Consider the following 72,089-nt stretch of genomic DNA (forward strand, 5'->3'; position numbering starts at 1 on the left):
CATGCAAGTGTCGTCATCAAGCTTTGCTCTCTGACTATCTATAAGTTCCTACGCATAGTCTTCAAATCATGAGTCAACCACCATAATTTATATCTAACATCCTACAAGTGGGTCTGCATGAATCTGCTTCCCGACCAGCTACCTTTGTCAACAACAAAGACTTCAATCACACAGGTGTCACCATGAAGCTTGCCCCTCCAACTGTCTCGACTACCCATTCTCCAAATATCTAAGGACTATGTTGCTAGCGAGCCTACTTTGTAAACATACTTTTCAAAAGTTTTAACAGAAAGTACTTTCTTCTGGAATGGAAAAAAGAAAGCAACCCTACCTTTTAGCATCAAGAAAGCAGTTGCACAATAGAGGGCATTTTCCATTGGTATTTGGGGCAGTCTCTCAATAATTAGAATCACTGAAGGTATTTCTGACAGGACGTGAAAGGTTCCTCAACTCTCTCACAGGTTTGCAAATTAATTTCTCCTCCTCACATCGAATTGATTCTCATATAGCCAGAGTGCTATTGGTGCTGTTGTGTTGTGTAGTTGCCACTGCTATATTTGTGCGTAAGGGTGTTCTTACCTCACGTTTTTTTTTGGGTATAGTAGACGGTTCTTTCACTTGAAAAAAGTGCCAGAAGCTGACTTTGTTGAAGGATTGAGTTTGTTGCATTGGAACTACAAAAAGGTTTGTTACGAGGAGTCCAGTAATTGACGACTGAAGTATATACTGCTCACCTGAAATGTGTTGAAGTGGCATTAATAACAAGTTCTGTTCTCTGGGCCTACCTGAATTTGGTTGCTCTCTTCCTACTATGCTTTAATTCAGGAGTAGGTTTGTTCTTTGGACCTACCTGAATTTTGGTTGCTCTGTTGAATATCTAAACTACCCAAGTATCAAACCAAAGGAATTATGTGAACTACCCACCCAAAGCAGTTGGTTTTCCTCTTTCCTCCCAAATGAAGTAACTTCCATATGTGCTGTGTTTTTAATTCAGGCATTTATGTTGGCAATGGAAATGTTATCCACTTTACCAGAGCACAAGGCCAGGAACTTGGGACTGGCACGTTTGTAGACAAGTATTTTACCAGCTCTTCCCATGCTTATGCTCCATGTCAGAAGTGTGGCCTAAGCAAGGACAGCAATGGCGTAGTGCATTCCTGTGTAGATTGCTTTCTCTGTGGTTGTCCCCTTTATCGCTTTGAGTACGCAGCAAACACAGTTGTCTTCCTTACTAAAGTACGAGGAGGAACATGCACTCTTGCTTTGTCAGATCCACCCGAAGTAGTGATTCACCGTGCAGAATATCTCTTAGAAAATGGATTTCGTTGCTACCATATTTTCCGCAGCAACTGTGAAGATTTCGCAATGTACTGCAAGACAGGGCTGCTTATCATGAATGGGAATACAATTGGGACAAGTGGGCAAGCAGTGTCTGTCTTCGGAGCACCTTTGGCAGCTGTCTTCGCTTCTCCGGTGAAGTTTCTTATGGCTGACCCATTGGGGATTGTTGCCGTATCAGTGGGCATGTATTGTCTAAGCAGATATGTTGGAGATCTCGGCAATCGCAGGGACGCAGTCAAGGTACCAGTGGAAGAGCTGGTTGCTAAACTTGCACCAACATCTGCAGCTCGGAAGCTTCAAGATCTAAGAGGGTCTGACGTCAAACTGCAGTAACTCCGTGCAAAAAACATTGTCAAACAAGTTGCGCTGCTTGAGTCGCTGATCTACATTGTGAGAATCTGTTGTTAATGATATAGTTTTAGCTTGCAAGCAACCTCGATTATAATTATTAATGTCATCCAGTTGTCTAAACTTGCATGGATCGTGTGTTCTCTGTTGTGATTATCTTCTCTCCCATTGCATGTGTTTGCCCAAGCTATGGACGTTGAAGGTTATGCTGATGAGTCATCGAATTATGCATGAAACCACTTTGGCAAATGTTTGCATTTGAAATTGGTATTTATGAGTACATAGAGCATTTGAATGGAACATCAAAAGTGAAATACGTGCATGAAATTACGATGAAATAGGTGGATTTCTAATGCTAGTTTCAAAAACGATCAAATTCATTAGAAATGGAGAAATTAACATTTGTATTTTTGGTTGGTATGTGGCCTTCAACTCAGTGAAAGCTTTTTTTTTTTTTAAGACATAATGGAAAAAAGAACACTTACATGGAAGATTTTGATGAATGAGTTTTGCATGGAATTCATTCATTAGGGGAGAGTTAGGGTCTCAAAGGGCCTCATAAGAAATGCATTAAGAAATGGATTAGTACTAATGAAAAGGCCAAGGTAGGTCCCAAAAAGTCCTAACCCCCCCTTACCCAGGTGGGTTAAGCCCACAAGTGACCCCACCTCTTGCACCTCTTACATAACTCTTACTCTTAGATGGGAACCAAAAAATTCAAGATTCAAAAATTCAAAATTCAAAAATTTGAATTTTGAATTCCCTCCCTCCTTCTCTCTTCTCCTTCCCTCCCTCCCCGTCCTCCCTCCCCCTCCCTCCTCACTCCCTCCTCCCCCTCCCTCCTCCTCCCCCTCCCTCCCTCCCTCCTCCCCCTCCCCTCTCCTCCCCTCCCCCTCCTCACTCCCTCCTCCCCCTTCCTCCTCCTCCCCCTCCCTCCCTCCCTCCTCCATGCTTGCTCCTTCTGCCCTCCCCCTCCCTCCCTCCACGCCTGCTCCTCCTGCCCTCCCCCTTCTCCTCCACTGCTGCTCCTTCTCCCCCCTCCCTCCTACTCCTCCCTCCTCCCTCCCTCCTTCTCCATGCCTACTCCTCCTCACCCTCCACACCTGCTGGTCTGCCCCCCTTTCCTCCTCCTCAACTACTGGTCCTCCCTCCCCTATCCCTCCTCCTCCTCGCCCTCCCTCTTCCTACGTGCTGCTCCTTCAAGCCTTCATCTCCACACCTTCTCCTTCTCTACACTCCTTTAGTCATGGCACCATTCGAGGATGTCTCCAACAAGTACCAGCTTCACTTAGAGTTGGAGGCTGAATATGCAAGCACACTTAGTCTAGGATTGAGGGAAGCTTCTAAAATCCATAGTTTTTGTTCGCAAGGATAGAAGCATCTTGACCTTTGGGTAGAAGGATCCTTGTATCCTTTAGATCCTACCAACCAAAAGAGCCCTTCTTTCCATGCAATGCATGAGCTAGTTCGGTTTGTTGGAAATGGACATGCAGGGTTGCTTGGTTATTGCAATCAATTAAACAATGCTCAGTCAATGGCTATGCAAGCAAGTGAGATGTGTAGAGCCCAAGCAGAGATGCTAGCACATTTAGGAAATAGCACCATTGTTGCAATGCATAACTCTATGCAGGATCTTCAAAGGGAGAACCAGGATCTTCATGATAAAGCCAAACTATTGGACTTGGAGCGAAATGCATTGGACTTGGAGTGACATAAATTAGAAGAGTCACTCTGTAAGCTAGCTAAGTCCAAAAAAGGCTTAGAAAGATCTATATACAATCAAGTACGATGAGCCATAGAGAAGAAACGAGAGAAGGCAGAAGAACGAGTGCAAAAGATAAAAGAAACACCTTTGGGATTGAAGGAGAGGAAAAGAAAGTACTTACATAACATGGATGCATTGGCACCCATTGGTGGTGCTAGAAAGAGGAGAGTCCGGGCTACAAGGTTGGTTATTAAATGTTCCAATGAGATTACACTCTTTTGTGCTACACTATTTGTGACTAAGTTTTTATTGTGTTCTTCTTTAGGAACTTCATGGAAGATGTGATGGGAAGAACAGACGGGGATGATATTGATTGTTCATATGCTCTAGCTAGTTTATTGAAGTCAAGCGATGTCATTGGGATACTAAGGGACCCAAGACACAAGCGCCTACGTGTGCAAGTTGTTGAGGAGGTGATGAAAGACTTCAAGGATATTGTGGATGCAAAGGAGATGCTTGTAACTTGTGATATTGCCGGTGTAAGTCATGAAGCTTACACATGTTTTCAAAATTTTCAAGTCTACTATTTTGGGAAAGTATAAGAAGTCTACAGTGCCCCTACCCACACCTTGGTCTGTGAGACATGCACGGCGAGAAACAAACCAATGTGCAAGAGAAATGCTTGGAGGGTACCATTGCGTAAGGGGCACAATGACTTGGAAGAGTAAAAAGAAATCTGGCTTGCAAACCTTTGAGATGAATGCTTTCAACAATGTCTACTTAGATGTTGAGAAACTGCAACAAGCAATGGTCAAATTCTATGGCATGAGAGAAGATGGAAGAGGAAATCCATTATAGCAGTGCACTTTACTTAATGAATGAAGCTCAATTGCTGAAAGAAGACAAGTTAGAGAGAGTCAGCATCTGCATTATGAATAAAGCCTTAGCCTTTGTTCAAGGGGATAAGAAGTAGAGCAAAATTTCTCAGTGCAATCAGAGGAAGATATATGGTGGCTTGCAGCATTTGAGACTCCGAAAGAGTGCCATGAGACATTGAAGTGGGTTCTAGATAGAACAGGAATCCCATCAACCATCCGAAGACAAGAGGAAGGGCAAACATTGATAGTCAATGGCCATGGAACCTTTCAAGTTGAATGGCATCTTGCTGGTGATTTGAAAACCCTCAAGTGCTTGCATGGTTGTGATACAGGGGCAAATGAAATGAACACATGCCTTTATTGCATGTGTTCGCAATGTAAGCAAAAGGTTGGCTTACAATGGGAGAATGGCGTTCTATCTTGCAACGAAACGCAAGCTCCAAATCGTGACAAGAAGGATCCAAAGTGGGATCCCATCTTGCCCATCCCACTTGAGAGAGTACACATATATACTTTACACGCAGAACTGTACATACTTGATAAGTTGTTGTATTTGCATCTTTTTTATGCTTCGAATTTAATTCCGCAAGAAGTATCCACACGGTGCATTGCAGAAGCTGAGAAGTTGTTGTCAGAGATGGGATTCCATGGAGGACATGTCAAACTTAAAGAGGATAAGAAAATGTCTGAGTCAACACAGAATCTTCCTGCAAAAGTGTCCATGGGTGGAGGAAAGGCAAGGAGATTCCTATCAAACCACAATCTCGACAAAGACAAACATACATTGTCTCAAAGTAGTTTGGGTTGGGAATACTGAAAAGCATTGTGTGAATGCACGACCAATAAGGCTTCTCATCCTCAAGTAGCAACTTTGAGAGCTAAAGTATGGACAAAGGTAGATGCATTGATAAAATTGCTTCACCAGGTTCAAATCGATGAGATGTATTATGAAAGGTTCATGATGGCTATGAAAGAGTTGCAATTAATGGTGAAAGCATGGTGGGAGTCACACATAACGCATTACACGGTAATCTTGGCACCATCGTAATATTTAGCACTTGCCTTATAAATAGTTTTTGTTGCTGATTTGATTCTCATCATGTTTGCAGCATATTCTCTATGCACACGGACCATGGTTTGTACAAAATTGGGGTCCTTTGTCAATTTGGAATACACAAGGTATGGAGAAGTCGCACTATAGAGCCAAGGCAGCCTACTTCAAGAACTCAAGGCATGGTGGTGGTGTCCCTCACAGCAATGCATTGCATGAGATGTTTGACTAGTTTTTTAGATGTTTACTAGGAAGGACTTTGAAGTCTAAAAAGGCAAAGGCATCAGAACTTGCAAAAGCAGTTCAAATTGTATCAAAGAATAGAAGTCATAGTGCTTGGAAAGCATCCGTAGATAGTCAAGGAGTCACACGTGGGTTGCAAGCTAGAGTGAGAGAAGGGAGCAGATGGGTCCAACCACTAATAGAAGCTATGGTGTAATTGTATACAAATATGAAATAAATATATTGCTTATTTGGACCACAATTTGTGTACTCTCTTTGATATCTTGCTTATTTTGACCACAATTTTTGTACTGACACGACGTTGGGGAAAGTGGCAACATGGTGAAGGAGGGGGGAGAGAAGGGAGGGGTGTGGGGCGGGGCAAGGGGAGGGGTGGAGTGGTAGCAAGGGTGGGGGGAGGGGGGGCGATAGGTGTGGGTGGGGCAAGTAGGGGGAGGGCAAGGGGGGGGAGGGCGACGAGGGTGGGGGGGGTGGAGGGGTTAGGGCAAGGGCAAGGGGCACGATGAAACCCTAAATGTAATTAAAAGAGATGTCAAAACATGATGGGCTCTTATAAAAAGTTAAAAAAACCCTAACTCTCATTATTCAATGGCAAGAGTGAAGAACACTGCTAGACCCACTAGGCGCCGCCTCCACCCTTGCTCCTCTAGCTCCACCACCTCCATGGCATCCACACACACAATTCTATCTGAGTCCGATGGCACCTCCCTTGACTCTCGTGAGCCCTCCTCCAACTCCCCCAAGTCCCGTGAGCCCACTCCCCAGTCTCCTGAGCCTTCTTCTCCTCCCAAGTCCCGTGAGCCCACTTCCCATCCCCAAGAGCATGAGCCTTCCCCTCAGCCTTCTCCCCAGCCTTCCCCTAAGCCTTCCCCTCAGCCTCAGCCTCAGCATGACCCTCAGCCTCAGCATGACCCTTAGCCTCAGCCTCAGTATGACCCTCAGCCTTCCCCTCAACCTTCACCTCAGCCTTCCCCTCGGCCTTCCCCTCCCCATGAGATCCCTCTCCCAATCGAACAAAATGTGTTTGATAACCTCTCGGGTATAGAAAGTCTTCCTGAGGGTCAACAGACTGCCAGGAAGAGCACCATCTTCCCTCTCCTGGAGATACAGCCCATGGCAGAGATGACCCCTGTGCCCATGAGGAGGGTAAAGTAGACTCCTACTCGGAGGAGGACCAATGCAGACAGGAGCAACGGAAGAAGTTCAAGGCAGACAGGAGGCCGTGGGAAGGTGTTAGGTACATGTAAGGCCCCCACCAAGAGTCAGGAAGCCGTACCGAGCAAAACTAGGTGCGCGGGCCCTGAGGGAGATCAAGCAATTGAGGAATAGAGGACTCTAAGAGATTAGAAGAAAAAGCCTCCATCTCAAAGAGAAAGAGAGACTCCAAAGCAACAAAGGCAATCAACGAGCTCCACTTCAACAAAGGCTTCCACAGACGGCCTCCCTATAGCGTGCCTCTCCTCCACAAGCCTCTAAAGCTCCAGTCATCAACTACGGGTAGGCTGAGACAACTCTCCAACTGCAGCTCAGCACACCTTCTATAAGGCAAATGACCTTGATATTCTGCATAGCGCCAAGCACCAAGATTCTTCAAAGCTATGCCATCAACATCTGCTCAAAGCCAAAATGGATTCTATTTTAAAATTAGCAACCATGGAACTCAAGCCACCCGCCCATAGGCTTATCAATATTTTAGAACCATTCACTAAGCATATATGGTCAAAGTGATACATGAACCGGAACCCACTTCTTTTGAACGACTCCAATGCTCAACAAGGACAGCCAGCAAGTCACACGACAAGCGACGTGCAGACTCCAGCACAACACACAGCCAACGAGCGGAGCACGGAGCCTTCTACTCCAACCTCAATAGTGAGCAATGCCGCTCGACCTCTAGGGTAATTGTCTTGCCGGTGATCATCTTCACAAATATTTGCATACCACCGCGTAGACACAACACAAGATGCAAGGTGGCCCTGACTAGCAATACCTCCATGACGGCGGCTCCTCCAACCTGCTCCAAATTTCAATGCCCGCTCTTGGTAAACGACTCTTTCCAATAGCTTACGGACTCCCATACCCTCTGACGCCAGCGATACCTTGTGCCAATCAACCTCAGCCTCTGTGCAGCTAACTTGAGTAGCTTCCATAGCCTCTCCACGACCTGTAGCCCACTGACGGGCTCAGCAACCTACTCTCCAAAGCCCACACGAGTAGTTAGCGCCGCTCTGTCAGCCTCAACCTTCAACACATCAACTACTCTAACAGCTGGCACCTCCAACAGAGGTCTTATTTGGTTCGCAGCCTCGACTCCAAATGGCTCAATAGCCCACACGAGCTCTCCACAAGCCCCATCTCCGCCAGTGCATCGTCGATCGTCTCCGCCATCGCCTCTTCACAACACATCTCCAAGGTTCTCAAACCTTAGGAGATGACAGGTGGTAGATAAGACCTAACCAAGGTTAGGTTAGTTAACCTTGGGTTAGATTATGGTTAACCTTACCCAGGTATTGTTAACCCTGGGTTAATATTAGATAAGGCTCTCAATCTTTGACACGTGGCATGATTGCCACATCAGTTTATCCGCAAGCCACATCATCACCGACTGTCACGTCAGTAGTCCAATCTCAGGCTGACCTCAATTGCCACATCATTCATTGACCAAGTCAAAGTGCCACATCATCAGGGTTGATTAGTCAACTACCATGTCATCCTTTGACCAGTCAACACTGCCACATCAAGAGCACAGTCAGCACTTACCTCTGCAAGCACACACAGTGCTCCACGGTCACTGCATGTGACCACACCTGCCACCTCAGCATAGGGATCCACATGCACACTTCTTGCTAGGCACAGTGCCACATCATCATTGCATGTGACCCACAGTGACACATTATCATTGAGCACCATTACACTCCTTTTGCCCCTCCACCTAGATCAAGTCGTATCTCTTGATCCAAGAAGAATTTGAGGGTGCTCCAAAAAATAAAGTCACTCGATTTTTCGTCACATCATGCACATATTTCGACGCAAGTTACTCACATTTGAGCCTTGCCGACAAAACCACTTCCTACATGCACATTAGCCTCTACATCGACGCATTTGACCTAACACTTAAAAAGAACAACAGAAAAGGAATTATTTGATGTTCTTTCATCGATCGACGATTGGTATAGATCTAGATCAGAGTAGACTAGATCGCCATAGAGGGGACACTTTGAATCTCCCCAAGTTGCCAATCTAAGCCATGCCCAAAATTCCTGACTAGTACTAACTCGGAGTCAGTCCATATGCTCACATACGGTTTCACATCATCACATTACCTGAAACCTGATGTTCATCAGTTCAATGAGCAAACTTCAGAGTTGTTCAAAGGCATTGCCAATTGTTCAGTGGGCAGATAGCATTTGATTTCACATACACATGCCACCATTGTAAAGCCTACTTGGCTATTTCATGGCATTGTGCACATCATTTCAGCCTTGTGAAGCCTCTTGGCTATATAGTCCTAGCATCATTTGCCATAAGCCTTGTAACACAGATCTGAGTTTATATATTGTAGTTCTATCTTCACCTGACAGTTCAAAGTCAGTGTTTTGCAGTTGATTTATACAATGATTTTCACGACACTTTAAGTACATTTTTTGCACCATGTCTACGACTAGCAACCTCAATCTGGAGGCATCTGCTAAGTTAGACAACTCCAATTATGGCACATGGAAATACCTTGGAAATACCGAATGGAGACCATTCTAGTACTTCAGGACAAATGGGAGTATATCGATGGATCTACACCTAGACCATTAGACAATCCAGCCAGCTTTACTCCACCTATTGTCAGCACCAACAGCGGGATCTACAACGAGATCTACAGCTACACAAACAATTTTTGCACCTATAGCAGGTCTTGCCATTGCCCGAGCTCAAAGGCAGAATGGGATAAGAAAGACAAGTATGCATATCATCTAATCAAGCAGAATGTGCAAGATGTCATGCTAGGACAGATCAACATAATCAACACATTGAAAGAAGCATGTGATATGTTCGTAGCTCTTTACGAGTCCAAGAACACTTCCAGGATTCTCACACCAAAAAACCAAATCAACCAGAGTTTTCGTAACAGCAGCAGCGAAACCGGTCATGCTTATGTACTCTGGATAAAAGCCTACAACAATCAACTTGTCGCAGTAGAAGAGACTATGAACCCAACAAAAATGGTTCAAGTCATCCTGAATGAACTAGGAGAGGGATACGAGAATCTAGTCCAGAGTATTGCCATTCAACGAAAAATTCCAACACTGGAAGAACTTCAATCAGTTCTACTTGGTGAAGAACTTAGGACTCAAGCCATGCAAGCACGCAAAGGTCATTCTAATGATCAAGCATTCACAGCTTCAGACAGAAGCAGATTCAGAGGTAGAGGCAGTAGCAAAGGTAGATTATACCAGAGAAGTGGTCATCATCATCAACAAAGTCATCAACAAAGTCAGCATCAACATCAGCATCATCCTAAGCAACATTAGAATCAGCAAACAAGAAATCATTCCAACCGAGGAAGATTCTAAGGACAAGGGAATGCATTGACCAATGTGTCAAACATCCAACTACTGTCATAAGTTTGGACACTATGAAAGAGATTGCCACAAGAAGCAATACGACCAAGGCGGTCAATCCAATAGCAATCGAGGGATTTTTGTGGCAAAGGAAATCATGGTGGTGGACATCCTAGTCACAGTCATTTTGCAAATGAACATGGGAATATGTTTCTTGTTGCAAACAAGGAAATGCAGCAAACTGATACAATGTACCTAGCAATCCAAAAGAGGATTTCAGCTATCAAGTCGACCAAGCATATCAAGATCCTTGGTACATCGAGAGTGGTGCATCATCTCACATGACAAATCATCAGGAATGGTTCACAGAGATGAAACCATTAGAAGGTCAAAATAATGTCATCTACACAGTATAGATAATACACCGAATCCACTTCAAGGGACATGCATTATCCCTGTGAACAATTTCATTGGTACGAAAGGATTGGTGAAAGATGTACTCTACATTTGGAAGCTTTGCAAGAACCTCTTGTTAGTAGGTCAAATGACAAAACACAACTATCGAGTCATCTTTGACAGAGATGAATGCACTATCAGAGACAAATCAAGAAGATTTCAGCTAGTCGAAAAAGGTGTCAAGGAAGGGCGCATGTACAGAATACTACCTACAGTACCAGACTTGCATGTCATGTCACCTCAACCACAACAGATGCCACTATCCAACAAATGGCACAAGAGATATGGTCATGTCAATTACAAGAGCTTGCTAGATCTGAGGAATTAAAATATGGCAATTGGAATTCCAAAGCTACAGTTTCTTGGAAAAGTTTGCAAAGTATGTTGCTTCGGCAAACAAAAGCGAACCAACTTCAACAGAAGCACCTCTCAAGCATGAGGTATTCTTGATTTGATACATACAGATGTATGGGGTTATGCCCAAACTCGTAGCATCAATGGTTCACTTTACTACTTGACTTTCATTTACGACTATAGGAGATATTGTTGGGTCTACTTTCTGAAAGAGGAATGTGAAGTGTTTTCCAGATTTCAAAAACCAAACAGGCGGAAAGATCAAAGTCATGAGATCAGATAGAGGAGGTGAATACATGTCTTCAGCATTCATGAACTTTTGCAAAAGTCACGACATTCGAAGACAATTCACTTATGCAAATACTCCTCAGCAGAATCCAAGGGCAGAAAGGAAGAATGGGACTTTAGCAGACAGTGTTAGAGCAATGCTTAATGAGAAGCATCTTCTGAATAAGTATTGGGTAGAAGCAATAGCCACTGCAAACTACTTGCTTAACCTGCTTCCTACCGAACCTATTCAAGGTATGACACCTTATGAAGCATTCACTAGACACAAGCCACACATTGGGCATCTTCGCATATTTGGTTGCATAGTATATGCCCACATACATGATGATCATCGCAGGAAATTGGATGCGAAGTCATGTAAATGCATCATGGTTGGCTATAGTGAAGAAAGCACAGCATACAAGTTGTATGATCCCATCAACTGCAAGTCATTATCTCCAGAGATGTAATCTTCGATGAGGAATTAGAATGGAAAACCTCAAACATATAGGAGATAGACGCACCGATTTCACAGTTATCTACATAAAAAGTTGATGAAGAAGAGCAAGAATTGCCAGTAACACCCCAAGCAAAGCCACAGCAGCTCAAACGGTCTACTAGGAAAAGCAGACCTCCATCCAGATTGACATATGCTCAGAAAGGCAAAGTAATTCAAGTTGAAACCACCAACTATGCTCTTATGACTATCATCATGGCTACAAAAAAAGGCCAGTGTACTTCGAAGATGCAGTAAACAAGCCAGAATGGCAAACTGCTATGAATGAAGAAATGGATGCTTTGTATAAGAATAATACCCAGGAATTATGCAACCTTCCACCAGGAAAGAAGGCCATAGCAAACAAATGGGTGTACAAAGTGAAGTACATCCACCAACGTGTCAAACATCCAGTGCAACTATTGTCATAAGTTTGGATACTATGAAAGAGATTGCCATCATAAGAAGCAATATGATCAAGGTGGTCAATCTAGCAGTAATTGAGGGAATTTTTGCGACACAGGAAATCATCGTGGTGGACATTCTAGTCACAGTCATTTTGCAAATTGTTACGAAAATTATATTTTTTGATATATCTTGCTTTGGATATTATAATTTTAGTCAAGTGTGACTATGGCAAAGTACTCCATAGGAGCGCACCGGACGCGGCGGGGGTCCTAGTGGATACTTTGTGTGGTTAGTTGGAGACGCCTGACTAGCTTGTGTTTTGCCATGCTAGATGGTCAATATTGTGGGTGATTCCATGTTAATACTGATGTCGCTAGTGTTATTGGTGTTGTCCTTGATTATTGTAATTTGAGCATGGTTATGTTGGGATTGGTTGATTCGGTGATTCGTTCAATCGATTGTTAATAACTAATGTAATTGGTGGCTTGAGTACAGGTGATGGAACTCATAGCGAGGATTGGAGTTAGTGCGAGGGTACCGATCGAGGTGTTGCACAGTGCATTATATATGGCCATGGGCCAATTTTGTATTTGTTTTATTATTGCAAGTTGAGCAATATATTTTGTTGAGGACATAATTCATTTTGGGACCTAAGATGGCTATGTAAAGCAAATCCCTCAGTTTTGGATGAGAGGGATAATTTTGGCTCCTTGGCGCTTTTATGAAATATCATAAATACTCTAGATGAGGAAGCGTGAGCCACTCATCTAGGAGGGGAGATTGTACCCAGTCTGCTGTCGCTCTCATGGTGTGATTGTGCTTTTCCTTCTCCTATTGATTATGTGGTGAATTTGTGTGTTGAAAAGATTACCCTTTGGTTTCAGTGGTATCAGAGCTTTGGTGACGCTCTTGTAAAGAAAGAAGGTTACCTCGCAGCTCGTGTGAGAAGAAAAAGACACCTTGGATAGAGAAGTCTTGAAGAGGACTCCAGGACACAAATGCAAAAACAGAGTTCGTGAAGGAGAGACCATGTGCATCAAGGGATGCTCAAGGCTCACTTTAGTCTCTAGTGAAATCGACTTCGAAGTTTGCACCCGACAGTGCATAGCTATAGTATATTTAAACTTTCTCGCAGTTGCATATCGCCGTTCGCGTGCTCCAGAGTCCAGACGCTTAAAGCATGCATTTAAGCCGCTTTGGTGGTCATGCATTCTACTAGGCCTAGCCTTGTAGAGCAGCTGCCATGAACAGAGCAGTGTGCTTCATGCCCCCCGCCAGTCCTAAGCGCGACAGCGTGTCATCCTCATCTCCGAAATTCGTGCACTCATCTCTGCAGGCCTATAGTACACTGGCAACCTCTCTTCTCAGACTGTGCAGCGGCAGCAGCAAAGGCTAGCTGCCTAGAGACCTCGAGAGTCTCTTCTCTGTTTGTGCGCCCGTCTGTAGTGTACAGACCCACAATGTTTTGCAGACCTATGCAATCCCCAAAACTTGAAGGCAACCTCGGTATGTACCTTTCCATAAGAAAAAGAGATTTGATAAAAAGCCTTTCTTTAAATCAAAAAATGGTTTTTCTCCATAGAAGACAGATTCTTCTTCGAAGCCAAATGGTGGGAATTTTCCAAAGAAAGAAATACGGTGTTTCAAGTGCAATAAGGTGGGACACATAGCCATTGAGTGTCCTAAAAGAAAGAAGACCCCGATGGCAAAAGTGCACATGATTGACGATGAAGCAGCCAAGAAAGAGGGAGGTAAGTATAATTGTCATGCTCTTCTAAAGATGAAAGGTTTCATTAATGGCAAAGAGGTTGTCATTCTGCATGATGATGGTAGTGCTCATGATTTCATTTCGGAAAGAACCTTAGCAAAGCTAAACCTAGAGTCTTTCCCATGTAACTATAAGGTCAAAGCGGCTTTTACCTAAACAAAGTAAAATTGTACTAGAGAAGTCAAGAATCTTGAAATCTCAATCAAACCTTACAAGGATACACGAGACTTTCTAGTGGCACCCCTACAGGGAGTGGACATCATCTTAGGAATGCCATGGAGACATCAATACAATCCTAAGATAGACTACGATTCACATCAGATGTGGATTGAGAAGGACAGACAAGAAATATGTCTAAAAAGCTCAATGAAACCTGAGATCAGTCCTTTACTCAACCACACACAAGCCAAAAGAGCAATTAGAAAACGTGAGAAGACATATCTGATTTTGGTGAATACGGTAACGGCTACTCAGCCAAACACTAAGCCTATGCACCAAAAGTTTCTTTCTCAAATTTTTGATTGTTTCTTAGAAGATTTACCGCCTGGACTACCATGTTCTCGACCTAAAGATCATAGGATAGAAATCTTACCGGGCAATACTCCACCTTGCAAAGCTCCTTATAGAGTCAATCAACTAGAACAAAAGGAAATTCAAAAGCAAGTGGAGGAAATGATAGAGAGAGGATTGATTAGACCCAGAAATCCCCCTTATGGAGCACCTATCTTATTAGTCAAAAAGAAAAATGGAACCTACCGACTGTGCATAGACTATCGTGCACTGAACAAAATCACAGTGAAGAACAAATATCCAATCCCTTGGACAAATTGAAAGGGGCCAAGGTCTTCAGTAAGATAGAACTCAAATCCGGCTATCATCAAGTTCCTATGGTAGAAGAGGATATATACAAGACTACCTTTAGAACTCAAATGGGACATTATGAGTTCCTAGTTATGCCTTTTGCGCTAACTAATGCTCCAGCTACTTTTAGTAGAATGATGAACCGAATCCTTCTTAAACACCAAGATTGTGTGGTAGTATTTTTCGATGATATTCTGGTGTTTAGCAAAGATGTTGAGGAGCATAAAGAACATCTGAATCTAGTCTTTTCACTCTTGAAAGAAAATCAATTATACATAAATCCTGAAAAGAGTAGTTTCTTTCAAGATAAGATAGAGTATTTGGGTCACATTGTATTCGCAGATGGGATTCGAGTAGATCCAAAGAATATTGAGTGCATAATCACATGGCCTAAACCCCAAGATATACATGAATTAAGATCATTCTTGGGATTGTGTAGCTTTTACAAAAAGTTTGTCAAGAATTTTGCATACGTTGCACATCCATTGACAGACCTTCTTAGAAAAGCTAAGCATTTATTATGGACTGAGCGTCAAGATAAATCTTTTATAGCTTTGAAGGAAGCTCTCACACAAGCTCTTGTGTTGCAATCACCCGATTTATCTAGACCATTCTTTGTAGTTGTAACCGATGCTAGTGGATATGGAATTGGAGCCGTACTTATGCAAGATGGTCATCCAATAGCATATGAGAGCCGAAAATTAAAACCAGCAGTATGCAATTATAGTACATATGATAAAGAATTAACCACTGTTGTGCATGCTTTACGAATGTGGAAACATTATTTGATGGGAGCTAAGTTTCTTATCAAAACTGATTAGCAAAGTATCAAGCATTTGTTGACTCAGCCACTAATATCTGATAGGCACATCAAGTGGGCATCATTTATACAGAGTCTTTAGCCCATGATTAGTATCAACCTGGAAAGGAAAATGTAGTTGCTGATGCTCTTAGCAGAAAGCCAAGTATTAATCACATCACTACTGTAGAGACCCAGCCTTTTGAAGCTATGAAGAATTCTTGTCAAGGGGATCCAGACTTTTTTGATACATAGAACAAATTAGAGAATAACAATTGGAATCCTATGTTGGACTATTCATGCAATGATGGATACCTCTTTTATCAAAAGAAATTATGCATCACTTGACCCTTTAGACAAATTGTAATGGAGGAAATGCACCAACCACCATATATGGGACATAGGGGAGTGACTGCCACTTTACAAGTGATAGCAAGGGAATTTTATTGGCCTACTATAAGAAAAGATGTGGCTAAGTTTGTAGCCAAATGCATCACTTGTCAGAAGATCAAGAGTTACAAAGGCAAGACCCCAGGATTGCTAATGCCTTTGCCTATTCCTACGCAACCTTGGGAACAAATATCTATGGATTTCATAACAGGTTTTCCTACTATAGTGAATGAAAATGATATGATTTGGACGATAGTAGATCGCTTTAGTAAGCAAGCTTATTTCACCCCATGCAAGAAGACTTTAACAACTCAGCAAGCTGCACATTTATTCATCAAGCATATCTTTATTCATCATGGCATGCCAAAGATTATAGTTTCTGATCGAGATTTGAAGTTTCGCAGTAATTTCTAGACTGCATTATTTCATAATCTAGGCACTAAGTTAGACTTCTCATCAGCTTTTCATCTAGAATCGAATGGACAAACTGAGGTTACAAGCAGTACTATTCTGGATATGATAAAAGCTTATACAGGAAGTCAACCAAAGACTTGGGACAAATACATTCATCTCTTATAGTTTGCTTATAATAATACTCCTCATTTTGCAACTGGAAGAGTACCCTTTGAGATTATCTATGGGAAGGTTTTACCTATTCCTATCACACGATTGACCCATAGAGTGGAAGCAGCAGATGCATTTACCCATGACTATCAAAATATTCTTAAAGAGATTCGAGAAGCCATTGCAATCGCTCAAGAGAAGTACACAAAACAAGCTAATAAGAAACAGAAACACATGCTTTTTAAAGAAGGCGATTATGTACTTCTTCGGATTGAGAAAAGAAGATTGAAGAGTGTTGAGAAATGGCCAGTAATCAAGATGTCACCACGTTTTTATGGACCATTCAAGGTGATTCAGAAAATCAATGATCTAGCTTATAGGCTTGAATTACCTGATAATTGGAAAATACATAATGCTTTCCATATTAGCCTCTTAAAGCCCTTCAAAGGACCTTTACCTATTCATCCTGTCTATGAAGAGGCTCCATTGATTGTTGATGAAGAAGAAATTCTAGAGCCTGAATGCATTATTGATCATCAACAAACCTCGACCCGAAAAGGAAATGTCTATATTAAATATTTTCTCAAATTTAAGAATCATCCAAGAGATGATGCTCAGTGGATGCCTGAGCGGTTCTTTCGAACTTTTGCAAACCTCATTAGTTCCTATAATCAAACACGCAACTGAGGTCAGTTGCAATCCAAGCAAGAGGGATGTTACGGAAATTATATTTTCTGATATATCTTGCTTTGGATATTATTATTTTAGTCAAGTGTGACTATGGCAAAGTACTCCATAGGAGCACACCGGATGTGGCGGGGGTCCTCGGGGGGGTCACTATGTATAAACCCTCTATATCACGTGCGTTCAAGGCCTATATTTAAAATCCCTTATCTGTAAATTTTTTCATTAATAAAATGTACCCCTTTTCTATACAAATCTGTAAATTTTTTCCAAAACTATTTTAAATAGTCCCTTATGTATATTTATTTCTGTAAATTTTAGGAATAAAAAATATCCTTCTGTTGAACTCACGTGATAGGGTTACATATGATGAGTGACCCCCCCGAGCGGGGGTCCTAGTGGATACTTTGTGTGGTTAGTTGGGGACACCTGACTAGCTTGTGTTTTGCCATGCTAGATGGTCGGTATTGTGGGTGATTCCATGTTAATACTGATGTCACTAGTGTTATTGGTGTTGTGCTTGATTATTGTGCTTTGATCGTGGTTATGTTGGGATTGGTTGATTCGGTGATTTGTTCAATCGATTGTTAATAACTAATGTAATTGGCGGCTTGAGTACAGGTGATGGAACTCATAGCGAGGATTGGAGTTAGTGCGAGTGTACCGATCGAGGTGTCGCACAGCGCATTATATATGGCCATGGGCCAATTTTGTATTTGTTTTATTATTGCAAGTTGAGCAATATATTTTGTTGAGGACATAATTCATTTTGGGACCTAAGATTGCTGTGTAAAGCAAATCCCTCATTTTTGGATGAGAGGGATAATTTTGGCTCATTGATGCTTTTATGAAATATCATAAATACTCTAAATGAGGAAGCGTGAGCCACTCATCTAGGGGGGGGGAGATTGTACCCAGTCTGCTGTCGCTCTCATGGTGTGATTGTAATTTTCCTTCTCCAATTGATTATGTGGTGAATTTGTGTGTTGAAAAGATTACCTTTTGGTTTCACAAATGAACATGGGAATATGTTTCTTGTAAGCGAGGAAATGCAGCAAACTGATACAGTGTACTAAGTGTACTAAGACACTGACTACAATCCCAAAGAGGATTTCAACTATCAAGTTGACCAAGCAGAACAAGATCCTTGGTGTATCGACAACGGTGCATCATCTCACATGACAAAATCATCAGGAATGGTTCACAGAGATGAAACCATTAGAAGGTCAAAAAAATGTCATCTACACTGCAAACAATACACCGAATCTAGTTCAAGGGACAGGTGTTATCCCTATGAACAATTTCACTGGTATGAAAGGATTGGTGAAAGATGTACTCTATGTTTTGAAGCTCAGCAAGAACTTTTTGTCAGTAGGTCAAATGACGGAACACAACTACTGAGTCATCTTCGATAGAGATGAATGCACTATCAGAGACAAATCCAGAAGATGTCAGCTAGTAGCAAAAGGTGTCAAGGAAGGACGCTTGTACATAATGCTAGCTACAGTACCAGATAAGCATGCCATGTTAGCTCAACCGCAATAGATGCCACTATCTGCAAAATGGCACAAGAGATATGGTCATGTTAATTTCAAGTACTTGTTAGATCTGAGGAATCAAAATATGGCAATCGGGATTCCGAAGCTACAGTTTCTTGGAAAAGTTTGCGAAGCATGTTGCTTTGGCAAACAAAAGCGAACCAACTTTGTCAGAAGTACCTCTCGTGCACAAGGTATTCTTGGTTTGATACATACATATGTATGGGGTTATGACCAGACCCGCAGCATCAATGGTTCACTTTACTACTTGACTTTCATTGATGACTACAACAGATATTGTTGGTCTACTTTCTGAAATAGAAATCTGAAGTGTTTTTCCAGATTTCAAGAATTCAAAGCCATGGTAGAAAACCAGACAGGTAGAAAGATCAAAGTCATGAGGTCAGATAGAGGAGGTGAATACATGTCTTCAACATTCATGAACTTTTGCAGAAATCACGGCATTCAAAGACAATTCACATGTGCAGATACTCCTAAACAGAATGCAAGAGGTGAAAGGAAGAATGAGACTTTAGCAAACAGTGCTAGAGCAATGCTATTTTGAAGACAACAACTAGATCCAGATATCCACTGCAAGACTCTACAGGGTCGGTCACACATACAAAAATTCAAACATCCCCATGGTGGTCACTGAAGTTGAAGCTTCATGGATTTTCGACAAACTTTCAATAACGGTCAAACGCCATCCTTTCAGATAAACGAAGCCCAATCCCAATACCAAACTAGGTCGTGAAGCTTTAGGAAAACGGAAGCACTTGCTACATTGGGAAACTTCTTCCCAACTTTGATCTTGATCCATCATATGCGAACGGCCGCTATCTTTGAAATGGATAGAAAAAAATACATAATTGACTTTGATACAATCGAAAATTCAGAATATAGCAATCTCAAAGGGCACCCTCCTTGCAAGAAAAAATAGTATTGCTTAAAATGTCGACACATTATATAGACTGTCCATACGAGTTTGAAAATTTTTTTTCTTACTCTTTCTCATGACTATAACCACTGTTCTATTTTTCTTGATGATGTTTTTGATTCTAAATGGTATTGACTTTTTCAAAAATTGTCCGACACAATAAACTTATAATAATAATCAATAAAGATATTAGACAACAATAAAACATGAAACCAAAGCACCCATAGGATTTTTGAAAATGATTTTGCTTTATTATTTCTCATGACTATAACTATTGTTTTATCTTTTTAAATTACGTTTTCAATTCGAAATTGTATTTAGTTTCTCAAAAATCAAATTCACATAGACGACAAACTTGTAATAATCGATAAAAGTATTCGATAGCAACAAAGCACAAACACAAAGTAGCCCACTTGTTCCACCAAATAAACCAAGCTTTATTTATGGCCGATCTGGTCATGCATGACTAGTTTGTTTTGTGTCAGTGTCCACTATCTCCTCCTATGGACGAACTAGGACGAGGCTGGCGGTCGAGAGGTGCAAGCTTTATTTATGGCCGATCTGGTAATGCATGACTAGTTTGTTTCGTGTGAGTGTTCGCATGGGATGAACTAGGATGAGGCGGGCCGCGGAATGGTGTGAAAGGAGGCGATGGACTTCCGAGCCCTCAAGTTGAAAAATGCAGAGAGAAAGTCAAGGAGGGAGTGGAGGATACTCTGACTTCTTCAAAAGAGAAGAGAGTGGTATAAATAAATAATAAAAAGCTTTAAGAGTGAGGTTACTCTCTTCACTTTGCCATCATCGCTCATCATTTTTGGTGTCATCTGCTCGAAGAAGAATTCGTCGTCTTCTTCGAGCTCTCTATCATCCTCAGCTCGCGATCATCATCTCTTTTCGGCTTCCCCTCCAAGATCTCACCAAGTAAGTTCCCCTCTCCGCTCACCCTTTCATGGAATTCCAGCTTACTCCTGCCTCTTCTTTTTCTTCTCAGCCTCTTCACCCTCTGCCAGATCTGCATCCCTTCGCCTCTTGCCTCACCCCCAAAACAATTTCATTGCTCAAGTCACAGGCGCAGCAGAAGTAATTCCGTCGAAGAAGCTCGAAAAAGGGCTTCGGAAAGGCCTTAGGCTCAACCTATTCAAACCTTTTTTTTAAAGGTACGACTCGTCTCTCGCAAAGTATCAGCCGGAGTACGTCAGTGTTGCTTTTAGATTTGCGGACATTGTGAAAGGATTTCCCCTCAGTTTGGTTTATGGCGTTACGTGAACGTCACTTCTTTTGGCTATCATCGTTAAGTTCAGCGCGGCATCAGATAAACATCTCTGACACAGACCATCCACTTTATCAAGCCTTCTCCCTTGCCTGTACGCTTGTAGAGGAGGGTTGTTTGTCAATTCTTCAGAATTGGGGCATCTACTTTTTTGCTGCTTTATAGTCTGGGTCGTTTCTTCATTGGAGTTGCGGATTAGACTCTTATACACGTGACTTCCTCCTCTCGATTGGGATGGTTGTTGCGTTTGAAGGGGGTGAGAATTAGTATAGAGTTAAAAGTTGCCTTCTTTTTAAGCTTGTGGGGGAGCTCTTTACGAATAAACGGTCACTCGGTCAGTACGGTCTACGATTGCAATGGAGATAGTATGCTACACTTAGCGTGTGGGGTTTCTTGTTCAAGTCATTCGTGTCATCTTTTGACAGCAAGAACTCAGAAAATTGCAAACCTTAGCTAAAAATAATGGAAATTAGAAAGGTAAATGGAAGATATAGACGTAATGTGGAAAGAGATGGGGGCAGGCGGGGGACCACAGGAGAAGTATCGTGGAACAAGGTATGCAATCTCGAGAAGAACGTATATTTTGGTGGTGTTTTCCTTCGTAAACCAGTAGATTGTTTGAGCCCGTAGGATTCAATTCGGAGGAATGGTGTGGTACTGGATGCCATTGTGTTTGTTCTAGCATGCTCCACATCATCCTTGGCCATAGCTATGCAAGATTGCTTATCAAAACAAACAGGAACATAAAAGGTTTAGCCTGTCATGGATTTCCTATCCTTGTTGCTGTGCTTGCCAACCATTTTCACAACACCTTTTTGGCTGCAGACTGTTGGATCTGCCTCTTAAAATCCCAAAGTACCTAGTGCCCTTGATGTACTCAAGGAGTCTGTTGGCTGCCTTCCAGTGACAGCCAGTTACAAATCATCAAAAGAAAAGCAAGATTACAAACTGGAATCTTTGGCACCACCACCGAGAGGACACACACACATATAAAGAGACAGATTGACACGTATATGCACATGCGCATGTATGGTATTTATGTAGGTATGTGTATATAGGTATGTATGTATGTATGTAGGTATGTGTATGTATGTATGTAGGTAGGTATACACACGCTAGGCAAAACTCCTTTTGAAATGACCAAGTGTTTCTTTGCCAAACTCCTGAAATGTGTTTCTAGAAACGTATCTGGCAACACTAAGATGCCTGCTTTAAGGCATTTGACATGGAAAAAGGCCACAGAAATATATGTGCTACAGAAAAATGATAGCATCATCCTTCCCGTATAATCTTGTCACTATAGGCAATAAGCTAGTCTGGCGGCTCGCTCAACCTGCCCACTTGCAAACAGTTGATTTGGGGTACTTGCATTACTCTTTGGGCACAGAAGGACAGCTGCAAAAAAATGGCATATTTGAAAGCTACACAAAATATGCTAAGGGCTTAATGAAGAAATTTCACATGCTACACAGAAAGCCAATTTCAACACCCATGAAACGAAACTGAAATGTGCCGGAGCTAGATGTGAATGGCCCTCTCTATAGGAGAGCTTGATCTGTCTTTTGACGACCAAACCTGACATTTCAAATGCTGTCGCTTGTATCAGCCAATTATGGCACATCCAAAACCAGCCCCTTCTCATGGGACTGTTCTATGTAATATAGTGATGAATGGATTTCACGAAAAAAGTTGTGTTCTCTCTCTCTCTCTGTCTCTGTCTCTCTCTCTCTCTATATATATATATATATATATACATATATACATACACATGTATGTACACATATGTGTATACATATATATATGTATATGTATATGTATATACATACACATATATGTATACATATGTATACATATACATGTGTATATGTATACATATACATATACATATGTGTATACGTATACATGTGTGTATGTATACATACGTACACACATATGTATACGTATACACATGTATACGTATACACATGTATATGTATATGTATACATATGTGTATACATATATATGTATGTGTATGTGTATGTGTATGTGTATATATATATTTACATGTATATATGTATATGTGTGTATATACATACATACATATGTATGTATACATATATGTATGTGTATATGTATACATATACATTTACATATGTGTATACGTATACATATGTGTATACGTATACATATATACACACATATGTATACGTATACACACATGTATACGTATACACATGTATATGTATATGTATATATATACACATATGTATATGTATACATATATATGTATGTGTATGTGTATGTGTATATGTATATATATATTTACATGTATATATATGTATATGTGTGTATATACATACATACATATGTATGTATGTATGTATGCATGTGCTCTCTCTCTCTCGTGTACAGATGACGGATTACGGTCCCAGCGTAGTTGGCAAGGTAGAGATCAATCATACTTAGAGCCACAGCCAGGACATGCCAACCCACACATATGGACAGCTGTCAGCGCTCTATCTCTGATCTTCCACCATGACAACCATGCCAGTCATCGGGTCCCTCATGACCTCACCTCTAGGAGGCCCCCAGTATCTTCCATATACACTGGACTAGATTTGGGATTGGATTTGATTTGACATGATGATGGTGATGATGATGCAGACGTTTTTTTATGATAGTACTGGTACATGCTATGACTGTGACATTTCTTTAGCATCTAGTGTTGGAATCGGAGTCCTAGTGTGTGTGGTCCTAGAGTCCTAGGAGTGTCCTACAGTTGTGTGAGTGTGAAGAGTCTTGAGGCCACTTGTGCCACCTCATCACCTAGATTATAGGATCTAGGTTCTCTTGTGTGTGACCTCATCTATGAGGTATCAGTGTGGGAAGATAAGGCTTGCCCAGCCTATAAATGAGGCCATGTACTTGCTACGATTCAACCAACTATCAACATCAGCTATTGTGCCTCAGCTTTTGTCTCCAATCATGTGATGAGTGTCTCTCACCCTCTCCCCATTTATAACAAATGGTATCAGAGCGGGTCTTCCCTGACTGAGCCTTACCTCCACCGCACGTCACCATCTCTACGTTGCCGTACAGCAGGCCCATACCAAACAGCCTCGAAATCTGTGCCACTCTGATGCTACTGCCCTGATTCTCCTCTCCCTTGCCTCGTCGTTACCCTCTCCATTGTCTTCATTTTCAGCCCGCAATAACGTGCCCCTGATGCTGCGCCATTCTGCTCGCTATCTCCCCCGTACACCTGCTGCTTGCCTGCCGTTCGTACTGATGGGCCATACTGTCACAACTGCTGCATGAAGGAGCTGATCTATATCGACATGTGCTACTGATACTCACGCTGGATGTTGCGCCCCTTTATCTCTAGTTCCTGCCCGACATATCTTTTGAAGTTGCATCGCTTATCTGCAGCTGTTCATCGCGTATCTCTTGGGCTGATCTCCTGAGTACAGATCGCGAGGTAGGCAAAGGTTTTCTACGTGGCTGCTCCGTGTTTGCATTCTTCCCACGCTTTCCTCTGCAAACTATCCAGTTCGTGATTACCTATTTTGCAAGCTGGAGTCTAGATTCTGATCTAATGACGTTCCTCTTTTTGGAGCTATGCTGTTGATCTTCTTCGTTCGCCTCTCCACATGAGCTCCTACCCAAGCCTCATCATCGATTGCTCTTTAGCCTCAGCATCAGTGTACAAGAGCCCGTGTCAGCCCGGACCTATGCCTCTCCATTGACCAGCAAACAGTCCGTCTGAGATATTCTGCGTTTTTGAAGATTTTTGCCTCATTTTGGGTGAATTTGTTGGGGCTTTTATGGTCTGAAGCTCCCCTAGTGTTGCTAGAACACTATGCTCTAGGAAATTTTGAAAAGCCCTAATTTTCTGCAAACCCTAATTTTTGCAGCAACCCTAACCCAAAAATTTAGGGCTTTTCTGTCCTATGTCTTCCTTTGGCTTAATTGAAGCTTCTACCATGTAAAATTTGGGCCTTTTTTTGAAATCTGAGTAAACATTGTAAGGGATTTAGACACTGGCTTAACAGCTAAGACCTTCCCACCAATGGATAGCATAAAAAACTCCTCGTTCATCGAGAAATTCTCAGGGAGCAATTTCCCAACTTGGCAGACAAAACTCCAGCTTCTTCTTATGCGAGAAGGCATATGGAATATCACTAATGGCAAGGAGCCAAAACCCCAAGGTGATGATGCTAGAATCAGTTGGTGGGAGAATCAAAATGATAAAGCAATGGCTATCATTGGCCTAGCTGTAGCTGACAACCTTATCTACCATGTGGATTTTGATAAGACAGCAAACAACGTTTGGGAAAAGTTATAGAATTTGTTTGGAAATAAGATCAATAATTCCAAAGTATTTCTCAAACAAAAACTTCAAGCTCAAGATGAAGGAAACTGACACCCTCAATGAACACTTGAGCAATCTTGGGTCAATTCTCCAACAATTATCTGCCATGCGAGCCATTGTTGAAGATGATGATCAAGTTGCTGTACTTCTCTCCAGTATTGAAGACATTTCCAAGTACAATGAGATCCTTGCTGTCCTAAGAGTCAGCCGCAATATGAGCTTTAAGGATATGGTAGCTCATCTCATTGATGAGGACCGTAGGCTTACAGAGAAAGCAGAATCCTTCGAATCTGGCAAAGCATTCTTTCTCAAGAATAAGCCCAAGAAGAACGGAAAACCTCTTAAATGTAATTACTGTCAGAAACTTGGCCATCCAGAGGATCATTGCTTCAAGAAAATGGCAAAGGTACAAGCCAAAGAACACGCCAATCTGGTTGTGGAGCAGAGCGAGGACGAAGACGATGAAGTTACACCTTCTGGACCTGAGGAACAAGCCTGCGCACTGCTGCTATTTCTGGTCTATCCTTCCATGAGGTGATAGATGAAGAGTGGGCTTTCTAGAGTCATTGATGAGGACCGTAGGCTTACAGAGAAAGCAGAATCTTCCTTCGAATCTGGCAAAGCATTCTTTCTCAAGAATAAGCCCAAGAAGAACGGAAAACCTCTTAAATGTAATTACTGTCAGAAACTTGGCCATCCAGAGGATCATTGCTTCAAGAAAATGGCAAAGGTACAAGCCAAAGAACACGCCAATCTGGTTGTGGAGCAGAGCGAGGACGAAGACGATGAAGTTACACCTTCTGGACCTGAGGAACAAGCCTGCGCACTGCTGCTATTTCTGGTCTATCCTTCCATGAGGTGATAGATGAAGAGTGGGCTTTCTAGAGTCATGTGTGTTAGGTACTCTGCCTTGGGTAGTCTCCCTAAAATGATGTAATAATTTGTCTTTTTGTGTGCCTTGTCCTATAAAAGGCTCCGCTTATTTCCATGTACCCAGTTAGGAGACAGGGGGGGTTGTTATGTCTTTCCTTTATCAGGCCTGGCCGAGTTCCAGGATGTTGGTGTACTCCCTAGACCTATGAGTTGGTCATGCATCCATGCTCAGATTTGAGTCTCTGATCATGTTGACACCTAAGCCATGAGAGTGCTTTGTGCTAGTGTGTGTGGTCCTAGAGTCCGAGGAGTGTCCTACAGTTGTGTGAGGGTGAAGAGTCTTGAGGCCACTTGTGCCACCTCATCACCTAGATTATAGGATCTAGATTCTCTTGTGTGTGACCTCATCTATGAGGTATCAGTGTGGGAAGATAAGGCTTGCCCAGCCTATAAATGAGGCCATGTACTTGCTACGATTCAACCAACTATCAACATCAGCTATTGTGCCTCAGCTTTTGTCTCCAATCATGTGATGAGTGTCTCTCACCCTCTTCCCATTTTCAACATCTAGTATGGGTGATGATGCTCGTTTCAGTAGCTCCACCCTTTCATCTTGTTGTATCAGCTTTCTTATAGTCCCATAGACCCATTGGTCTTTCAAAGACTTTAATAGACTCTCTCTTTCTCTCTCTCTCTCCCCCCCCCCCGCGAGTTTGAAGTTTGAGCAGTTTCAGACTTGAGTGCAGGGTTCTGCAATTTCGTATAGAGGTGTATTTAGTGACATATTTAACCACATCTCGCCACATGCCATCCCAGATGAAGCTCTATTTGTTTTTTTCCTATGTCTTAGTGATACCCACATGGCCTGCCATAGGAGATGAGTGCATTTCGTGCAAAACCAATAATCTATACTTTGAATCTAGCACAAGATAAATTCTGTCCTTGTAGTGCAACAGCCCATTATACACCTTAAATTCAGCATGCCCCTGGCTTGAAGGCTCCTGTAACTCCAAAAACACGGGAGCTGCCTTTGAATTCTGCATATATCCTTTGTGAATCCCATGAATCCACTCCTGATAGATGGTGGAAACGAAAAATAAATTACAAGCCCACATTCTAGACAAGGCATTGGCAACCACATGTTCTTTGCCCTTCCTGTACTCAATGTCGAAATCGTAGGACTGAACTGCAACCAACCACCTCTTCTATTTCATGGACAAATTGCACATGGACAAATTGCACTGCGTAATCGAAATCGTAGGACTGAACTGCAACCAACCACCTCTTCTACTTTATGGACAAATTGCACTGCGTAAGAAAGTACTTGAGTGTATGATTCGTCTTAACCTTAATCTTGCCACCGTATAGGTAGTGGTGCCATTTCTCGAAAGCATGGAGGATAGACAACATTTCCTGATCATAAACATGATAGTTCAATTCCTTGGCCTCAAATTTTGGGCTCTTGAAAGCTACAATTCCATGCTCTCAGAACAGCCCCCAAGCCTTTGCCACTTGCATCTGCCTCTACAATGAAGGGCCATGAGAAATCAGGGCATACAAGGACACGTGCATTACTCAAGGCATCTTTGAGGTCCTTAAAACTGACTTGTGCTTCTTTTGACCACTTGAAGGCATCATTTTTCAACAAGTTAGTGAGAGCGGCTGCCCTCTTTGCAAAATGTTCAATAAATCTCTTGTAAAAAGAAGCAAGACCCAAAAAACCTTTGAGTTGGGTGGAATTTTGTGGCTGTGGCCACTCCCTTATGCATTTGACCTTGGTTGGATCCACCCGAATTCCATCCCTGCTCACAATATGACGAAGATACTCAACTTCTTCTCCCATGAAAGTGCATGTGCTGGCTTTAACATAAAGCTGATGCAACCTCAAAATTTCCAGCACTTGCTTGACATGTCTCACGTGTTCTTGCTTATCCTTGCTTTAAATGAGGATGTCATAAAAAAATACCAGCACACATTTGTAAAGAAGAGGCTACAAAATCTTGTTCATGAGTGCCTGGAAAGTAGCTGGTGCATTGGTCAATCCAAAAGCCATCACTTTGAACTCGTATAAACCTCTTTTTGTGTGAAAGGCTGTCTTTTGTTCATCTCCTTCGTTCATTCTGATTTGAGGGTAGCCTGACGTCAAATTGATCTTAGTGAAAAATTGAGCATTCTTGAGTTCATCCAACAGGTCATCTATCTTGGGGATCGGAAACTTGTTCTTGATAGTGGCCTTATTCAAGTCTTTGTAATCAATGCACATGCAGTTGGAACCGTCTTTCTTCTTTACCAAGAGTACTGGGGATGCGATTTTTTTTTTGTCAAGCAATTCTCGCACTTGTGCTGCCACTTCTTCCCGTTCCACCTTAGAGAGACGGTACGGGGCCTTAACTGCCGGGTTTAGGACTATGGCATGATCGACATCTCTCCTTGGGGGCAACTGTGAAGGCATATCAGCAAGCACATCTACAAATTCTGAGTGCAATATCTGCATATCACAATCCTCAACATGGGGAATGCTACCCTCCTGAGACACTGACACATTCAGCACATAGATGGCACTCTCCCTCTTGAGCTCTCTGGCCAGCTGCCTTGTTAAAATGACCTGCAATTTAGGGCCTTTGTGGACAAAGCATTTAAATCCATGCTGATCTTGTCCAATGATTTCAAGCAATCACAGCCCAGGACAGCATCTATTGGGTCCATATCCAATGCCAAGAGATCGCAAATTCAAAATCATCAGAGAACTTGATCCTTGCATCATGGCAACCATATCTACTAATCATATGCTGTCCATTTACCACCTCTACTCTCAGCCCATGATCTATTTCAGTAGCAATCAGTCCCACCTTTTGTAAGGTTTTGAAATTAATAAAACTGTGAGTGCTACTGCTGTCCACCAACACGTGAACAGTCGTGCCATTAATCATCCCTTTAAATCTGATAGTTTCAGCACTTTTGGCACCCATTAAAGCATGAAGAGAGATGGCATAGAGTGTTGGCTGGGCATCCCAATGAATTTCCTTCTTCGTCCACAAGAGCATTACCACTAGCATCCTCATGTGCATGAAAAGGCATAGCAACCTGATGCTCCACAAGAAAAGATGTAGACCTGCGACCTCGCATGCCATAGGTGGGCTGAATGTCAATTGATTGCATACCATGAATATCATGATCAGTAGCAGCACTTGGATCAAAGAGGCAGCCAAGGAATTTGTGGCATCAACCAAATGGAGAGTTCAATGATCATGCTAAGCTTGGCTGAACCAGTGCTTTGCATCTTACACACATCTTGATGCTCAGGGATACATTTCTCCCCACACTTAAAAGCACATGTTTACTTCATTCCTACTGTCCATTATGGCCCTGGTATACTCCAGCAGTAGGCTTGGCTCCTGGCTTGGCATTTGATGGCCTGTATGGCTTGGCATAGGGCATCTTACTCCCTGAAACAGTAGGAAACCCTGGAAAGGGTGCTGCTGCAGATTTCTTATCATTCCAATCACGCAACTTAGGCTTCTTCTCATCCTCATAGTAGTACCATGCATGCTTCCTGTTACATTCTTATACTTAATGGCATACTTGGCTCAAATACTTTTGCAAGCTGGGCTGCCCCCTCAATAGTCTGAGGTTTATATGCCTTCACATCTGCAGCCAGGGAAGGACTCAATCCATGGATGAAACGCATCAGCTTCCCTTTTTCAAATACGTCCCGTAAAAACAAGAAAAGCCTCTAGAAGCATTGCAAGTGCTCTTGGACCGTAGTGGTCTGTGACAATGCATAGAAGTCCGCCAAACACTGATCCAAGATGAGTGGGGATACGAAAGTGACCATCAGTTCTTTAAAATTCCTCCATGTGATTGGCCTTTTTGGTGAATCCCTCATATACCGCCACCACGTGTGAGCTTTATCCTGCAGATGCATGCTTGCAAAGATGATGCGCTTCTCATTAGTCTTTGGGTAGAAGCGAAAATAGTCTTCCAGCCTCATGAGCCACTCCTCCAACTCATTGGGAGTGCGAGTGTCCCCTTTAAACTTATGGGCTGAGAGCTTGTCCTTCATGTCCTTGGCTGCATAGTTCTTGTTGTACCCACCAGGATATCGGGCATCCTCACGCTTGAGACTTACATATTGAGAAAAAGGCATCTCAACATGCACTTCCTCAGGCAAGGCCTGGTAAGAGCGTAAGGCATGTGAAAGCATATCATCCGTGGTCAGTGGCAGCGCATTTCTATTACTCTCTGTTGCATAGTAACACCACCCACCTGATGCATGGGCTGCGTTTGGCTAAAAGTGGCCACTATCGGAGCCATATAAGCATGCAACCCTAGCTGAGTTTGCCTCCCAAAGTCATCCCTCTGAAAAGATGGCGTAGTAAAATCTTGAGAAGAGGACTGACCTTGCTCCCATCTACGCGGCAACCCAAAACCAGCTCCAGGCATACTCACTGGTGCAGTAATGAACGGATGCATACCCTAGGTCGGCCTAGTATAGATGGCTCAACCTGCATAGAACTAGAAAACTATGAGCCGAAAAGCTTGGCATCTGTCAAGAAAGTGCTCTGCGGCATAGAAAAGGCATCACCCAAATTAGTATAATCCCCATTTTGGGGTACATGCAAGGGTCCAGAAAACGGGTGCTCATAGGTCTGGCGTGCATCAGCCATAAACTCAAAAAATGAGTGCTGATAGGTACGGCATGCATCAGCCATAAACCCAATTTCATCATGGCTATCTGACTAATCCCCATGCTGGGGTGCGGGCTGCTTACCCTTATCTTGCATAGCAATGGCAGATGTGATATTAAGCAACTAGCAATCCCCAATTTCTGGGGCAAACATAACAGTCTGCAGGCCAGTCAAAAGGTCAGCTAGCAGGGCCAAACAAGTGGCCAGAAAGGGCCAGAAATGGCCGACCAAATTCAGGCCAGCCAGCTGGTCTGGCCGACCAGAACTGGCCGACCAGCTGGCAGGCCCACCGACCAGCTGGCCGACCAGCTAGGTCTGGCCTATAAAGACACAAGCCCCCCACACTCTCATGGGACAGGACAGGACCTGCAGCTGCTCCTCATCTCCGCCATTCTTTGCTGCAGCCCCGCCTGCTCCATCTACCTGTCCTCTTCAGATCTGCCTTCTCTCTGCCTCTCCTGGCTGCTCCATCTTCTCCTCCAGATCTGCCCCATCCTGCTCCAGATCTGCTCCTCTGCTCCTTCTGCTCCAGATCTGCCCCATCTTGCTCCAGATCTGCTCCTCTGCTCCTTCTGCTCCAGATCTGCTCCTCTGCTCCTTCTGCTCCAGATCTGCCCCTCCTGCTCTAGATCTGCTCCTTTTCTTCATCATGTTGCTATTCCAGATAGCCTGAAGGTTCCTTCCTCAGAGCATGCTGGTTTTCAGCCATTTCCTAGGGCAGCTCTTGCCCTTCTTCTTCATCATCATCGAGCTACACGGAGGACTGCGTTTCGCTCCCTCTGCTGCTATCTTTTCTACTGTTTCTCTACATGGAATCATCTTTCTGATTCACCTCAGCCACGGTCCTTGAGACACACCGGCTTGAGGTTCTTGTATTCAGTTTTTCATATTACCGACAGGCACTATGTTTTCTGAGTTCCGTTCTTCAGTTGTGTCTGAGTATTGTCTATTTTCTGATCGCTCCACTGCAAACCCTATTGTTTCTCTATATGGTATCAGAGCCATGGTGATCTAAAGACCCCAGATCTCTGGTGATCTAAAGATCCTGCTTGTTCATGGAGGCCATAGGTATGGGGAGCATCACTCCTATGAACATATCAGTTTTCTCTTCATTCCGCTGCGCACTACGGGAGAGAACTCCATCTTCTACTTTCATTCCTCCCTCCCTTTTCGGTTTCAGGCTTGACACTCCCCATTCCTTCGAACAAGGAGGTCATGATCCTTCACCTCTACCAGATCTCCATCGGCATCGACTTCCAGGATCTACAAGTTCTCCCTAGGCGGGACCCTTTTTCTATTCAGATGTGTCTTGATGACTGTTGTTTCGATTCTTCTACACTCATGGAGGCGGGGATAGACTCCTCTCTCCAGAGGTCCAAGATCGGGCACACATTGGTTCATTGTTCAGCTACGATCTCTTCCTTTGGTAGGAATCCTACCATCTCTGGATTATCAGTGCTGCTACGACATATTTGCTTTTCCCTCCACCTTTCGACGTTGAGAGGGGGTGGCTTATTCTCTCAAGCTTCACAGTGTTCTTAGTTCTATATGGTATCATACGTGTAACTCAGGCACTTGGGCACTCCTCTTGTGACCTCTGCATTTTTTGCATTTCCTCTCTAGGGCATTTCGCAGGGATAGCGACCACCACCGTCGACATCCCTACACGAAGCTCCAAGCACACAATGTCTGCCCCTTCAAATTGGCAATTGAGAGGGGGTATTAAGCAACTAGCAATCCCCAATTTCAGGGGGCCAGTCCAAAGGTCAGCCAGCAGGGCCAAACAAGTGGCTAGAAAGGGCCAGAAATGGCCGACCAAATTTAGGCCAGCCAGTTGGTCTGGCCCACCAGCTGGCAGGCCCACCGACTAGCTGGCAAGCCCACCGACCAGCTGGCCGACCAGCTAGGTCTGGCCTATAAAGACACAAGCCCCCCACACTCTCATGGGACAGGACAGGACCTGCAGCTGCTCCTCATCTCCGCCATTCTTTGTTGCAGCCCCGCCTGCTCCATCTACCTCTCCTCTTCAGATCTGCCTTCTCTCTACCTCTCCTGGCTGCTCCATCTTCTCCTCCAGGTCTGCCCCATCCTGCTCTAGATCTGCTCCTCTGCTCCTTCTGCTCCAGATCTGCCCCTCCTGCTCCAAATTTGCTCCTTTTCTTCATCATGTTGCTATTCCAGATAGCCTGAAGGTTCCTTCCTCAGAGCATGCTGGTTTTCAGCCATTTCCTAGGGCAGCTCTAGCCCTTCATCTTCTTCGTCATCATCGAGCTACACGGAGGACTGCGTTTCGCTCCCTCTGCTGCTATCTTTTCTACTGTTTCTCTACATGGAATCATCTTTTGGATTCACCTCAGCCACGGTCCTTGAGACACACCGGCTTGAGGTTCTTGTATTCAGTTTTTCATATTACCGACAGGCACTATGTTTTCTGAGTTCCGTTCTTCAGTTGTGTCTGAGTATTGTCTATTTTCTGATCGCTCCACTGCAAACCCTATCGTTTCTCTATATGTGATGTGCTGATCACACTGCTTTCCCATTTGGGCAAGAGCGGTATCTTGCATAGCCATGGCCATGGTAAGTTGCTGGGTGAACTGCTGTCCCATCTGGCGGAAAGCACCTTGGAGCATAGAAGCAAGGTCATCCAAAAACTGTGTCTGTGTTGCCTGCGCTTCTTGAGATGCAGGAGAGAGGGGTTGAATGGTAGGAACTTCTGTACCACCAGTGGATGCACCCACTTGGATGCACCCACTGTGGTAGGCACATGCTCATGCTGAGCAGTCTCATCGTTGTCATGTAGTGATCCCTCAACACGAGTGGCACGCTTGGGAGCCATGGTGAGTGTCACGAGAGAAGGGAGCTTGAATGTAGCTAGCTTCCCAAAATGCGAGTACGAATGCAAGCAAGGAAATGAAGTGGACTCGAAGAAATAGACAACAAAACTTTGTTGTAATGAGCACTTGACATAGTGTGTAGAACCACGAAAAAGGCCCATGGAGAAGCTCAAGAGGCTTCAAAACGGGGCCCAAATGAGCCCAAATGGGTTTGTGGTTGGCCTTCAAAAGAGGCTTTTTTGGGTGAGGGGGGATCCCTAAGTCACCTAGGATAGTTAGTACACTAACCTAGGATAGTTGAGACACTTGTGATTGTAAAGTCACCCTTGCTTAGTGTAACTTAACCCAAGGCATAACATAACTCAACCTTGGTTAGCTTAACCTAACGCAAGCAGTTGACCTAATCCTAACCTAACCCAATTAGCTAAACTAACTCAACCTAATCTACGCTAACCTAATCAACCAATCAAGCTAGCTAAGTAATTAATTAAGTTAAACCTAATCTATGTCCTTAAAAACACGGCGACTTAGCGACTTGGGTTGAGAAACGATGACAACGCGGGCGGCGTGTTTGAATGGGTGGCGTTGCAACGGGCCTAGAGGAGCTGTTGGAAGGCTCGAAACCATAATGACGGGTTGGCTTGGCCATAGAGACGGTGATGACGCGAGCGGTGCAACTGAATTGGTGGCATCGTGACGGGTCTAGAGGACTTGTTGGTAGGGTCCGAAACCATAACGACGGGTTGGCTTGGCCTTAGAGAGCGAGGGTACGGCAGTGCTGGTAGTAATGAAATGCACATGTAGTTGGTCGTCGACTGGGATATGGTGGCTGTTGTGCACCGGGTGCATAGGCCCCCAATTGGAATGGGGTCTTAGCTTAAATTGCCAGACAAGAGTCGAACTAAGCAGTTCTTTGATTGAGCTTGTGTTGGCGAGCATTGGCTAGATTCAGGATTCATCAGTGTTGTCGTCGTTGACGTTAGTGGCTATTCGTTTAGGCAACGCCATTGATCATTGCCGCTACAACAGTATGTGTGGTAGGTGCTAATCCTTTCCAAGCATCTAGATTGCTTGGCGCTGGTTGTTAGCTTCAGCTTGTGGGTTGCTTGTATTGTGCGAAGAGCAAATAATGAATGTGAATAGGGGGAAGCAATGGTGCGAGGGTTGGAGCTCTGATACCAATGTAGAGAAGGAGGCAAGGGCACATTGGAGGAAGGGGATAGAATTGGCAAAAGGGAGTGAGAGGAAGGGGGAGGAGGAGTGAGAAGTGAGAAAAGGGGGTAGAGGGAGAGACGAGAGAGAGAAGGGTGAGTGAAGAGAGAGATTGGGGGAGACAGTGTGGGCAGCATGTAGGAGGAAGGAGGAGGAAAGCTATCCTTGGGAATGTCAACGTCAAAGATGCCGTCGTGGTAGAGGCCACTTTTCAGATCAATCTTAGAAAAATACTTTGCATCATTAAGCCTTTCTAAGATGCATTCGATGTGAGGCATGGGAAACTTGTTGCTAATAGTCAACATGTTCAATGCCCAATAGCGAACACAAGACATGTTGACTTATCCTTCTTTTGGGCGAAGAGGATCGGAGACGCAAATGATGAGGATGAAAGGTAGGTAAAACTTGCATGCAATAACCGAGCTAACTACCGCTCCAATTCACCGTCCATGGATTTTGAGAGCTTATAGGAAAATTCACTTGGTAGAGCTAACCTTGGGACTAATTCAATGTGATGATCCTTGGGCGTATTGGACGGGAGCTGCGGTGGAACTATCTATACAACGGCCTAATTGCTGCGGACATAAACGAGGGCACACATGCACCTTTGCGAATGGCATGACGAGCTTGTATATGCGAGATTAGTGGTATACGGGGGAATGCTCCTATTTCCACAAATGACGGCCAGCTCTGGAAGACCCTTGACAATAGTGAAGGTGCCCTGCTGCCAATCTGGAAGAGGGGATTGATCTAGGAACATTGAATACCTAATACCATGTTACATTTGAGCAAAAGTGTAATATCATATCATTGAATATCTAACATCATGTCAAATTTGAGCAAAGGAGTAAGAATGAAATGTCGCGTAAAAGAGGCCTTTTGAACAGAAAAAGAAAACTGTGGGGCCTTGTGTGTGATTTGCATGCACAAACCTGGTGTAAAACTTCCACGGCCAATTGATGAGGCAAAAGAGTGCAAGCCATCTTCATGGCCAGGTGTGGAGAGATATCTTTGAAAGTCCCCATGTCGAATAGGACAATGAATTGCTGCCCATTAGTTGAACCATAGGTCCAAATTAGAGCCTTCTTCTAGTCCTTGATGCCGCCCTCCTTACCTTCGAACACCACTGGTGGGATGGGTTTCAATGAAGGCAAGAGGACCTTCGTGGCTCAAGTTGGAGGTGCTAGTCCCTGCTATGCGTGATGGAGTTTTAAGGTTTTCAATCTTATGGATGACTATCGTGAGATTGAAACTGCACTATGCTGTGTTTTCAGAGGATGAGTATGGGAATGTTTTTGGATTCATCTAGGTACAAGTTTGGAGGAGCTAGAGCTGCCACAACGGATGCGACAGTAGAAGCTAGTGATTTGGTAGCTTTCTCAACCAGCCACTTAGGACAATCCTTCTTCCCATGCCCAACGATAGTGTGGCAAAAGAAGCAATGATTCTCGGATTTGTACCACTTTTGTTCGTTGGGCCGAAGGTAATCTCTTGTAATACCCTCCTTCAACTTTTCATCTGGCGTCTTCTTAGGCTTGGAATCCTTCCTTCCATTATACGCCTGTTGATGATCTTTCTTTTGGTTGAGACCCTCAGTTTTGGGCCCTTGCCTAGGGGTGATGATGACTGTTGCGGGGCCTTGGCACCTGTTTGGACATGCGTGGGCTTTCCCCCAAGTAAGAATCATTTCTTGATTCCGTGCAAGGATCAGTGCTCGCTCGCAGGTTAGCGGGTCAAAATTTCGCACTGGAAATCTGATCTTCGAATCTAGACCTCTAATGAATTGCTTCAACTTATTGGCTTTAGACAATCCTAGCTGCTGTGCCTTGATCATATTGCTGTAGTACAACACATTTTGGGAGAGACAAGGATACTCGTCCTTTAGGTTAAAAGCATATATTGTGGATGTTGAAAACAAGCTATGAGATTGGAACAAACCTATTCAAACGAAATATGTTACTTTGTGGTGGGGTCAGTATATCTACTGGCCCAATGCTGCCATCAGGTGACTGCCTCACCGGTGAGATGGGCAGTTGCGAGGTGGATTGTCCTCGGAGCTTCGGGTGTGATCCAACTTGACTACCACGAGTGCATGGTTGTGTTGAGATCAGAAAAACCCAACAGTTAATGATTGTGCGAATCGCAGCAAGAATCGCAGCAAGAGCTTCTTTAGGCCTTAGCGAGTTGTCTTCCATGTACATCAGAGAGAGGGAAGAAGGGGAAAAGAGAGAAGGATTGAGAGATAATACAGTCGACTACTGATTGGGTTCCTGTACCCACTGAGGACCCCCACCTACAATTGTAGGAGAATTTGCTTTAACTTGGAGAACTTAAGAATAAGAGAATGCCACTCTAAAGAGGGGCCTTAAAACCTGTGAGAACAAATCCAGTCAACAATCGAGGCCACAATGCTGCCCACACCGTTGATGTAGTTTAGTTGGCCAGGCTTAGAACGAGGCTTGTGCTGTCCACGGGCAAGCAGGTGTCTGTGTGAGTGAGAGAGCTGAGAAAGTGCGATGAACTGAGATGAAGGAACTGAGAGATGAACTGAGGTATGAATCTGAGATATGAACTTCTGAAACAGGCCTGGAAATGCCTCCAATTGCTGCTGTCCAATCGCACCATTGATGTTGGATATCTGCCCCTATTTGGCAAAGTTCTGGAGCTGATTTGCGGCAGGGAGCAGGCTGGAATTATGCATGGCAATGGGCTGGAGCCAGAGAGCATGGCCAGAACTGAGGCCTGGACAGACCCGACCAAGTCAGGCCAACTGGCCCGACCTGGTTAGCCTAGGCTGGCCTAAAGGCTTTCTGACTAAGCTAACCCTACACCTAACTAACCTATGCATTTCTCCATGGGTACAACTGACTTTAACTGACCCTAAGGTTCAGATACTGACTACGTGGACCAGAGAGAGAAAGGAAAGCATGGGGCTGCCACATGGGCAGCACATGAGCTGCCATATGGGCAGCACAATGGAGAGCAAGTACCTGGAGTTCCAGAGGCTGCATCAGGTGGCACCTTTGTGCAGGGAGGATGGTTCCCTGACAAGAGATCACTGATGAGCAGAAAGGTGGCAGGGTATCCTGGGGTACAGGCGCTGATGTGGCAAGCTGTCTGGAGAGGTTTGTGGGCAGGCACATGGCCTGCAATATGCTCTGGAAAAAGTGCAATGGAGGCAGGGACAGCAGCAGATGTGTTGGCTGGTTGGGCTGGTATAGCCAGCCAACCAGGCCTATTACTGGATACAAGGCTGGGCCTTGCATAGAATTGTGGTCCAAAGGCCCTTGTTTTGTTTGCCCCTTTGGGGCTGTTTTTGAGGCAGTAAAGCCGGCCAGGGGATGAGTGGGTCGGTCAGATCTCCCCCTCCTGGTCGGTTTTTTAGGCAGGCCCTTGGGCCTATAAAAGGCAGGCCTTGTGGCCTCATTTCATTTCCACTTGGAGCAGCAAGTAGCCAGCAGATAGGAGCATCCCCTTGGGCCTATTCTCAGGAGGTGAAGGGAGCACAAGGAGCTGCAGACTAAGAGCTAGGAAAGCTGCCCACCTAGGCTGGTATCCAAACCGTAAGGTGGAAGGGATCCTTTGGACAGAGAGTCTACATATGCTCGGTGGAGCATGTGGGCTCAGAGATCTAAAGGTGCTAGGCATTTGATAGAAGAGCTTTTTGGCATTGTATCTTGTCCAGTTTGTGGATGGAAGTGTTGCTTCTATATTTGTCTCTGAGCATTGTCTATTTGCTAGTCTGCACATGTACATGAATGTTGTGGAGTACACACACTTTATGAAGCATTGATTCCATGATGAACACTTCCGCGTGTAATTTTAAGGCTAACTATCAGTCTTCCATTGCAGGATACCCTCTGTGTGAGAGAGGTCGCCTTTTCTAATGCATCGCTGCACCACTCGTTACCCTTTGAAAACTGCATGTATAAGCTGCCTTGGCTCTCACAGCTCTCTGGCGCAACCTAGCTTCTTAGAAAAAACCCGATCACCATGGTGGTACAGATTCAATCATAAAATTTCATTGATAACAGCCTAAGAGGAGGATCCCGAGAAGAGTGTTGTGAGTAGTCTACGGATCATCAACAATATCCAAAAAGTGGACATCTACCCAAAAAGAAGCCTAGATAACAGTGTGAATGATCTTCGAATTACTTGACAGATTTGTAGAAAACAAAACCTGCAGGAGGTTTCAACGTCAAATAGCCCAAACGGGAAGATGAATTATATGGTTGTAGGTCTAAATCTACTACGTAACTTCAACTGACAGCTCCGAATCCCTACAAAGTTCAACGATCAGGTAGAAATAGCTGCCAAGAGTCAAATTGCACATGAAGAATGAGTACTAGATGCATAGGTTAAACACAATTGGGATTTCCATCTTAGACAGTTGGTGCAATAATAACACTTGACAGTATCACTCCAGGAGAGGTTTTTTCCAGTGATTTTAGTTTGCTTGGCAGGTCAAGGAGACATATTTAGAGCAGACCGATTGTGTTTTGGAGTAGAGGGTGACAAAGGAGTATTGAATTGTATGAGGAGGATAGTGGGTTGCAAGGTGAAGGTATGGTGAAATATACACTACATGCAACAGCTTGAGATATCTAATACTATGAGAGTGTTCGAAATGAAAATCCCACAAGAGGGTATCCCGCAGCGGAAGACTGATAGATGAGCCCAGGAATAGCATGCAAAGTGTTTCACTATGGAATTAAACTTCTTAACTTGTGTACTTAACAACCATAGATGTGTGTGCAAGCCAGTAAATGGACAGTGCATCCAAGCCAAATATAGAAACCACAATGATATATTTCTGTCAGTCCAAAACTGGCTACAATACAAAAGAGATGCAGAGTCCCACCAACTCGTGGTCCTCCTATCTTACCAAAAGTCCTACTACTATCTAGATAGCCTAGCACCTCTAGATCTCTGAGCCCGCTTGCTCCTTTGAGCTTATGTAGATTCTCTGTCCAGTGATCCTTCCACCTTGCTGCCTGGGTAGTCAGCCTAGGTGGGCAGCCCTATCTGAGCTAAGTTTGCAGCTCCTCAGGTTGGTTCACCTCCTGGATATAGGGCCAACTGTTGCTGCTCTTGCTTCTCCTTTCTGCTCTTCAGAGGCTGCTCCAAGTGATGCCTTATGGAGGCCCAAAGGCCCCCTTATATAGGGGCTGAGCCCCCTTCAATGTAGCCGACCAGCCAACCCCCAGTGGGCCAACTGTAATCCCCCCTGCCACCTTCAGGGCTCTATTTGGTGGCCTTTGCTGGCCTGCCTGGCCACGTGGACCAGAACCTTGCTGATGTCAGCGCTCTGTCCACACCACCCTTACTTGCTGGAAACCCTGCACAGATCTTCCCTTTCCATCTGTGGACAGCCTTTGGAAATGTCTCTCTCCCAGATCTGCCCTCCTGGATGCTTTGCTTTGACATGGATCTCTCTTTGTCTACTGCCCACATGGCATCCCATGTGCGGCCCATGTGGCAGCCCCATGTCCCATTCTATTGTCCTCCCCCTCGATGCACTCCTCATTTGGGGACTCACATCCAACACCCCCTCTCACCGACCCAGGTTGGCCTGATCCCAATCTGTCGATAAAGATGCTCCAGTAGCTCCCGTGTCGTAGCCCTCTGGAACACTTTGATGTCGTCATAGTTTCTTGGCTTTTCATCCAGTGGCTCTTGCTCTGCCAAGTCCGGTTCTGCTTCTGCATACCAGTCTGGTACACAGGTCTAGCATTGATGGAACCACCACCTTTAGTCATGAACCCGCCTTCGAACTTGAGCTCTCCAGGTACCACCGTTCTCCAATTGTCCCGTGATCAGCCTGAAGTTCTCCAGGCGTCATGCTCTCAGGGTCTTTTTCAACCCGTCCTTTGTCTGGCTAGGTCTGCGACCAAACAGTATAATCGAGACATTATATCCCAAGCATAAATCCATCTTACTTGGACCGTAAAACTCCATGTGTGGTTCTGTGTTGTCCCCCTCTAAGTCACAGCCTTAGTCTGACTCTGAGCCTTGAGACATTATATCCCAAGCATAAATCCAGCTTACTTGGACCGTAAAGCTCCATGTGTGGTTCTGTGTTGTCCCAGTCTGACTCTGAGCCTTCAGATCTTGTTGAAGAATCCCCCTTTGTGTCAGCAATACTAGCCAAGCAGCGAGATGGCTCCAGGCACTCATCACTGTTCATCACCTTCACAATAGATTCTGACTCCTCTTCTTAAGAGATGCATAGTCCCACAAAACCGTGGTCCTCCAATCTTACGAAAAGTCCTACTACTATCTGCCTGGCACCTCTAGATCTCTGAGCCTGCGTGCTCCTCTGAGCTTCCAGTGATCCTTCCAACTTGCTGCCCGGGTAGTCAGCCTAGGTGGGCAGCCTTATCTGAGCTAAGTCTGCAGCTCCTCAGCTTGGTTTACCCCCTGGATATAGGGACAACTGCTGCTGCTCTTCAGAGGCTGCTCCAAGTGATGCCTTATGGAGGCCCAAAGGCCCTCTTATATAGGGGCTGAGCCTCCTAAAGCGGACCATCCAGCCCGTAGTGGGCCAACTGGAATCCCCCGTACCAGCCGACTGGAGGGGGGACTCTATAAATGCCCTTCAGGGCTCTATTTGGTGAACTTTGCTGACCTGCCTGGCCACGTGGCATCCAGCCAGTGGGCAAGGCTGATCCAACCATATTCTCTGTCCCAAACCAGGGCCAAATGGACCCAACACATCTGCAATCTGCTGTCTGTTCCACACTATGTCAGGTCCCTTCTGGGTCCCAGAGATGCTCCGGGAACACCCGTACGGCCTGCTGTATCTGCCCCTAACCTTGCTGATGTCAGTGCCCTGTCCACACAGCCCTTGCTTGCTGAAACCCTGCACAGATCTGCCCTTTCCATCTGTGGACACCCTCTGGAAATGTCTCTCCCAGATCTGCTCTCCATGGAGGCTTTTTTTTTCCAGGGATCTCTCTGTGTCTGCTGCCCACATGGCAGCCCCATTTCCCATTCTATTGTCCTATGGTCCACCCCCCGATGCACGCCTCATTTGGGGGTTCACAGGTGGGGAGATGACCAACCTTAATCCCACGGAGGACGATGTACCGGCACCATGAATTGTAATACTAGTTACCACAGAAAGTAACTGATGATCTTAGCTATGCATACATGTCCTCATATTGAAGCAAGTGATCAGTGATCACCTTATGTAAGTTGTCTTACACAAAACAACTCACACATTATATGAATGATTACATTTGTAAATATTAATGGAATGCAATATATGACCAGAAAAGTAAGGTTGAAAATCGCTGGGATTTTACTTGCTTTGTCTCCAGAGAGGAATTTTCTTCAATTGTACTAGGGGACAACTTATCAGGGATAGTCAGTTGGAGTTTTCCCTCTTATAACTGTTTTAAATGATAGTTTAAAAAAAAAAAAAAACCAGTTGCGCATTCACTTTGCAACTGTGGTAGGACAAATTCGTTCCCATGTCTACTATGGATGTATTCATGTATGATGTCACCAAAATTCTGCTCTGGGATAATAATCCCTTTTTGGTCCTCTACATCAGGGTGGATATCATCACTAGAAAGAGTAAAATACTATTCTGCATAAGACTTGAGTAAACAAATTTTGTTACTCAACCATACTCCTTTTCAGCCTCTTCCTTCGCTGGTCCTTCCTGAATGGGCAGTTTAAGAAATTGTGAAGTCATTAAAAAAGAACCATTCATCTTTGCACTTTTCGATTACTGCTGGCGCAGCCACTTTCTTGGCTGTCCTGTAGGCTTTTTACCTTGATTATCGTGCTGGTTATTATCCCCTTATAAGGCTGAAACCTATCCCATGTCTTTCTCCCTTCGGTCAGTCATGTCCCATATCAAATCGACCCTACCATCCTTGTGCTTTGCTTCAGCCTTCAAAGCTAGAAGTATCGTTTCTTGAACTGCTCACACTGAACTATCTAGCTGCTGTTGCAAAGTGCTTGTGAAACCCACTTTTGAAGGTGTGTCTAAGTCTGGGATTTGTCCTTTTATGGACCGTAGAAAGGCATGTAGCAAGGCATTGCTTTCCACAAAGAGGACATCAGCTCATTCAGGAATAATTTCCTTCTTTTATTAATAATGCTCAATTTGGAAGACTGAGCGCCCAGTCTTTATGAATATTGTTCTCTTGTGGTGTGATGTGAGCTAGTGTCCTGTTGTACTTCAATAAATTATGCTTATTGCACAGTTTTTTGTCAAGTAGGCTTGGGCGTCTCCTGGTTTATAACTTGGATGCTGATACTGTTTCTATGTCTAGATTTTAGGGAGTACTTGAGATGGCAAACGATGAGGATGCATACTCCCAGGAACCACAGAAACGATCAGAAATATATACTTATGAAGCTTCGTGGCAGATTTATGGAATGAACTGGAGTGTCAGGAAGGACAAGAGATTTCGGTTGGCTATTGGAAGCTTTCTTGAGGAATTTAATAACAAAGTTGAGATTGTACAGCTTGATGAGAAGACCGGAGATTTCAAGGCAGACCCTCAGCTTTCATTTGAGCATCCCTATCCTCCTACAAAAATCATGTTTGTCCCAGATAAAGAGTGCCAAAAGCCTGACTTACTAGCAACAACTGCGGACTTCCTCAGAATCTGGCAGGTTCATGATGATAAAGTGGAGCAAAAGAGCATTATGAATAATAACAAGAATAGTGAATATTGTGCCCCGCTTACATCATTTGATTGGAATGAGGCAGAACCTAGGAGGATAGGAACCTCCAGCATTGATACAACATGCACTATATGGGATATAGAAAAGGAGGCAGTAGACACTCAACTTATTGCACATGACAAGGAGGTTTATGACATAGCTTGGGGTGGAGTGGGGGTTTTTGCTTCTGTGTCCGCAGATGGTTCTGTGCGAGTGTTTGATCTGCGGGACAAGGAGCATTCAACCATTATTTATGAGAGTCCTCAACCAGAGACACCGCTTGTACGGTTGGGATGGAACAAGCAAGACCCACGGTATATGGCTACCATTCTTATGGACAGTTCTAAGGTGGTAGTACTGGACATTAGATTTCCTACTTTACCAGTTGCAGAGCTCCAGCGACATCAGGCAAGTGTAAATGCTATTGCATGGGCACCCCACAGTTCTTGCCATATATGCACTGCAGGTGATGATTCACAGGCGTTAATTTGGGACCTTTCATCAATGAGCCAACCTGTTGATGGAGGTCTTGATCCAATACTTGCGTACACAGCAGGTGCTGAGATCAATCAGCTGCAGTGGTCATCGACTCAACCTGATTGGGTGGCTATAGCTTTCTCCTCAAAGCTGCAAATCTTAAGGGTTTGATGAGATCATCCATGGCTAATATTCATGTCATGCTATTTGCTGGTCTAGAATGTCCTTTGAAGTTGTTCCATTTGCTAGTTTCTACAATAATCTCTCTTTTGTATAAATGGAAAAATATCAAGAGACAACTTGTGATGCTCATCAAACCTATCTACCTACCAGCTCAAACAATTTCCTTGGGAATATCAAGAGGCAACTTATGATGCTCATCAAACCTATCTACCTACCAGCTCAAACAATTTCCTTGGTGTCTCTGAGAACCAATTGGAAAGAGTTTGATGTACTCCAGGATTAGCCTTGCATATGTGATGGTAGTAGTGTTTTATTAGATGGGAAGACTAATGTCAGTCATATGCAGCATCTTAGACTGGAGGATTGCTAGTTAAGAAGTGACAACCTACAATTGGTTCTGCAGGATTTGGGCTGCCTGTGGGATATTATCACGTAGGTACCTGAAGGGTAAGTCCTGCTAGGGATGGTGAACCTTTTATGAATTGTTCTTTGTTTTGCAAGGCTTCTTTACAGGTATATGGTGGAAGTGGCTTGGCCTTTGTGATTTACAAAAGAACAGATCGCTTTCTTTTTTTATTCTACCTAGGGTCACCTTTATTTGTGAGGCCTTTGGAGAATTGCTCAGAAGCATTGAACCAGGTGATGTTTGTATTTTTTTTCAAATACAATCAATTTAATACCTCTGCATGCTTGCAAGAGTCTTTCATTGGTGGACAATTACCTGCACAAATTATTGGATGATTTTGTTCTCCAGGTTATGTATGGCTACTCTTGTTGAAGTGACTTTCAAATTGTAAATTTGTACTCTTGGGTGGTTAATGCTTCTCTCTCTCTCTCTCTCTCTCTCTCTCTCTTTGGAATGATATTCTCTATCAAACACACTTTTTTTTTGGGGTCACACACACACACACACACACACACACGCACGCACGCACGTGCGCGCGCACACCATTCTCTTCTAAAATGTAAATTTATACTCTTGGGTGGTTAATGCCTCTCTCTCACTCTTTCTAAAACCTTTTTTGAGAAAACGTTGCCCTATCTTAGCATACTATGCCATGGGGTTGCATCTGGTCTTACGATGTCTCTTTTAACTTGCATACTAAATGTTCATGCCGTTGTTGGACAGAGCTAGCTATTTTAGATACTCGGCTATTCAAGAAAAAAGATTTACATCTAAAAGACAATCCAACCATATTCCGCATCAACAATAGGCAAGATCTAATAGTACTCTACTTGCCATAGGTGGTGCAAATGTATATTAGAAGCCAATTACTAGTGGTCCTGATGCAATTACTAATGCCAAAACAAGTTGTGCAATTAGTTCTAGGTTTACATTCTTTCTCTTTATCTTCAACAAATGTATCTGAGAAGCCAATTGTTTCCACTTGACTACATCCCTTTGTTTACTAGCCTAACTTTGTATTGATCTTCTACACCATACTTGATTTTGTAAACCCATTGGTGCTAATGACTTTTTTCTTTTGGCAATGCATAGACTTGCCATGTGTGATTCTTCATAATAGCATTGTCTATCTCTTATCTCCCATTTCATGGAATGCAAACACCTTGTTTGAGCTACTTCTTTGGTATAGAAGCTAGAGTATTCTCACCTTCTCGCCTAGGTAGAGTATTCTCACCTTCTCGCCTTCATCATCAGGTTGTGCATATTATCAATCCAATTCATCGATTGTTTATTTCATCATCAATGAATAAATAGATGTTGTTGATGCTATTGGTCTTCTTCTGTGTCGCATAGGATTTGCTCTCAATCGCAAATAGGTTTTACTGGTCTTTTTGAACTTTTGCATAGACTTTATAGGCCTTTTTTCAATTCTTCACAAGCTAATGCTTTGAAAGATCTCCTTCTTGTTGAGGGTTACAAAGGAGCCTTAAGGGCTCAAATAGTCAAGCTCAATTGTGTGTGCATCTTCTTGGAAGAGGACTACCCTCTAGGCATATTCATAGGTCTCCCAAGGCTTGCTGTAATAACATGAAAGAAAATATTCATAGGTCTCCCAAGGCATGCTAGGCTATAGTTCCATCCACACACAGGTAGGGATAGATGCACACATGTGAATTATTGGAATGGAAATGCCAGCTAGAATGAAAGCACACAACTAAATGTGCAGCAAATGAACTACAAATACACACATTGAGCCCCAAATATAGCAAATCCTAATCGAGAAGGTGTGGAGATGAGTAGAGAGGCTTTCTAGTGGCTTCTCATAGAAGCTAGGGCTTCAACCCCATCTATTTGGCACACTGACACAGTGTCACCAATCAAAATACACCACACATGCACTAAATGCAATACCCTCATCTAACTGGTTGGCCTAGAGTGAGGGAGGTGGTGGGTGAATGTCTATGTAATACATGGCAAGGCCACGAGAGAGAATAATGGAATGGTGCCATGTGGCAACCATTCCCTTCATCCACGAGATGGATGTATGTGGGGTCTTGCCACATCATGTGGCCCCTTGAAAATCTCTAACACTTTTCCATGACATAACATCCTAGATGTCCCAAACTAGGACCTAAGCTCTACATACCGCTATTTTTTAATCTTTTATTAATCCTACTCCAAAGTTACCCCAATGGTAATTTAGTGAACTAAGCCCATAGTTCATCACTTGATCGAGTAAGATGGGACACTCCAAATGCAAAGGAATTGCAAGAATGAGTAGTGAGTAGTAGAACCTCAATGGAGGTATTTCAATGAATTAGAGGGCAACACATGGTAGCTTCTCTAGGCTCAAATGTCCACTATGGCATCCTAGGTGGAAAAAATACCTCAATCAAGGTATGGGGCTAGGTGACCACACAACACGTCAATTCATTCCATACAAAGGTATGAAATGTGATTTGGTTGTTCTATATGGCACACAAGGTGGCACATGTGTGCAAAAAGGGCTAGAGGTGGAATCTATATACGTCGATCAAGGAATCAAGAACATGAGGTGGAAAGTGCGTGTGAAAGGAGTTGCATATGTGACAGTAGATATGGCGTCTACATACCTCAACTAAGGTATGAGGCATGAGACAATGCGACAACACAATTGGCATAGAAAACCTTGATAAAAATGTATCCATGAAGCGTAGTTGTTGGCATAGAAAACCTACATTTCCTTGTACAAAACTACATGTTTTATAAGGATCCACATCTAATTATAAGGACATACACGGCATTATAAAAAACTAGATGTCCTTATAAGGACATACATGGTGCTTATAACTACAATAATAAACTGCTCTGCAATTGCCCATAAATTTGATTGCAGCAACATGGCTCACCTACCACTATACAAGTTGTTTAGTCCTAACATCTTTAGCATACATCATAACTTTGAATACCTCTCTGCCTTCACGACCCATCTTTTAGCCACATCAATGGACATAGAAATGACCCCTTTGGTTTGGTGTTCCCACAAAAATCATGTGCACCAATGGCCACTCATTATAAAGGGATCCTATACATCAATGTGTAGATACATGTTGAGAGTTAGGATTGATCCTCTAACGAGCTTGATGGACCTACATGGTCCTCATAAGGAACTACTGGTCCTTGTAAGAACTTACATGGACACACATGGCCTGTAAAGGCCTCTATGGCAAAATGAACCACATGGAACTACATGGTCCTTGTAAAGAACTACAATGTTTTTATAATAGCCTAAAGGAAACTACATGGTATTATAAGTGTGGTGTGCAGGGCTAAACTCTAACCCACTACACTAACAGTGGGGACCTGGTTGCATGAAAGTATATTCTATAAAAGTTGCTTGCCTAACAATTAGTCATTGTTGACATGTACGAGCATCTCAAGAACTACTACCATACACAGAGCTAATCAAGGCATCAAAACTAACTTGACATTCCAATATCCATTCAAATCAACGTTTCAAGGTTGTTAAAGGTTTCATAAGCATATGAAAGATTAGGATAAACATTTTATAAAAGATAAATATTTTAATAAATAGAATCAAATCATTAGGGCAATGGGGGACAGTGAAATTACCAATGTTATCGTAGTTTTTGGACTTTTTTAAAGTCCATTTTGGAATTTGGACTTTACACAAATCCAAAATCTTGATTCTTGAATAGTGTGTTGTTCCTCCTTTTGGCTCTACCATAGTGCTATGACATGAAGTTGGGGGTAATAAACTTCATGCACCTCTTCACTTCCTGCTGCTTTCGAACTGACAGCCAAAGATATTTATCATTGAGAATGGGACATTAGAAAACAAACTTTTATGCCAAGATACCACACCATACTTTCCTCCCTCAGATGAGAATGAAGATGGTACATCCCAAGTGATGTTGTAATCAAGCATAGGGAGAAGGAAAGGATCAGCAGAGGCCATAATCTCAGCGAGCCGGTCTGCGCCGAAAAGAAGAGCGATACGTTATTGAAAGAAGATCTTGCAGCTCAACATGACATGAACTGATATATATCGAGGAGTTTGAAGGGGCTGATTGGGTCGGATGGGTAGATTCCGAGGAAACATTGCACCTCCTTCATAGACACCTTTACACTTAGCTCAAAACACTCTACGACTTCGCGCTGATATAAGTTTCATTGAAAACAGACAGACGGTTGAAGAGATATGGACAGTTTACTGGAAGGGGGTAAAAACTGTCATGAAAATAGACCGTCAAACACAGAGACTCATAACCTTTTGCAGCAGTATCTGATTCAAGATCTGATTATATAGGAACATGCGCCTTGAAGAGAGCTTCGCGCTGATATAAATTTCATTACAATTGGACTATCGAGCAGAAAGTTATGAGCAAAACACTAACAGGGGGTCAAACTGTCATGAAAACTACCCTCCACCCAGGCTAATTTCGCCTGAGCAGGATGCTCCCTCAAGACTCCACCTTCATCAACGATCCACCCCTCATAGATTTCGCCTAGAAGAGGGGAAGAAGTTTGCATAGTGGCTCGGAAAACAAATGGACCATGTGTGCACAGTGAGCAGCCGAATAGAAAGAACTTTTAAGGCTTTGAAAGAAAGAAAAGGGAAGAGACACTCAAGAGAGAGAGAGAACCTGAAGTGACCTTCATTACAAATAGAGTGAGAATCCACCTCAACACTACAAACACAAGGGAGAAGAAGAGGTTTCATACATACAAGAGGGAGCGGAAGCTCCAAGACTACTCATAGAGAGAGAATAAACTAGAGAGAGAAGGACTCAAGAGTCTACATAAGAGAATATCTACAAGAGGAAGAGAAGGCTCATGGAAGAGGCTTGGGGAGACTAGAACTAGAGCAACATAAGGCCCAATGGTGGAAGAGATTGATGAACAAGGGAGAGGAGGGCTCCTTTTATAGAGATTTTGTCACCCTCCTTCACCCATTTACAATTGCTGCCTGTAGATTCCTTTCCCCATCAATCACATAAGCACGTATGTCACCATCCATGTCCTTTTTGGCTACTCTTGCCATGTGTCCCATCAAAAGATGCTCAAGACTCTTAAAATATTGAGGAAGTCAAGAGTCTCCCCACATGGAGCCCATAGGGACCCTCTCTTTTCCACATGTCCACATCCTCCTTATTCCACATAGGAGTTCTAGAAAGATTCCTCTTGACTTCACACTCCTCCACATGCCTTCCACATGCTTGGCATGTGGCCTCTCTTATATTATTGGAACACATGGACATGAGCCCACCTCTTTATATGACTCACTCTTTCTATCTTCTAAAAAACTCATAATATCCCATACACAAATAACTCTCACCCCATACCAAGGTATTTATAATTCATACCTATGGTATTTACAATGAGCCATTCCACTCATCCTCTCAATCCCATACAATATCATAGAAAATAGAAATAAGTGAGAGCCGCTAGGCTATCACTTGATACTCAAACTCTTATCAAACATAGAGAAAAACAATATCAATGCCAAGTTAAAAATATCAATTTTTGGCATCACATCTTTCCCCCCCCAGCAGATCCTCTCTAGTACAGAGAGGGTCTGCTGGCCCTCAAGGTGGTCGAGTATAGAAGAATTTAAGGCAATACTCATTGGTGCATCCGGGTATCACCATGCCATCAACATCCTCAAGTTGATAGGTTCCATTTGTGACATTCATATACATCCTTATGAAGGCGTGGCCAAAAGTAACCAATCTCTGCTTCTGTTGTGGAGTTAACCCTTGAGGCAACATGCCTTCTTCCACATATTTCTGATTATCTTGTAGTTCTGGCCATCTAGTGTCTACCCAAGAAACCACCCCCCGGTCTGGCACTACAATGGCTTTAGCTAACTCATATGTCCTTTGATTTTCTTTTTCGTTTATATGAACAAACTTGCAAAAATCAAACTGACTACATAGTGCCATAGCCTTTTGATTAAGCTCCTTCAAATGAGGACTTCTTGTCTTGTAATGCCCTTGCATTTGCTTTATAATAAGCTGAGAATCTCCTCTTACTTCCAATTCTTTAACTTGACTTTGAAGACAACCCTCCAAACCAAGAATCAAAGCATTATACTCAGCTGCATTGTTAGTTGTGATACCTGGAAGCTCTTGTCCTCTTGCCCATACCTCTTGACCTTCAGGATTCATCAAGACTATCCCCCCGGCTCCTTGTTGGCATGAAGGACTAAAAGCCCCATCAAAATACAAAACAAAAGCTGTTGGTGGTGTATCCCTTTCATCTTTAATGTTCTCCTTACATTTCTTTTCTTCTCCTAGATCCTCCCGTCCTATGAGCAAATCTGCCATAGTGGACCTAGTGGTATTTTCAGTGACAAAAGAGTTTGAAGCTCTGACAACCATTTTGCAAATCTCCCCCCAGGATTAGGCTTGCGAACTAGATATGCTAATACAGACTGAGAGGTAAGGAAGAAAAATGGTCGAGGTAATAAATAGGAGCGAAACTTTCTGACTGAAAACACCAAAGAGAGAGCTTGCTGCTCCATTTCTTCATACCTTGTTTCCACATCTGTAAGCTGTCGGCTAGCATAATAGATGGGTTGCATTCTACCTGCCTCTCCTTTTTGTAGCAATATCGCACCAACTGAATGCAAAGATACACTTGGATTTACATAAAAGTCTTGATACCAATCAGGGGGCTTCAATATTGGGCCCTTACTCATGGCCTCCTTAAGTTGCTGAAAGACTCTTGTTGCTCCATACCCCATTGGAAAGAAACTCCTTTTCTTGTCAACAAGTTCATGGGATGCACTATCTCTGTGAAATCATCACAAAAGCGTTGATAATACTTGCTCTTTCCTAGAATTCTGCGAACACCAGTGACACTCTCAGGACTTTGGCAATGCCATGATTGCTTGAACCTTGTCAGGATCCATTTGCAGGCCTTCTTGAGACACAATATGCCCTAACAAGACTACTTTTGTTTGAGCCAAATGACACTTGCTAGGATTTAGACACCCTTTTGCTTCATCAATCCTAGCTAAGGCCATCTTTAACTTCTCCATGTGATCTTTGCGCCGAGAATGAATGCAAAAATCATCCAAAAACACTCGTATGAACTTTCCCAAGTAAGGCTCCAGGACTTGACTCATGAACCTTTGAAATGTAGCTGGTGCATTGGTCAGCCCAAAAGGCATCACTCTGTAAGCAAAAACTCCCCAAGGTGTGACAAATGATGTTTTCTTTTGATCTTCCTCCCGAATACGAATTTGAAAGTATCCAGAATACCCATCACATACAGAATACATCTCATGCCCTGCTACTTGGTCTAGTATTTCATCTTGAAATGGCAAAGGAAAATGATCCCTCTTAGTGCATGCATTCAAAGGACGAAAATCCACACAAACTCGCCACTTATTTCCTTTATTTGGTGTGACAACTACAGGAGATATCCATTCTGAATCATCAATAGGAAAGATAAATCCCACCTCAAGTAGTTGTGTTACCTCTTTCTTTAGTGCCTCAGCTTGGATCACCCCCAATCGCCTTAAGCGTTGCACAATTGGCTTGCTTTCTGGCTTCAACTCAATCTTGTGCTCCACAAGAGAGACTGGCCGAACCTGTGAATAGCTTGTTGCAAAGAGACATGGAAAATCATCTAGCATATCTAAGTACTGGAGCTTCTCACTACCTGATAGAGAATCACCAAGAAGCTCTTCATTGCATTGGCGTCGTTTAATGTGCTCCACATCCTCCACATGAAGTGTCTCTACAGGATCTTCTTGCACCACCACCTTGTTCCTTCCTGACTCATCCCGATCAGCACCAAGACAAAGACCAAAGGCCACTCCTTCCACCTCACCCTCTGAGTTGGACTCCTCGGAGCTACACCCTGTCTCTTCTTCTTCATCGGTTAAGTCAGAGCTTGAACTCTCTGATGTTGAAGACTCCTCCTTGACAACTTCCTTTTTGCGGCTTCTGATGTTGTAGCGTACCTTCTTATCATTTCCCTGCAAAATCAATTCTCCAGTATCCCACTTTTGAACAGCCTTCACCTTGCGTAGCCAAGGCCTTCCCAAAATCAATGGATAGGCTCGTGCATCTGGCTTGGTAGGGATCACCTGAAAAGTAGTCGGCACAGAAATTCCACATACATCCACTTCTAGATTCTTCACAACTCCCAAGGTCTTAACCCTAGTGTTGTCAGCCAATTTGATGCGATAAGGAGAGGTAGTACTAGAGTATTTTAAATCAGCATCAATCATGGTCTTCTCACTCATGACATTAATCGATGCACCTCCATCAATGAACACATTAGAAATCACTTGACCATCAATGATCACATCAACCATAGGTACATCATCACCAACATCTATATCTACCTTTTGAACAACAGGATTGGCACTTTTCTTCTTTTTCTTCTTTGACACCCTTGTGCTTGCTAGTTTTCCCCATTCCTTCCATAGTTTTGGAGACAAAGCAAGTAATTGACCAAAGGTGATATGAGCTTCCTTTTCTTTAAGGTCGGACAACAAGTCATAGCTTCCAATTCCTTGTCCTAAAGGAAAGTCTGACTGGCTAATTCTCCTTCTAGATGCCTTCTTTTTCTTACCACGGTGTTCCTCTTCCTGATGTTCCTCATCTACTTCTTCCTTGCTTTCTTCTTCTTCTTTTGCTCTACCACGCCCCCGTTTAGCCATCATTACCTCTCTTTCCTCATCCCCTGAAGAAGCTTCTAACAAGGATACTTGTTTTTCTTCTTTCTTTCTCAATCTAGGACACTCGGGGTGATAGTGACCTTTTTCATTACATTCATAGCAAGTGACCCCACTCCTATCTCGAGGCCTATCTTCACTCTTTGGTGCTCTAGGTTGTCGTGCATTAACCAAATGCAATTTCAAATCAGCAAACTCTGCCATCAATTGGGAGATATTATGATCTAACTCAGAGGACTTTGGTACCTGAGGAGTGCCCATTACCTCCACCTTAGAAGTTGAAGCTGTTGAAGACACAAAAGAGGATTCGATCTTTAGAGAAGCTTCTTTCTTGGTTGCAATGTAAAGCGCCTCCATGTATGTTGTTGGATCTTTACTCATTACTTTTGAGCGAAGGCTCCAAAGCCATAACAAATTTGCTCATCTTTAAGTGCTCCATCCCTGAGAGACTTTGAGGGGCCGATGATGCCGATGCCACAGCTCGCAAAGCTGCCCTTTCATACTTTGTCCATAAAGTTTCATATCGGATTGCCAACGCAGAGACCAACTCACCCTCTCCTTGATAGAACCGGTCCAACTGCAACATTAAAGCATTTGGCGACTCCACTGCCCCAAATCTCTACTTCATTGCTGCCACCACTTGGTCCCAATCCTCCTTGGTAGAGTCCCCGGCAAGGTCTCATGCCAACTCAAGGCTACACCTTCAAGAAAATCAGGCAAAATCTCCGCCCGATCCTTCATGGACCATCTAGAAAGCCGGTATCCTCCAACAAAATCCCGAAGATAAGACTCCGGGTCTTCCCCTTGGGTCCCTCGAAACGTTGGAATCTTCACCATGATGAAACACAAAAAAGAAACACCAAGATCTAAATAATATGCCAAACAAGATCCGAACAAGATCCCACAGAGCCTTAGTATACCAAGACCAACTTATTATGCATAACCACTTGTTGAAAACCCTCCACAATGTGATCCTCAACAAAATCTTCAAAAATAAGTGACCAACCAGCACCATGAAAACATTGTGTATACATGCATTCTAGAATCACCCTTCTCACAATAGGAAGTGCACATAAAAGCTTCAAGATATTGTACTCTTCATCATTTGCATAGCAAAAGAAGTTGAAAGCATTAAGAATCACCACTCCACTGTTATAGTCGAAAACTACCCAAAGACTCAACTCTTCTTCACACCAAGCTGCCAGTGCATGGATCAATCCCCAATTTATCATTGTGCCTGCTGCCGCGTTGTCGATTCACCAACATATTCAACAATGCAAACATAAAGGATATGATCATGGTGACTGTGCGAATAGCTTGAGCATCACCTTCACAATCTTCAAGTTCTCTTAAACGGGTTGCAATCTCTTCTAACGGAGTTCTTCCAGGCATCTTCTTTATCTCATACAAACACATGCCTCTTCTAGGCATAACATGCAATCAAGTACACCGGAGACCGTTTAGTAAGGTGGGATGAATCCAATACCAAACGTACCCCGCGTCTCCACCAAAAGATGTGACATGAAGTTGGGGGTAATAAACTTCACGCACCTCTTCACTTCCTGCTGCTTTCGAACTGACAGCCAAAGATATTTATCATTGAGAATGGGACATTAGAAAACAAACTTTTATGCCAAGATACCACACCATACTTTCCTCCCTCAGATGAGAATGAAGATGGTACATCCCAAGTGATGTTATAATCAAGCATAGGGAGAAGGAAAGGATCAGCAGAGGCCATAATCTCAGCGAGCCGGTTTGCGCCGAAAAGAAGAGCGATACGTTATTGAAAGAAGATCTTGCAGCTCAACATGACATGAACTGATATATATCGAGGAGTTTGAAGGGGCTGATTGGGTCGGATGGGTAGATTCCGAGGAAACATTGCGCCTCCTTCATAGACACCTTTACACTTAGCTCAAAACACTCTATGAACTGTCATTAGACATAGAGGCCTATAACTTTCAGTAGAGACATGATATTAGAGATTCAAGCACACAAAGAGATGCGTCTTGAGATGGGATTCACGCTGATATAAGTTTCATTGAAAACAGACAGACGGTTGAAGAGATATGGACAGTTTACTGGAAGGGGGTAAAAACTGTCATGAAAATAGACTGTCAAACACAGAGACTCATAACTTTTTGCAGCAGTATCTGATTCAAGATTTGATTAAATAGGAACATGCGCCTTGAAGAGAGCTTCGCGCTGATATAAATTTCATTACAATCGGACTATCGAGCAGAAAGTTATGAGAAAAAAACTAACAGGGGGTCAAACTGTCATGAAAACTACCCTCCACCCAGGCTAATTTCGCCTGAGCAGGATGCTCCCTCAAGACTCCACCTTCATCAACGATCCACCCCTCATAGATTTTGCCTAGAAGAGGAGAAGAAGTTTGCATAGTGGCTCGGGAAACAAATGGACCATGTGTGCACAGTGAGCAGCCGAATAGAAAGAACTTTTAAGGCTCTGAAAGAAAGAAAAGGGAAGAGACACTCAAGAGAGAGAGAGAACCTGAAGTGACCATTACAAATAGAGTGAGAATCCACCTCAACACTACAAACACAAGGGAGAAGAAGAGGTTTCATACATACAAGAGGGAGCGGAAGCTCCAAGACTACTCATAGAGAGAGAATAAACTAGAGAGAGAAGGACTCAAGAGTCTACATAAGAGAATATCTACAAGAGGAAGAGAAGGCTCATGGAAGAGGCTTGGGGAGACTAGAACTAGAGCAACATAAGGCCCAATGGTGGAAGAGATTGATGAACAAGGGAGAGGAGGGCTCCTTTTATAGAGATTTTGTCACCCTCCTTCACCCATTTACAATTGCTGCCTGTAGATTCCTTTCCCCATCAATCACATAAGCACGTATGTCACCATCCATGTCCTTTTTGGCTACTCTTGCCATGTGTCCCATCAAAAGATGCTCAAGACTCTTAAAATATTGAGAAAGTCAAGAGTCTCCCCACATGGAGCCCATAGGGACCCTCTCTTTTCCACATGTCCACATCCTCCTTATTCCACATAGGAGTTCTAGAAGGATTCCTCTTGACTTCACACTCCTCCACATGCCTTCCACACGCTTGGCATGTGGCCTCTCTTATATTATTGGAACACATGGACATGAGCCCACCTCTTTATATGACTCACTCTTTCTATCTTCTAAAAAACTCATAATATCCCATACACAAATAACTCTCACCCCATACCAAGGTATTTATAATTCATACCTATGGTATTTACAATGAGCCATTCCACTCATCCTCTCAATCCCATACAATATCATAGAAAATAGAAATAAGTGAGAGCCGCTAGGCTATCACTTGATACTCAAACTCTTATCAAACATAGAGAAAAACAATATCAATGCCAAGTTAAAAATATCAATTTTTGGCATCACAGTGCCTTGAAGGCTACTAGCTTTCTTCTTCACCCTTTCTTACATATATTACCTTGGAAACCGAAAACTTTACGTTTTCATATTCATCATTGGGTGATTAGACTACAACAAAATCATTGATTTGTATGTCTATTTTAGAAACAAATTGTTTTTTGCATTTATTACTTACCTAAAAAATTTGTGGAAGAAAAGAATCAAAATCAAATTTGCATAAGAGTTTAGGTGTTCAACATTGCTAACACTTGGCTAGAGGGGAATGCATTTCATCATTATCTTGCTATGCGAGGTAGTCAATAGAGCGAGCGAGAAAAAGCGAGCGGGCCCAATGAAGCGAGCGAGTTTTTTTACAATTCCTCCGATGAGACCAAATTTGAAACCAAACTTACTATAGCAAGATGTTGTCATAATAAGCATACCAATAATCAGACTTACAATCCACCCTATCTTTCACTTGAAGAACATAAACTAATTACCAAACTCATAACATAGATGACTATTGAAATACCACTTCACCCGCAACATGCACTAGACCAAACTTTCCAAATGTATCCATGGTTCACCACAACAATTATCAGTCTATGAACAAAATGGTGTTTTAAACCATGTTCTAATCCTCGTGACATTCATCATCAAGAAAGTAGTTGCGCGCATGTGGTTTATCTAATTGCCACTCATCATATCTCTTGTCGGCTGTCATGAATCTTGCCATTTTTTTTGCATAGCATGGCAACAAACTACAACAAAACATACATTTCAAAGGAAAGTAAGTCAAAGTGGAACAATGAAAATAATTTCCAACAAGAAGAAAGTCTTGCCATCCTTATGTGTTATACAAAAGACAATTCGCTACCAACAAAAAGCAAAAAAAATCAATTGCTAGATCAAGGCCTTACAAACACTATCCAAAGCATCAAAATTTGTACTTTCTTGATTCAAAGGCACCCGTAAATGTTCACTATCTACCATATTATAAAGATGCTAAATAACACTTTCAAAGTCCTCAATTTTAGCATTCAAAATATATAACAAAAAAACTCAGGGCCAGTAGCATACTAGTCATCAAAGGGGTTTGTGACAGGTTCCACTCTCTCTTCTTCCCCCTCTCCATCATGCTCTGACCTGATCCGTTTTCCAGAACGATCTGCCACAAGTGGCTCAACAATGCTAGCCATAATACTGTTGTCTGAATCAAATGAAAAATAAGGCCTGCCAATGGCCTGACAAGCACGCATAAGAGGGGATGTACCACAACCCATCTCTAGAACCAGCCCTCCAGGAACACAGAGAAGAGACATAATGCAACCTACAAAAAAACTACTCCTCTCTAGTCCACCTCGTGCTAGCTGAGAAGACATAGGCACGATTGTCCTTGCAGAGGGAGGTATGTAATGAGTCCAGACATCTTCACGTGGATCAATCAAAAGCTCTTGGAAAAGTGGAAAGCTCTCCTCCCAAAAAACTATTGGATTCTTCTTTGCTCTACGTATTAGAGCTAATACTGAAGATTGCATCTGGAAACCACATGGAGAAAAACATGTATAGTATATTGACTTCAACTAGCAAGCATTATAGCATGAAAGATGGCAAAGATAGCATGCATAGGACTTATCCTTCCAAACATAGCATGCATAGGACTAACGAGGAGACATTTGTCAAAGACACTTTTATCATGGAATGCAAACATAGAATGCATGGAATGGTAGCTTACCTTAACACTTTTATCATGTTCTCTACAAAATCCATATGGAAACTTGTCATGAATGATCACACGTCTGACAACCTCCAAGCCCTGGACATATGCAAACCGTTCCATCCAACCAATACATTGTCCTACAAGCAATTAATTTTATTTAAAACTAGTAGAATGGAAACAAAAATGTGAAATGTCAATTGTGGTATTGTGCCTTACCTGCCAAAGGACATATGCATGCCAACCAACCACTATCAGACAAAGAAGCTGATGCAACTGCAAGCCCATGCCGCACATGGTCCTCGAGCAAGACATTCCAAGTAGGAGTGGATCCTCTCTCATCAAGTGGATAGCCAGATGGAAAATCGAGCAATATAAAATCTGAAGCCCACTTCACCTTCTTACCCATCCTCTTGTAGTCCTGATCTCGACTAGCCACTGTAATAAAAAACTCATGCAAAATAGCATACTTATCATTTCTTTTAGAGTCAGCAAAGTCTTTGCCCATTGCAATGTAATCTCCAACTGTACAAGCAAACAAAGGTGTGATGCCACGGGCCAAGGAAATGTCAGGTGACTGTGATCGATGGAACACGTATTGCTTCACAAGTCCCGAGATTGATTCTCCACCTATATGCAAAAGCAAATTAATTACAAGTAAAACTAGTGTTAAAGGAACAACTACATATGCAGAACACAACAACACCCTTACCTGCACTCTCTATGTGATCCATTTCATGCCGCATAGGACTAGATGGTCCCTCATCTAGAAAGAGAACAATCATAAACTTATTAATGCAATGTCAAAACAAATTGAAGACAGCATCAACAAACAATCATATTGTATCTTCCTTACCTTTTGTTGGAGGATGTTCTTGTTTCTCTTTCTCTTTCTTATCTCTCCTTGAGCTTCCCTCCACTTTGTCCTTACTTGCTTCATTGGATTTTTGTGAAGCATAAGTATTGTACAAGTCTCTTTCTCGCACCAGTACTTGTCCTTTAGGAAAATCTATCCACCAGGGACAATGTGCTAATTCCCATTGAGAGAGACGGTGCATGCCAGGTGGATACATGCATGCAGCATGACCAATCTCCACCCAACTCTTGCACAAATTTGGAATGTCAGAGATCCTTTTCTCTATTGCCAAGTGGGAGAGATATCTATCAACCAAGAAACACAAAAAAATTGGATGTCCCAAACCATCAAAAGGTCAAAAAATCAAGTGGAACAACCATCAATGATTGTGTAATTACATGAATCAATAGCACAAAAATAGACAAATGAAAAATGAACCTTCGAATGAATTGACAACATACCTATAAACCACCCTATGGGCAGCCATGTCCAACTCAGATAGTCCATCTCCTTTTTTTCCACCCTTGCTCTCCATCTTTGTTTCCTTTGATCTTAGCACCACAAACATATGTTTTCTCCCCTCCAGTTTTATATCCTCCATGTATTGCTGCAATGTGTAATCCTTAGGGGTATCCAAAGGCATGCCCATTGTTGTGATCACCCTCAAATCTTCAAGCACTTTCAATGACTGTCTCTCCACCTTCTCCAAAAATATCTCTCTACTAATCCACCTAAACAGTAAAAGTTGACGCAATTTTATAATAAAAAAATAAGAGTCATGTTATTGGCAAGAAACAAACAAACACCATGAAAGATGATTCGTATTGGTAGAAGAAACACACCCTCTGTACTCAAGGTCGCCCACAGGCATGAAGTACATGTCTCGCATAGATTTAGTGGCTTCTAACAAAGAAAGGAAAATATTTTTTTTTTCTAATCTCAAATCAGACTTTGCAATGAGTTGGAGCTTCTCCAATGTCACGCAAGAGTCCGCACCATCAAAGCGCAAGGCAAACAACTTTTCCAACCAAGCCTCTCCAAGACCAGGATCTATACAATTCAACACCTATCCAAAGATGACATGTCAGTCACTTAACTTCAAAATAAATGCAACAAAGTATAGAAAATTCAATTCACACCTTTCCCATCCTATCAGCAATTCTCTTTTGAATTATGGTACGCTGCTTTCCTTCTGCCTCTCCCCTTTGATCTAAAGGTAGCTTTGTAGATATTTTGTCCATTGCTTTTTTAAGCTCTGTATTGTACTCAACCTACATACATGAGTTCCAATTAGAGAAAGCAAAGGAGTGATAAAGAAGTAAGCATCAATACAAATGCAACATTCTACCTGGAAGACAAGCCTTGCCAGATAACCTCTTGTCAATGGAAACCATGGCTTCTTCCCTTTACTCTCTTGAGCCCTCCAATTCTCTATTGATTTGATCTCACTCAAAGACAATGTTTTCATAAACATCATAGAGTCACACTCACAAATGTTGTGTGCATTTATGAGTATGTCCCTTAGACTGGGTTTGATAATGGCATGTTCATTCATGCTAGAAAACAAACAGTAAAGTACACAACCCAATCAATTATAAATGCAAAGTAGCATAAAACACAAATGTGGAGAAGATTCAAAGAGTCCATGTACTTACGAATTCATTCGTTGTAGCCCTGCCAAGAGAGCAATCTCACTAATTTTCCTTGGGTCAATTATTGTGCATACCACTCGTACATGTCTTTTCTTGTTTGTAGGAAAGATTTCCTTGATAACACTCATCCATGCAGTGGTCCTATGATTGCCCTCCCAAACAAATAACATCTTTTGCGACATAAAATGAAAGTCAGTGTTAGACATCACATCTTTCTCAAACTCCTCATCCACCTCTCTCCAGGTGGGAGACCAACTCTTCCTCATATCATCTGTCACAACTATCTCCCCTCCATCACTCTTGCAGACAGATACAATGAAAGACCCTTTCTCTGGGAGATAGCCCTCCACTTGAAATGTACTTTTGAGTGAAGATACATCATCACGAAGTCCTCTCACTCTTGCATAAGGTATCAACCTACACAAGGGAATGCGAGGACACTGGTTTGAATCAAGCATCCTACATTTGCCAATCACATCACCTCCTCCTTCCACCTGAACTTCACTATCATCCAACTCATCCTCCTCCACTCTTGGACCTTTATCTCTTTGAGTTGATGATACTTCAACCTCTAGACCCACCACACTTTCTTGCTCTTCGGTTCCACCTACTGATGATTCAACATTGTGATCTACTTTTGTTCCTCTTGTCACCTTTGTAGAATGTGCCACTTGAACTTTTCTGCCTTTTTTTCCTGTCATCCTGAAAAGACAAAAAACAAGGCATTTTTCCAATCATAGTTCTCAAAACCTTTTCAATAAAAACCAAAACTAAAAACAAGAAACAACATGTAACAACAGATAGAGTATAACCTACGGCAGGTTCAAAGGTCTTCTCAAATCTTTCCATATGCTCAAAAAAACATGAGAGCTTTTTCACATGTATATATGATAAAGGGTTTGTTTATGAAAACATATGCAATACATATCACGAGGGCAAAGCCCCAAATAGATAATGAAGTGTGTACACCTCATAAGGAAAAAGCTTCAAACAAATATCTCAAACTGCTGACATATATGAATGCAAAGGTGTGTAAACTCGCACTTATGAATAAATATCATTTTACATATCTAGACAAAAATACATGTATCTACCAATGCAATTGATTTCCAGTTTAGGGAACATTCACCCACTTGTGTCCTAAAAGACAAAGTTTCATCTCCACTGCACATAGTATATCAACTTGCAGTGGTATCTATACACTTAGATATATGGAATTGCAGTGGCAAATATGCACTTCTATGCCTACCCCTTACCCTGATGAAAAGACACCTTGAGAAGCGAAAAAGGACAGCGCGTTAACGTGCTGTCCTTTTTGGCATCTCAAGCTGTCTCTCATGAACGCTTTTCAGCAAGGCTTTTCTACTCAATCCTCCATGTATCAATACTCACAAGAGGTTGCTTCGACTATTTCATCTTTTGTCTCCAAGTATGCTTTGGTATACAGGTCTTATGGTCTTTGGAATGCTATTGGACTCTTGGAGGGATAGGTCACATGGTCTTTTGATCGCTATGCAAGGAGGGGACTATTGGACTGCCCGAGGGACCAAAATAGGCAACGCGTTAACGCGCTGTCTCTTTTGGTCTCTCATGCAATTCTAGAGCATAAATAGGACTGTCTTCGAAATGCTACCTAGATGCCGATGGTCTACAAGGTTTTCTGAAAATTTTCCTCTTATCTCTACACTTGAACATTGGGGACTTGCACTCGCTCATTTGTTTTGTGAGCTTCTTTCATCCGTTCAAGAGTTGAATATCACTTGAATGCCTCTCATGGGAGAGGGTCTTGGACTGTCTGGGGCAACAAAAGAGGCAGCGCGTTAACGCGCTGCCTCTTTTACAGCCCTCCACAGTCCAAGTTCCCCTCCCTTGCATGACTCTGGGTAACTCTAGCAACCACATACATGCCTCGTATATATCGTTTGTAGAATATGGGCACAAATTTTTGACGGCAAGTCCTATAAAATGAAATGATACCTCGGGCTGCTACACAACCAAGTCAACAAAAAACCTGTGAACACCATCGAGTCCTAAGCAACAACCACCGAGCAATGCAAGCAAAATGGAGTAACGAAACAAAATGGAGCAAGCAAAAGTCGTGAAGAGCCCGAGGAGATAAAATCCGACGCCAAAATGCAGACTAATAAGAGTATACAGAAAGGCGTACATCCCATAGCCTGGGGCAGCAAAAGAGGCAGCGCGTTAACGCGCTGCCTCTTTTGCTGCCCCAGGCTATGGTGTGTATGCCTTCCCACACTTCCCACAGTTGAAATGCTGTGGTGGCAGTTGGACTGCCTGGGGCAGCAAAAGAGGCAGCGCGTTAACGCGCTGCCTCTTTTGCTGCCCCAGGCAGTCCAACTGCCACCACATCCAAGAGAGGGCAGGAAGGTCAGTTGGACTGCCTGGGGCAGCAAAAGAGGCAACGCGTTAACGCGCTGCCTCTTTTGCTGCCCCAGGCAGTCCAACTGCCACCACATCCAAGAGAGGGCAGGAAGGTACACCACATCCAAGAGAGGGCAGGAAGGATACCTGAGTGCGACGTAGGTGATGAAGAAGGAGGCCTGGGGAGGGAAATAGGAAGCGAGGAGGTTGACGATGGAGGGGGGGTGGGCGATGAAGGCACGGACGTTAAAGGTCCAATTGTCGTCTATGTTGGAGGCGTTTTCATGCGCTAGAAACCATTAAAGAAGGCATGCCCGTTGGAGCTCTTGGTGGTAGTCAGCCGAGCTATTGGGGAAGGCTATAGCATGAGCATTGGTTGCCTTGTGGAGGCACCTTGCAGGTCGTTGGCGTCTACTAGTCCCGGAAGGCTACGGAGGCTCTCTGAGTTGAGGTAGACAAGCTGAGTTGGGGAGCTTTGGAGAAGGTGCAGTAAGGCGCTAGAGTCCGTTGCATGCGCATTGTGTAGAGCGGCGTTAGAGCATCACTGCCGCTGAGCAAAAAAGCCATGCTACCGGTTGAGGAGTCGTTTGGCCATTTGGAGCACTGCTGGCTAGCAGTTGTTGGCGACGAAGAAGATGGTCGAGCTGCCTGGGCTGAGGTCGGTAGCGATGGTGACGCCGAGGAAGACTGGAAGCGGAGCAACAAAAGGGAGAGGGCGAGTGCAGCGGCGAAGGTATGAGTAGAAACGAAGACTAATAATGGGCGAAGGGAGATGGAAGAATTCCAAAAGCGGCAGGAAGGGAGGGTTGAAGGTATGGAGGTCGAGAATGGAGGTGGAGCTCTGAAGCAGGCGAGGGTGATGAAGGAGGCAGACGTGGAGGGGACGGAGGGAGCGAAGGGGGAGGAGGAATGGAATGAGAGGAGTGGGGAGTGAGAGTGAAGGTGGAGGAGGAGGAGGAGATATTGGAGAAGGAGCTATGGAGATATTGGAGCGATAGAGATGGAAGAAGGTGACGACGACAACGATCGTGACGACGACGACGACGATCGTGACGAGAACCAAAGCGAAGCGAGGTTAAAAGAGAATGAGCGAAGCGAGGCGAAGGCAGGCGAAGGAAGGCGAAGGCGAAGGCGACGAAGGCGAAGGCAGGCAAAGGAAGGCGAAGGCGAGTCTAGAGGCGAAGGCGAAGGCGAGTCTAGAGGCTCTTACTTGATGCGCGATCCCTCTTGACTGCTCCCACCTGCTTCTGCTAGAGCTTTGCTTGAATCTCCTCACCATCCTTTCTGCTCAGCAGCCATGCACGAAACTGAAAGCTTTGCAAGGACGTCTTCCGACCGTTTCAGATGTTAGCTAGAGGCGAAGGCGAAGTCTAGAGGCGAAGGCGAGTCTAGAGGCGAAGGAAGGCGAAGGAAGCTACAGTGCACGAGTCCATACGAATTCTCAATACTTGAACGTGTGTTACGAACGAATTCTCTTAGCCATACTTGAGCGTGTGTTACGAACGAATTCTCTTGACGTAAACGCTGATGCCGTTTAGGATGTCGTCCGAAGTGTATCCCTTCGTGTTGATATGTTTCCAGGAAACTTTCGTTTGCTTTTTTCAATGCCCTCACAAGACGAATATAACTGTGACTTCTGTAGCGCAGCACCTCCTCGTCCCGGCAGACATCAAACATCTTGTAAAATTCGTTTTTAGACTTTTTGTTGCGCAATCTGTTCGCCTGGTTGAGATGCGTGTTGAGGTTGTAGGCAGTTCGTTTCCCGAGTACACAAAAGCTGATCATATAATACACTATTTCGGTTTTTCAGAATCTCCATCTCTTCCTGAAGCTTCGAACAGAAGTCCTGAAGTTTCTCTACCTTCTGTTCGAGCTTGTTACTTTGCGCGGCCTCGTCGAGAAATGTTCTTTCTGCCAGAGGGGAGTCTTCGACCTCTAGTCCGGACAAAGCCCTCTTTCCACAGTCGAAGACTCGTGTGGACCTTGGACGTCGACGCTTAGTTTCCCGAAAGGATTCGCTTCTTGAGATCTTCCTCTTCTTTTATGAGCCAATGTTTTCCATCAATTTCATCAGCATTTACTCCACTCGAATTCCAATGGACCTGTCACCCCGCCCAACGCTCAGTCAATGGCAGGCCTAGCCTTTAGAGAAACGATTTTATCAGATTTTGCAGGCCTGGTCATTATTAGACGGTAAGAGAAGACGTGGGTATGGGTAACGCCAGAAACCGCATAACCCTTGTAATAGTGAGGAGAACACCTTGTAATGACTCATGATGGAAATAGTAATATTGCTCGTTCATGCAAATGTGAAGTAAACTAACACGTTTTGATAGTTTTCATTTTAGATATGGATTTGAAGATACTACTCATTCTAACTATTACTAGTAAAATATAGTAATTATAAATCTTTAATTTTTTCTTAATATTTTAGTCTTTCAATTATATAAATTTGAAAGTTACTTCTCTTTTTATTCATTTATATTAAATGTACACCCTTACTGAATGAAATGCATGTAGGCGTCATTCAAGTTACTATATGCATGAAGGCATCTTGTTCAAAGATTACCATTATTCTAAACAAATAAACACATCTTGTTCAATAAAGACTTGCAGTTAAACGACCACCTTGGATGCTAATAGTGACATCCATTTGCATTTGACACTTACAGAGACGAACTTGCTTCTTCTCTTCTCTCCCATAATCCCTCTCAGTGGCTCTTTCAACACTTCTCTTTGCTCCATTCTCTTCGGTCTCCAACACATCTATGCCATTTCTTCTTTTGCCTCCCTGCTTCCGGACCCTTTGTGTAGCTAGCTTTTCTCTTGTTCTTTGGTTGGTGTCGTCTGGTGCTACATCTTGGCTCTAGCATTTGAATCATGCCTTTCTCAGTTTTCATTCGCTTTGGAGAACACGAATCATTGACCATTCGTTTTGACACTCCTTTCCTGGAGGTTTCATTGGTGGAGCTCAAGGAACACTTTCACATTGAGAACGAGGACATTGAGCTGCATCAAGAAATCGGAATAGATGAGCTTGCCATTGTACTTCCAGTGGTAAACTTAGAGGATGGTCAGAAAGGGTTCAAGATTAGTGGTAGCCAACAATCAACCTTAAGAGTTCACATGCCCTATAAAAGAGGTTCTCATGGTGACTTTATGAATCATGAACTAAATAGTGTGGTTTCACTGATAGAGAGGATGCCTTTGAATAGTTCTCTTCATGTTGCGCTCAAATCTGCAGTTCGAGTGGAGAAAGTTACTGAGCTTCCTCTAACTTATGATGGATATATTGTCTTCGAACTTCCACCTATGCCTAAGGGTTCACCAATGTCTGGAATGGAACAGAATACTGATGGTCATGTTTGGACAAAATATTCCACATGTTCGCAAGACTACTTCAATGGTGTTGTGAGAATGAGTAGATGTTCAGGTTATTTGAGATGTTGTAATTTGGATTGTCCTTTCCTTGAACGAATGGGAGTTTTAAATGATACACAATGGAAAGGAAAGCTTAGGAGACCTCCTCTACCTGGTCCCATTGATCCAGCCTTGGGGTCACTTGTGTGCAAGCATTGTGATGCAATACCAGAGTGTGTTTACCTATGCAGTGCTATTATATATTATTGCTTTCCCCATGAACGAGTGAAGACAACGAGATGTGCAGTGCATGTGGGTTTCCATGACCATCCAGTTGAAAAAGGTAGAAGTCGAGCAAAGGAAATGCAAGTAGATGATCTCATTTCAATGCGTGCAAGGTTGAATGGAAATTCCTCTTGCAAAAAAATCGAGGTGTCTGTGGCACAAGACCTTGTGATGGAGATGATGCTAGCAAAGGATGGGGTGGTTGTGGAGCCGCTAGATGATCAAAAGTTCGAAGAAGTGCTTGAAACCATTACACCAATGACCCAGAGAAGGAGGCTTCAGAGAGTGGTGCAGAGCGCAAGAAGTGAGGCTAGAGGAGGGGATGGTGGAATGGATTCAATACTTGATTTAAAGAGGAGATGCAAATATCCATACCTACAAAGTATCCTATTTCCTGAACAATTGCAAGATGAACAACAACCACATATCTTCAAAATGTCGACCATTGGTCCAGGATCTGGAGTTGATCTAGTGAATCGCATGCGGCCTGGTGGGAGCTTGGGATCACAATGGGTTCATTTTGACCATGTGCATCGAGTGAGGGGATGGTCAACAATGGGTGCTCATGTGTATGACCCATTCATAAGGGAACTATTAACTATAGCAATATGTGAATTCAAGGTGGAGGATAACCATGCTCAAGTTCGATTCTGGGAGCTACTGAACAATACAATGGAGAAGAATGGTTTTAAAAAACCTGAATTCCGTGGATTCATGGCAGATGGAGCAGGAGCAAATTGGCTGGCTGTCCGCACTGTTTACAATGGGGGACCGGAAAATGTGATGGATGGTAGAGAAAGAACTTGTGTTTTCCATTGGGAGATGAGCATGGTTGAGCACACCAGACGATGCATTAAGCCGCAATTTCAGGAGGAGCATAAACTTCTATGTCGGAAGTGGAGAGAGGCAACAACTTCAACTTCTGCAGACCAATGCAAACAAACATTGAATTTGTATTGGTCCCCAATTCATGTGAAGGAGGGTGAGCTACCAACATTGCATATGTGGCTTGCTTGGTGGGATGTTAGAGTCAACCAGTGGGGGGGAATGTTCTTGCAGCAAGAAGAGCACTCTGGATTTGTTCCTACAGTGAACCTTTCAGAGACAAAACATTCTAGCATGAGAGCAGCACATGGATATGCAAAACACATAACATTGTATGATGCTTGTGCAGCAGATCTTGCAATGAGTGTCCTTCAGAGTGCCCACTACAATGCCTTTATGAATGGAAGACACTTGGGTACAGGACCAAATTTGGATGCTCTCCGGCGAAGAATACTTGATGGTAGTGGGTCTGGTAAAGGGGATAGAAATAGGCTTGTGGATTTATCACACATAGTGATTGAAGAGGGTGGGATACAATCTCCTGAGATGAATAGGCCAATAACAGAATCGGTGAGCATAAGAAGAAAGAGGGGTTCAAAATGTTCAACATCGGTCCATGCAAATGATAGTCATCGACCAGAATACATGACAGTGACAACAAGGAGAGTGATAGGAAAAAGAAGACAAATTGATTTTAAAAGTCCATCACAGGACGTGGTTTGTAGAGAGATAGATATTCATGAAGCCAATTGGGCGATCAGGAGAACTGAACCACATAGCGTTGTCACATGCTTTGGCTACTTGGCAGAGAGTCGGAGACGATGTGGGGCACTAATCAATGCACTTGGTAGAAGTGCAAGTTATGGTGTGCCAGCCCCTTGTTTTAAGGGAAGAAGGCAACATTCTCATGGAGTGACAGAGCAGTTTGTATGGTTTTGTAATACTTCTGTCACCCATACATGGAATGTGGATAAATCCATTCAAGGTGTTCCTGGGGTCTCTCCAGGTGTATGGAAGGTTGCAAGTGGGACATCAATGACTGTAGACGAGAGGGGTGCCCTTGTAAGGGCAGGTTTCGTATTTAATAGTGATGATTCTATTGGTGTGATGGGACCTCCTTATGCACAGCAGATCCATACACCTAGCCATGTGCGCCCTTCTCATCGTGATGGAAAGCTTGTTTCATGGAGAAGTAAGTTGAATAAAGATTTCAACGAAAGGATACACAAGGCAGTTACAGAAAATGGGGAGGTGGTGAGAGAGAACATCATTATTCCACATGAGGTGCATGTATTCCATGTTCGTACAACAGGATCAATGTCTAAGGGGCTAACATATAGTGTCTTGATTTCAGAGTTTCCACGTTGCACATGCCTTGATTTCACAGAAAGGGAAGCAAGAAAAAGTCCCTACATGCCTTGCAAGCACATATACTTCGTGTTTATTGTTGTCTTGGGCTTAACTGAAATGGTGCATCAGTTTATGCATCAGGCTGCATTGACAAAAGTTGAATTGTTTCAAGCTCTGGGTGGTAGAAGAAACCCATCAAGTATGTAGTGTATGGCTTGGATGCCCTTTTTTTTCAATTCCTTCAGAATCGGATAATATATGTAGGTGACAACAAGGAGAGTGATAGTCATCGACCAGAATACATGACAGTGACAACAAGGAGAGTGATAGGAAAAAGAAGACAAATTGATTTTAAAAGTCCATCACAGGACGTGGTTTGTAGAGAGATAGATATTCATGAAGCCAATTGGGCGATCAGGAGAACTGAACCACATAGCGTTGTCACATGCTTTGGCTACTTGGCAGAGAGTCGGAGACGATGTGGGGCACTAATCAATGCACTTGGTAGAAGTGCAAGTTATGGTGTGCCAGCCCCTTGTTTTAAGGGAAGAAGGCAACATTCTCATGGAGTGACAGAGCAGTTTGTATGGTTTTGTAATACTTCTGTCACCCATACATGGAATGTGGATAAATCCATTCAAGGTGTTCCTGGGGTCTCTCCAGGTGTATGGAAGGTTGCAAGTGGGACATCAATGACTGTAGACGAGAGGGGTGCCCTTGTAAGGGCAGGTTTCGTATTTAATAGTGATGATTCTATTGGTGTGATGGGACCTCCTTATGCACAGCAGATCCATACACCTAGCCATGTGCGCCCTTCTCATCGTGATGGAAAGCTTGTTTCATGGAGAAGTAAGTTGAATAAAGATTTCAACGAAAGGATACACAAGGCAGTTACAGAAAATGGGGAGGTGGTGAGAGAGAACATCATTATTCCACATGAGGTGCATGTATTCCATGTTCGTACAACAGGATCAATGTCTAAGGGGCTAACATATAGTGTCTTGATTTCAGAGTTTCCACGTTGCACATGCCTTGATTTCACAGAAAGGGAAGCAAGAAAAAGTCCCTACATGCCTTGCAAGCACATATACTTCGTGTTTATTGTTGTCTTGGGCTTAACTGAAATGGTGCATCAGTTTATGCATCAGGCTGCATTGACAAAAGTTGAATTGTTTCAAGCTCTGGGTGGTAGAAGAAACCCATCAAGTATGTAGTGTATGGCTTGGATGCCCTTTTTTTTCAATTCCTTCAGAATCGGATAATATATGTAGGTGTGCTTCCTTGCATGATGCTACACTAAGTTGTATTTTTTGAAGGTGGAAGAAACCCATGAAGCATTTAGTAGGCAGCCTAGATGCCTTTTTTATATTTCCTTTGGAAGCGGATGATATATATAGGTGTGCTTCCATGTTTTGGCAATGCACAAAAAAACATTTTGTACAATCATTCCAAGGGTTGGTTGGAAGATATTTTAAAGCATCAAATTTTTCTATCAACTTTTTTTTGTATGACATATGCTTTTTGTGCTATGGAGTTAATAACTTTTAGAAAAAAGGTGACTTCTGACAACATGAAGAGCAGTTAATGTAATATGTTACTATTCTCATTATTGAAAGCATTCAATGTTTTATTTTATCATTACTTTTTCACAACAAAGGAAACATGATTTGAACATGTACTTCTGGAAACATGCTAGCCAAGATGCAGGCGAGTGGTTAAGCTTTCTTAGAGCATAAATTGTGGTAATTGGCTGTCCTGGATGAATATGATGTGGCTGTTATTAAACAGATAACACCTTGCATTGTTGTTTGTCCACGCTCGCTTATTTGGCCTCGCTCGCTTTTCTTCGCTCGCTTTTTGGTAATCCTCTTGCTATGCCATTTTGAGATACTCTATTAATTTTTAGGTTTTCCAATATGTGTGTGTTGTGAATCTGCCAACATGGATTTATAAATCATTTCTTGTTTGTCTGTAGTAAAAGCAAGCATACCATCTATTTCAATCTTTTCTTGATCGCTTATCTCCTTAATAGTGGCCCACTTGGGAGCTAGGTTCTTGGGAGGAATCTATCTCAATTTCTTCAAGTTTTGATTTAGTATTAAATGAATAATGTTGATATTGCATTACTGGTGTTTCATCTTTTAGGAAGACCTCCCAGGTTTCACCACTATTGTACCCCTTGGGGCAAATGAATGCATAGCTAGGATGCATAATGAAGGATGAAGGAGTATAGATGAGGGACAAAGAAACTGATTGCAACTACCCCCACATGAATTCCTAGATAAGGTGGTCGAAGGCCCTAGCAAATGCATTAACTCCATGACTCTCGCCATCAACATTATAGCCATTATACCAACGATAGTAAGCAGGATATCAGTGGTAATAGCTATGATACTGGTGGGTCATTTAGCAGTACTTGTGGTAACAGGCAAGATACCAAGGGTAATAGCTATGACATTGGTAGATCATTAAGTGACACCGGTGGTAGTAGGCAAGTACTTGTGGTCATGTCTATGATATTGGTGAGTCATTAATAATACTACTGGTAGTAGGCAAGGTATTGGTGGTAATAGCTATGATATTAACCATTATATCAACAGTAATAAACAAGATACTAATGGTAATAGCTATGATACTAGTGGTTCATTAGGAAATACTAGTGGTAGAGTAATGTATATTCCATCAATATTATGATAAATGCTATGATATTATGGCATGTACCACTGATAATATTTATTGGGCTTCCCACCAAATTTTCCCTCATAAAAGGCTTCCAAGCATCATGAGCACCCTTCATTTAGAAAGATTGTAATTCATAGCTCTTGCACATAGCACGTTGGGGTAAAGTGGACCATAACTGAGTCGTGAGAGGAAGAGTGTGTACATCATGGTTGTAGAAATGGTTGATTGAGTGATTAAAACATAGTAAGTATTTTAATAATTCTAACAAGTATTTGGTTATCCTGCCA

At 43.1% G+C, this 72,089-nt stretch overlaps 2 protein-coding genes across 4 annotated transcripts in view; both read left to right on the forward strand.

The window, feature by feature from the left end:
* The window catches only part of LOC147885917 (protein LEAD-SENSITIVE 1-like), a 4,280-nt gene extending 2,386 nt beyond the window's left edge, over positions 1-1,894 (forward strand). The window contains exon 2 of the mRNA XM_087396635.1: positions 995-1,894. Coding sequence (XP_087252761.1) covers positions 995-1,674 — 680 coding nt within the window. The 3' untranslated portion in view covers positions 1,675-1,894. The remainder of the gene's footprint in view (positions 1-994) is intronic.
* An 18,504-nt stretch (positions 1,895-20,398) lies between these two features.
* On the forward strand, positions 20,399-44,986 carry LOC147885918 (WD repeat-containing protein LWD1-like). Of its 3 annotated transcripts, none has more exons than XM_087396546.1 (3): positions 20,399-20,562; positions 20,633-20,798; positions 43,166-44,986. In XM_087396546.1, the coding sequence occupies exon 3, from the start codon at positions 43,178-43,180 to the stop codon at positions 44,201-44,203; it is 1,026 nt and encodes a 341-aa protein (XP_087252672.1). In that variant the 5' UTR covers positions 20,399-20,562; positions 20,633-20,798; positions 43,166-43,177; the 3' UTR covers positions 44,204-44,986. The 3 variants fall into 3 exon arrangements, with proteins under 3 accessions (XP_087252672.1, XP_087252670.1, XP_087252671.1); XM_087396544.1 differs by having other exon boundaries at positions 43,159-44,985; XM_087396545.1 differs by having other exon boundaries at positions 20,652-20,798; positions 43,159-44,985.
* Positions 44,987-72,089: the final 27,103 nt, after the last annotated feature.

Source organism: Dipteris shenzhenensis, chromosome 25 (assembly GCF_047967505.1).
Source record: "Dipteris shenzhenensis isolate YYH24624 ecotype China chromosome 25, Dip_SZ_1.0, whole genome shotgun sequence".
In the NCBI taxonomy this organism is placed as follows: Eukaryota; Viridiplantae; Streptophyta; class Polypodiopsida; order Gleicheniales; family Dipteridaceae; genus Dipteris; species Dipteris shenzhenensis.

What these genes read in the sequence shown, in the direction of transcription:
- LOC147885918 (XM_087396546.1), top strand. Translation starts at nt 43,178, where the DNA reads ATGGCAAACGATGAGGATGCATACTCCCAGGAACCACAGAAACGATCA.